We start from the raw sequence: 72,089 nt of genomic DNA, 5'->3' as shown, positions 1-72,089 counted from the left end.
GGAAGGAGAAGAAGGGTCTGTCTTTTGTCTATGCAACATCCAGGCAGGCTGGGGACAGGCAGAGCATCTTGCCCTCTTGCCAAAAACCTCAGCCGAAATAGAGCCAACATATCTTTAATGGTGGCACTGCAGAGGGGGGCGTGGAACGTTTTTGGGTGTCTTCAGGAGCTGTTGTCTTTGGCCATGTTGTCCTGTCTCTAGACACTTCCTGTCTTTCCGAGGTTTTGTTAGTTTATAGAGTATCTGTGTCGGACTTGAGGTTCATCTGGGAAATTTGTTCTTGCCATAGTCAGCAAAAATGAAGAGAACTGAGAAAAAGACAGTCTCAGGCTCCCTGCCCAGCAACCCACCTCCTTGTGAAGCCTCCAGAGCACTATTTCCCCAGAGCAGTTTCTGGAACAGAAGTGCTCTTGTGGATTACAGGCAAGTTATTTCTACAGTTTCGTTTTAAAGTTTTCTAACCCTAAATGTGCAGACATCCCTGAGACCCAGCTCTCCTCTTTCCACTGCAAACCTCCTCTTTGGCAGGAGGGAGGCCTGAAATTTCATTTTTATACTGGAGACAGCATTTCATCCTTCACTATAGCTCAGCCAGTGCAGTGATCTGGGGGCTGAAGCACCTCTCCTATGAAGACAGGCTGAGAGAGTTGGGGCTGTTCAGCCTGGAGAAGAGAAGGCTCCAGGGTGACCTTCCAGCACCTTCCAGTACCTGAAGGGGCTACAGGAAAGCTGGAGAGGGGCTTTGGACAAGGGTGTGTAGTGACAGGACAAGGGGCAATGGCTTTGAACTGAAAGAGGGGAGATTTAGAGTAGAGATAAGGAAGAAATTCTTCCCTCTGAGGGTGGTGAGGCACTGGCACAGGGTGCCCAGAGAAGCTGTGGCTGCCCCATCCCTGGCAGTGTTCAAGGCCAGGTTGGATGGGGCTTTGAGCAACCTGGTGTAGTGGAAGGTGTCCCTGGCCATGGCAGGGGGGTTGGAACCCGATGCTCTTGAAGGTCTCTTCCAACCCAAACCATTCTGTGACTCTATGATTCTATGACCAGACTAAGTGTGAAATAGAAAAGGAGGTCTTTGTTAAGCACTGTGGCTGGATTGAATGCTCCTTATAACCTCATCTGCCACACTGTGTTTCAGACATTATGGATGGGAACCAGACACAGGCCCACTTTGACAGAAATACTTGCAAAATTGGTTGCAAAGCCATATGTAGTCATATACATGCAAGCATGTAACTCAGCTAAATACAAGAGGTGAGAGTACTGGTCTCCATAATAGATGCTTCTGCATAATGTCATTATCAATAAATCATTATATATCATTAAATCATAATATATCATTATCAGTAAATGCAGCCAGCTTGCAAAGTCCTCAATAAATTACTGTGGGAAAGGTCTGCCATGGAGTGACAGGTACCCGATACACTTTCCCCTTTCCCACAGAGGGACAGCAGCAATGTCATCTCCATTTCCTTGTGATGCTATTCCTGGGAGCAAAAAATCCTCTGATTTTGTTTCCCTTCCTTCTCCTGCACCTTTTCCCAGCAGGACTCTTGAGCAGGAGCCGCTCGTTAGATCTCTGATGTGATCTTAGTCAAAGCTACTCTATACAAAACCACACGACTCAAATTATTCTGGTGTGCTGCCATAAATTGTGGCTGTATTTCCATCCTGAGAGATCTTTATTTAGCTTTCTAGATGGTTTCTGTATTTTAAGCTCTGTCTGGGAGCAGCATGAAATTGCCAGCACAGCCTAGGGCACACGCTTTGCCACCCACAAATCCGTATGCCATGAACTAAGCCTAACCTTGAAACTTCTTAAAACAGTCTTTTTGACTTCTGCTAGAAATATAAACCAGTCCCCTGTGGCACATATTTTCAGTCATCTTCTGGGGTTTTACATTTCAAATCTTTGCTTTTACAGCAAACCGGGCATTGGAGCAGAATTTGGCATCTTGATGTTATTTCTCCATTATTTATTAATGTTTATCTGATTTTATTTTTTGCAGTGCCTGTGTATATAAAACCAGGGTCTGGACAGTAGTCAGTATTTCTGAAGTGCTTACCCTGGCTCTGAAACAGACTCCAGCTTTGATCTTGGAGAGAATCACTTTAATCCATCACTCCTGTTCTAAGTAGCAGCAATGGGAAGTTGGCTCCAAGGTGTATGTGCCAGTGCCCTCTAACAGATGCTCCTAGGCTCCTGATCCCATTTATCATAAGCACTATAGCGTTAGTTAGGGACAAAGAGTTTCTTTTAACAAAAACAGTCCATTTCTTCAGGATGAGGAGAACTTCAACGCGGTCTCAGGTGCCCTATGACTCCCTGAACAGCCACAGAGTCCGTCTAAATTCTGCAGCTGTGAGGTCAATTATCCTCCTCCCAGAAAAAGTCCTCTCAGTTGATGGAACAGGGCCAGGCTATGAGCTCATCACACGGGTGTCACACTAGCATCAGCATTTATTAATTCTTGTCCTACCTGATATTACCTGCAATCTTCTGCTCTACCTGTGCACTCACTGCCACCTTCTTCATCGACACTGCTGTGAACAAAGTCCTGCTATTTGCATTTGTAAAGGGAGCTAAAGGCATCTAGATGTGATGCCAGATGCATCATCCCCTCTATGCACATGGCCAAATACCTTGTTATTTCCTAAATTCACTAGCTTCACACTTCATCTAGATTCCGTTCACGTCTGAAGCGCTACAGCTCTCGGTTAGAGCAGGTTCAGAGCAGGGGAGCTTTGATCAGGCAGCTTCACCGCTGTGCACACACTGTACCAATAAAAAATAAACTGTCTTGTCTGTGTGACTGTCCTCACAGCTTCTGCTGGCAGAGCTGAACCAGACAACACTCACATTTTCATGCTACTGAAAAACTTATATAGAATCATAGAATCATGGAATGGTTTGGGCTGGAAGGGACTTTACAGATCATCTAGTTCCAACCCCCATACCATGGACAAAAACACCTTCCACTACACCAGGTTGCTCAAAGCCTCATCCAACCTGGCCTTGAACACTGCCAGGGATGGGGCAGCCACAGCTTCTCTGGGCAACCTGTGCCAGTGCCTCACCACCCTCAGAGGGAAGAATTTCTTCCTCAGATCCCATCGAAATCTCCCCTCTTCCAGTTCAAAGCCATTGCCCCGTGTCCTGTCACTACACGTCCTTGTCCAAAGCCCCTCTCCAGCTTTCCTGTAGCCCCTTTAGGCACTGGGAGGTGCTGGAAGGTCTCCCTGGAGCCTTCTCTTCTCCAGGCTGAACAGCCCCAACTCTCCCAGCCTGTCTCCAGAGCAGAGGTGCTCCAGCCCTCCTGTCATCTCCGTGGCCTCCTCTGGACCCACTCCAACAGCTCCATGTCCTTCTGATGTTGGGGACCCCAGAGCTGAAGGCAGCACTGCAGGGGGGTCTCCCGAGAGCAGAGCAGAGGGGCAGAATCCCCTCCCTCGCCCTGCTGCCCACGCTGCTCTGGATGCAGCCCAGGACACGGTTGGCTTTCTGGGCTGCCAGCGCACGGTGCTGGCTCATGTTGAGCTTCTCATCAACCAGCACCCTCAAAGTCCTTCTCCTCAGGGCTGCTCTCCATCCATTCTCCGCCCAGCCTGTACTTGTGCTTGGGATTGCCCCGACCCACGTGCAGGACCTTGCACTTGGCCTTGTTGAACTCCATGAGGTTCACCCAGACAATATATAAAGGGAGAAACAAGTGTAAACACAGTTCACTGCATCAGCTTCTGGTTTGAATCAGTTCCCCTTAGCCTGGTGGTGACGCTCATTCTGGAGAGTAACATTCTCCATTCTATCACCTGCAGCAAGCATGGAAACTGATCCCACCGCTGTCTGCAGGGTGTTCAGAAACAACAGGCTCTGATCCCTAAGGGACAGCATCCCGTAGGGAATGATGAACCTTCACTTCATCAGGTGATGAAGTGCTCGCCCAGCCGACGTGCCCACACTTCCCTGCTGAGTGGGACGTGGCAACGTGAGTCAGCTGGAATGTGAATGCAGGAGAGGTGCAAAGAAAAGTGTCAGAAATAAAAACTCCAGCTTAGGGGGGTGTTGATGACTTATCCCAGACTAAAATCCATCCCCTTTCTCCAAAAGAGAAATGTGAAATTACTCTGCCATTTTTCATTTACAATTTGACCCCAGAAAGTCACGGAAATTTGGGCTTTACTTTGAAGAATTTTCCTCTGTCATTTTTCATCCAGTTCCTGAACACTATAATGTTGCTTAATATTTTTTTTTTTTTGGTCAGTTGCTCACTTTTCTGTTTGATGGTATCATGAATCACTAGGCAAACATCGTAAATATGAATTTTTATGAAAACAGTGGTTTTGAAAGAAACTAGACTGTAAATGGCACAGAGAAGCAATTGTCTTCTCGTTGTTTTGGTCTAGCACCAAGCACAGCATGGTCCCAGCCAGCGGCTGTAATCTTTGGCAAGAACAATGATTATTAGGGAATTTTAAATTAATAGTAATTAATGATCAGTAGTAGTTACTAGTAGTGTCTCTGTTCATTCTGGGCTTTGCTCGTCATGCGTGTGATTCTGGAATGTATTAATCATAGAATCATAGAATCATAGAATGGTTAGGGCTGGAAGGGACCTTCAAAGGTCATCTAGTCCAACCCCCCTGCAAGGAACAGGGATATCTCCAACTAGATCACGTTGCTCAGGGCCTCAGTCCAACCGGGCCTTGAACGTCTCCAGGGATGGAGCATCCACCACCTCTCTGGGCAACCTGTTCCAGTGTTCTACAACTCTCATGGTAAAAAATTTTTTCCTAATATCCAACCTGAATCTACCTCCCTCTAGTTTAAAACCATTACCCCTTGTCCTATCACAACAGGCCCTCCTGAACAGCCTCTCCCCATCTTTCTTGTAGGCCCCCTTGAGGTACTGGAAGACCGCTATAAGGTCACCCCAGGAGCCTCCTCTTCTCCAGGCTGAACAGCCCCAACTCTTTCAGCCTGTCCTCATAGGAAAGGATGCTCCAGCCCTCTTATCATCTTCGTGGCCCTCCTCTGGACCCTCTCCAACTGGTCCATGTCCTTCTTATGTTGGGGGCTCCAGAACTGGACGCAGTACTCCAGGTGAGGTCTCACGAGGGCAGAGTATATTTTGCATTTTTTAGCTCCCTCGCACATGCATGCATCAGCCTTCTCTCTCCACTTTCTTTTTTTCCAAATCTATGAGACTCCTTTCGGACAGTAAAAGAGAGTCCCTCCTGGGGGAATTTCACATTGCTGAACTTGAGAAAAGAAATTAACCTTCTAAGAGGACTCGACGTAGGCAGAGATCTCCACAGTCCACTGACATGGTGTTTTTACCACCTCATGTCCTTCCACTCCAATCTGCTGCCTTTGGTGTCTGTGTCAGGGTGTGTGTCCCAAATGACGCAACCTGAAGGAAATTTTGGGAACCTCCATTGTTCAGCACTACGATGGCTTCAGTAAGACAGGGACTTGCAGACATGTTTGCCTGCAGATGATCAGATGGTTCATTAATATGGTGTTATCACTACGGACACTTCAGAAATACCCACAGGCAATGAGTAGAATTCAATCCCATTGGGTTGTCCCAAGGCTACTCAGTTTATCCCAAGACCCACTTTTATGCAAAGAATTACATCTCTATTGTAAAATTTGCCTCTTAAAATTAGGGACGTGTGTAATCCCTACAAGGTTGAGTCTCCACTCTGCAGCAAACATCTCACCAGACCTGACCCGACCTCACCATATTGAACAAGCATGTACTCTATCTACAAGGGCAAAAAATCAGCAGAACATCTCAGAAACCTCCAGGAGGTTTGCTTCTTGGCTTCTTGTGTTGGGGTTTTTTGTTTGTTTGTTTGTTTTTTCCTTTTTTTTTTTTTTTTTTGGTGACAATATAGATGTCATGTATCTGAGACCTTGGAGAGATCTTCATAAAATTTACTCAAGATCTGGATCTGAGCGGAAATTTGCTTTGGATTGCTCTGCTAGGAAGACATTAAGTTAGCTGTACAAACCAAACCTGCATTTTGGCTTCTAAATATAGTTACTTGGAAGTCCTCTCTCTCAGTCCATTTCCACTCATCACAGTGTTGGATAAACGCAAGTCAGAGTGGACAATGATCCCAAGCAGCTCCAGATATGAACCAAAGCTTGAGGCGTTCATTTCAGCAAAGAAACAATGTTCTGGGCAAGAACAAAGCAAAACAAAACCAAATTGGTGTGCACATACCATGTTTTCAAGGACTCACCCTTTCAGATTGAGGTAGCCAGAGCGAAAACCTGATCAAACATGGACATCTAGAGAAGAATTGAAAAGATAACTAGATTGTTTTCTGCAATAAATACTTCAGAAATATTTCAAGAAATATTTGATTCTCAAAGCTAGGCTTTGCATGGACTTACTCTGTGACTGTTTATGGTTTCTTGAAACATCCTGGCACATTCCAAAGATCTTTTTTTTTTCCCATTATTTACCAACTCTCAGCGTTTACTAATGGCAGTGGAGAAGTGTTAGTCACGGGTTCAGCACTTTCTGGAAGGTTTTTTTCTGCAGTTCCATTGACTGGGATAAAGGATGGTTTTTTCCTTCTTTTTTTAAAGGATTTTTTGGTGGATAATATGGTAAAATACAGACAGTCTGTAAGGAGTAAGAAATCATAGAATCAGCGTAGATTGCATTGGAAGGGACATTTAAAGGCCATCTAGTCCAAACTCCTTGACATAAGCAGGGACATCTTTAGCTAGATCAGGCTGCTCAGAGCCCCATCCAACCTGACTTTGAATGTTTCCAGGGATGAGGCACCTACCACCTCCCTGGGCAACCTGTTCCATGACTAAGCATCATCAGACAACGAGCTCATCAAAACTAAAATGGTCAGCAGAAGCATCAGTCTCCAAGCTTTCAGGTTGCTCAGCTCAGCTGAGATTAAACTCTCTTTTGTACCACAGCTGTGATTTTTCACAGTCTAGAGAGAGCAGGGATGGTTTGAAGATATATCTGCCTAGATCAGGACAGGAATTCCTAAGGCTGTTTTTTTTTCCTTTACTCAGAAAAGCACTGCATGACAGACTGGTGTCCTTTTCTTCTGGCCCTAAAGCATATCTTTTCACTTTTTCTGCTATGGGAATCTTTTTTGCTCCTGCCTGGTGCCCCAGTGACGTCTGATCTGTCACCATTAAGACAGAATTTGGTCCATTCTGTGGATAAATGCATCCTCATGCAGCTAGAAGGTTTGAAATATAGGATAAACGTCAAGAGATATGTCACATAAACAAAAAGTGACTTCTGGAAAGGCAGTTGCCAAAGGATTTTCAAGTAGCGTGTCTGTTTTTAAGCATCTGTGGAGGTAAGTGTGTCTATGAGTGCACCTAGAAGGGGGTCATGAACTTACCTGGAGAGATTTTCATCCAGATCAACCCTGAGTGTGTGACTGTGATGCTCCCACTCTATCTGGTGTGCATGACACAGAGTGTGTGCTGAATTTCTACTCTTAATATCTGCTTTGCAGAAGCTACAGAATGATTCTACTGATACTTTATTTCTGGCAAGCCAGCATGAAGTTAGAGTGGTAGACAGAGGTGATGCCCCATAAGTCTACCAAAACCAAGCGAAGTTCTTCAGAAGTTTTGAGCTAGTTTGAAGACACACACCGAGTTTAAACTGGAGAAGTACTTTGTGTTGCATGACCATGGGACTTGGGGTTGTTTTGGTGTTGTTTTTCGTTTTTGGTTTGTTTTTTTTTTTAAAACTGTTCCTAGTCCCCCAAAAGCCTAGTATCATCAAACTAGAAACTTCTTTCCAGCAATGTCAAACCACATCTTGAGAGATTCTCTGTGAGTTTGTGTTATCTATGTGTGCACTGACTCTTATGCACCCGTGGATTCAACAGAAGCACAGCTTCAAACACTGGTGCTGTCCCAAATGACACACAGTTGCTTCAATTCACTGTAGGGCTACCTACACACCTACATGCTTTTCTTTCTTCATTTCTCCTGTCTTTTGTCTTTGTCGTGCACCATAACTCTCCCATGACACTTTTATTGCAGGAAAGTGAAGGAATTCACGGAACAGCTAGTTCAGAAACACAGGCACTTTGGGATTTGTAAATGAAAACATTCATTTTGCTGTTCTGCTGGGCTTCTGACATATTTCAACAACTTCCCCAGCTACATGGGAGAGGAAGGATAGATGGACACGGGCTACATAAGAAACTTCAGAGAATTCAAAGAATTTCTTTGTTAAATAAAACTGGGAAAGAATAACTATTCTGAGTCACGAGGCGTTGGGTGAATTCACAGCTCACGTTGTCTACATTGTGCAGTGTGGTTACATCTCTGTATTTAAGATGGGCATTATATAATCAGATGTTAATTCTACCAGTAAACATGAATTCTCAGATCTTTTCACATCATTACTCCTCCAAAAGCACTGCTGCTACAATCAAAGAAACCTGTTTTACCTGGGGGGGGACTTTATCTTGGTGGGACAAGGAGTGGATGAAGAAGCATGCAGACAAGGTTTATGAAGCAACAACCTCTGTCTATGAGCAAACTGGTCAAGTTTATGAGTTGAATAGGACGAATCTCATCCATAAAAACTCAAAACAGGACTTTTGTACAGGAAGATACGTCCATTTCTGAGCGAAATGGGGCAATAGCCCAGAGCATTACAAATGACAAGACACACCACTGTTGTGGCCACCAAATTGAGTTCAAAAAGCCTCTTCCTGAAGTGGTTGTTTAGAGTCATTTTATACTCAGTGGAGGGAAAAACAGTATTTCTAGGAGCCAATTATCTCATCATAAGAGCAAAAGCTATGAAAAAATCATACGGATCAGTCAAGAAAAAATAATTCTGAAACTAGTTCTGGGAAAAACTGTAGATTAGCTGGGGAATGGAATTATAGAGGAAATTCATGCTTAAAATCAAGTGTAATTTTGACAACAGGTTTGACTGAAAAAAAAATAATTCTGTTTATAGAGGAAAATGTTGAAAATGTAAAAATGTTTAATTTCAAAATGATGCAGATGGTTGCATTTTGATTTTTCACTCCAAACCAGTAATTAATTAGCTGAGGTTAAAAAATAGCTTTTAGAGTGATGAATAAGTAAAAAAAAAAAAAAAAAGAGCTGAAACATTTATTTTTAAATTAAATTATTTTTAAGTAAATTATTTTTAATTGACATCCTAGATTAAATTATTGATATATTTATTTGTTTATTTGCTTGTGGACATCACCGAAAAAAAAATTTGCAGTATTCATTTTCATTTTGGATCAAAAAAAAATCCACACTTCACCCCCTGCTCTAATCCAGGCTCGGGTGGGTTTAAGGAGAAGGTAACGAAATGCCAGCCAATACCCTTGCTCCATCTGAAACCCCTTCTGCACGGCTGGGTGTCGCAAGGCGAGTTACTGCTGGAACGTACCGTGTAATTCTGGCAAGAAGTCAACAGACTCCAACTCCTCAACTATCCAAAGCGTGGTGCTAAGAAATCAGCGGAGCAGGCAGCAGCCCAGACAGCCAGTCCATTAGCAGCTTAACCACAGCAGATGTAGTCACCAACAAAACTCCCTCCAGAGTCTCCCAAAAAGCCAGATGCTCCTGCTATAAAAAGACCTTCTAGAAACTTGGCGTGACTCCTGCCCACATTTTTTTTTTTTTTAAAGAAACCTCCTCCAGATAGGAGGTTATATTTTTATAATTTGGGGTTAGGGGTAAGGGAAAGGAGGGGGGGAAGGAAAGGGGGAGATGTTGCATATTTGTTCAGGTTTACTTGTGAGTACAAGAAAGCTGGAGAGGGGCTTTTTTGCAATGATAGGACAAGTGACAATGGTTTTAAACTGAAAGAGGGGAGATTTTGATTAGATCTGAGGAAGAAATTCTTCCCTCTGAGGGTGGTGAGGCACTGGCATAGGTTGCCCAGAGAAGCTGTGGCTGCCCCATCCCTGGAAGTGTTCAAGGTCAGGTTGGATGGGGCTTTGGGCAACCTGGTGTAGTGGAGGGTGTCACTGCCCATGGCAGGGGGGCTGGAACTGGATGATCTTTAAGGTTCCTTTCAACCCAAACCATTCTGTCATTCTATGAATCTTTTGCTCATGACAACAAAATTCAGCAATAGCATGTCCTGAGACACGGAAGGCAATAGGCACAGCTCCAGCCTTCTCCCACACAAGGCTTTGCTTATGCACCTTGGACTGACCTGGGGATCCTTCCTCAAAGAGCCCTGCCAATGGACTTGGGGTGAAACGCCAGCTGTTATTTTGTTCTGTTCTGCTTCACTGGACCACTGGTGAGCCCACCTTGCCCCACGTGCTGCACTTTGGCAGTCCTCTTGACTTGCACTCTTGGCTGGTGCACATCAACCCAGGTGGTTGTGCTTGACCTGTTGGTTTTTGCCTCTCATGCTGCTCCATCAAAGGACTTCTTTCTCACCTGTAGCACTACCAGCCCTTCAAGTTTTCCTGAAATAGCTGTGAGCCTCATCTAAGTTTCAGCTTATATGTAATCGTCATTATACATGGAGACACCAAGTCTACAGATATCTGCACTTGGATGGGTGAATGCCACCCATATGTCCACCTGAAAGGCTCACCTGCATCAGTGGATGAGAACAGATGTCGTTTGGGGAACGGATGGTGAAATATTCTGCAAGATTTAGGTACAGTAACTCAAGACAACCCTTTACCAGGAGTCTGAGTAGCAGCAGAGTGGTGGCTTTGTGTTCAGCAGTTGAGGAAGAAAACAGCTGATGGCCATCTGGAGTGATCAAGATTTCTCCTCCATCTAATCTGCACCTGATGTGGTAACTAAATCTCCCTGAAAATAAGTTAGAACAAATAACCATACTTTGATTTTGATGGAAATTTTGACAAGTCTGGCCCTAGACTAAGCCATGTAAGACTCTGTGTGTGATGCCAACAGCCCAATTTAGAGATGAGTTTTGGCAACAGAACGAGGAGGAGGTAGTCAGATGGCACCTGCTAGCAGTGTTTCTGCACTGAGCCCTCATGATGCTCCTCAGCTGTACGAGTCTTAGGGCTCAAGGAGTCTTTAAACTAGAGATACCCTTGCAAGAGTATCACAGGAGACGTTCCCAAGTCATTCATTGCACCAGCAGGAAAGAGAGAAAGAACTACATTGTCCAACTACCATGCACCTCTGATTCAGAACAATATTAGGCCATCATTAGGGTCTAAATACATATTTACAAGGTGGTGAAGGCAAGATGCCTATGAAATGGTGTTTGCTCTAAGACAAACTAGGCCCTAGGAAACCACAGGAGTCAATGCTGAGAATGGAAGTTGATGCCCAGAAAAGGAGCCCTGAGGAGGAGAGGGACCGCTGGTGGTGACTATCTCTAGTGTCCATCTCTGGCACGCTAGAGCAGACCTAATTGCTAATCTCATGGCCTTATCAACGGCCTGTTCAACGCATGGCGCTATTCAGGACTGATGCTTCAGAGGTGGCTTCTTCAAAACCAGTGACTCATAGAACCATAGAATCACAGAATGGTTTGGGTTGGAAGGAACCTCAAAGATCATCCAGTTCCAACCCACTGCCATGGTGACAATTTTTTTTGCCACTTACTTGCACCTTTGTGCACAGTTGACCCAGGCTGGATAGGAGACATTCCTGTCATTATTAGCATCTTTCTCCTCCTCCCTCTGCACCAGCTTTTTAAATTTCCTTTAGCATTTTATAGTTATTGCCATCAGCTCCATCCTGCCTTTAGCTCTCCAACCGCTGGGTTTCGATTACGGCCATGCAGTGGTACATTTTGTTCCTGCTCGTATGTTCACGTAATCTGATAGCTCGTGTTCTCTCATCCGTAGCAGATCTTCTCTGTAGGGACAACCTATTCAGTCATTGCTATGCAGTTTGTATCCTGGTATGACAATGTTCTGCTGATCATCTTCCCTCCACTAAGTTTCCAAGTTCTCTGTTTTAACAACACCTCTTGCTTAAATGGAACATCACATATTTAAATTTTTTGGTATTTCCTAACAAACTGTACTAGCCCCTAGCTTCTCCTTTTTCCACCCCCCGAAGGACATAGCTTTTTTTTTTTTTTTACTTTTTAAATTATTATTCCCCAGAAAACGAGCTAACTTAATCTGTGTGTTTTTTCACGCTTCTCAACTTTCCTTTGCCTTTACCGAGGTTTTTCCCAACAACATTAATTTCCCATTTTCCCTCACCCTCACACAGACACAGAAACAATGATGAAACCAGGTGCCAAAGAATCCCATGTTTTACTGCGAAAAGCTACAGAACCAAGATAAGTATAGTAGAATAACTTCCAGTTTGCATTGGGAAAAACATTTTACTTGTTCCATAGGTCAGACTGTTGGAATGGGAAGTGATCCTCGTGGAGAAGAGATGCATTTTAGCAAACATGGTGTACAACTCTGTTTTGCTTTGGTGTGGGTTTTTTTTTTTTCTTTTATAGTGGCGTCTTTCAAAGCTGAGAAACATGTGAACAAGGTTGGGTTTATTGCTGATTGCTGGGCATTCTACTTCCACTATTTTTCTCTAAAGTTTAAGAGTAAGCTTTGCATACATGAGATTTATACAGTTCGTTCAAATTCTTTTCTCCTTACTCTCTTACAGCTATTTTTTCACTAATGCAGTAAAGACAAAGAGAAAGGTCCAGTTGTTTTGGAAGGAAGAGGGGAGGGAAGGATATGGCTAAATGACAAATACATTTTTTTTATTTATTTAGTCATGAAAAAAATTACTCCCCTTTTCTCCCCTCTCCCTTAACAATTTTGTATTGCTGTTTATACTTTGTATCAAAAAAAACCCCCAAAAATGACAATGCCCAGGTATTCATAGTTCAGATTCCAATTTCTTCGGTTTCCTGAGTGTATTGAATCTCCACAGAGGCCACCCTCTTCCCATGAAGAAACAAGAGAAAACAAAGAAAAAACATTTATCCAAACAACTTTAGGGACAGCACATTTTGTAGCTCTGTAATGGGAATCTGGGCTGCAAAATGAGAAGACATTCCATTACATCAAGATCCAAGGCCAGCATCTGCGGTTCTCGGCGCCTATCTTGTCCTAAAAATAAAGTTATTTTTAAGCATTAGAGGAAGAAGGAATAAACAAACACCACCACCAGGAATCAGCCTCAGTCATCCTCGTGCATCCGTACTCAGCTTATTGGCAGCAAGGCCTGCAGCTGAGTGTCTCCACACGATGAAGGTGCCAACTGACATCAGAGAGCTATTGTACAACGTGACAAAATATCCCTAGCCGGTCCCAGCCCCGCAAGCTTACACTTGATTTGTAAATGGTGGACAAAATTTGGGAAGCAGTGATATGGAGAGGCAATAAAGCTATGTCAGACATGAAGCCAGGGTAAAGATTTAGCTTTCCAGAAAAACAGTCCAGTTCCTCCAGACAGATTCTCCTACTGCAGTTATCCCTCTGTTATCAGTCTCCCATATCAAGATTTGAGCACAGGGATTTCTCTTAGCTAACATGTTAGAAAGAATTTCTTCTCTGAAAGGGTTGTCAGCCACTGGAATAGGCTGCCCAGGGAGGTGGTTGAGTCCCCATCCCTGGATGTGTTTAAGAATAGGGTGGATGGTCTACTTAGGGATATGGTTTAATGGGGATTAGGGATGGTTGGACTGGATGATCTCTAAGGTCTTTTCCAACCTAGAAATCTATGAAATCTATGAAATCTAGATTGCAGGCAAGATTCAGTTCCTGAACTGCAAGCATCTGATGCAATTTGAGAGCCTCAAGGCATTCAAATACGCATAGCAAATATGGCATAGGGTTTGTGGCAGATTTGTCCTTCCCAGTGTTGGTAGCGGGACCCACTGCATCTATGTCCCTTCTTCACATGAGGTGAATCACTCTGCATGTTCCATATAACTGGACCTCCTTTAGGTCTGGAAACAGAAATACCCTGCTTTCATGTAGTCACCTACTTGTAGGCATTTTAATCTGATGGCAGCCAAGGAAGACTATGTCAGCTGGAGAAATACTGATGGCTTGAACTTGTGTGATGAACTTGACATGAGTTCAAGCCACAGGGCTCAATTCATGCCCCCACACCTCAGCACCTAGAGCCACTTGAGATGTCCTAGAGTATCCTGCCTGGCTGCCAGAAGGTGCAAGTCTGCCATGGACTCTGCAGCCCATCTGTGAGGCCATGGATATCTGAGACACCTAGAACATGTCAAACAACACCAAAAACATACACGTGGGACACTAAATAGAGCGTCTGTGTACACACTATGGACAGACCCTCCAGCTGTTCTGCTCTACTACTTGAGGTTATATGTTTGAAGTTAAATACAGCATTTTTATAAAACGAGATCTATGTTAGAGAAATAGGTATCTGAACAATTCAGACAACATCCAGCTTGCTCCCAAAGACATTCCTTCCCAGTATTTTGGGCTGTTTGATCAGCTCCCATGAATGGATATGCACCCAAGAGATAAGGTTGACTCTGCTCATCACACATGAGAATTGTGTGCATTGCCTTCACAGGGGGTCCATGTAGTCCACTGCATGAATCCCACAGCCCTGCTCCACACCACAGTGGTCATTGTCTTCTGCTGCCCATGTCTTTCCTACTGAATAGTGTAAGGAATAGATATGTAGCCAATCTGGCAGTGTTTTTCACAGCAATGTCTACCGTGAAGGAAAAATAGTTGGCCATAATCCTACAGAGCACTTGACCTGAAGGGGCAGAAAAAAAATGGTGGAAGAGTCACTAATTGAAGATGTAATTGATTACTCTGTGTTATAAATAGTACGTAGCACCTGGGGACAAGCCAGTAGAGAGGCTGTCAAGAAAAGTCAATACAGAGTAGTTACAACGACTATGCTCAGAAAATAAACAGAGGGAAAGGGAAAGAAGGGAAAGGGATAGGGAAAGGGAAAGGGAAAGGAAAAGGGAAAGGGAAAAGGAAAGGGAAAGGGAAAAGGAAAAGGAAAAGGAAAAGGAAAAGGAAAAGGAAAAGGAAAAGGAAAAGGAAAAGGAAAAGGAAAAGGAAAAGGAAAAGGAAAAGGAAAAGGAAAAGGAAAAGGAAAAGGAAAGGGAAAGGGAAAGGGAAAGGGAAAGGGAAAGGGAAAGGGAAAGACACAGTTCAGTTCTTATGCTGGGATACAGCTGTAGCTTTCCTCCAGCATATAGGAACGGCCAAGAAACATGAGCCACTACTTTATTTTTGGACTCAGATCCAGATTCCCACTGAGTTCAAATCCAGTGTTTTGGGATTTGTTTATTATATTCTCTATGGCACAGTGCCATCACCCTTTCAAGGGTAAAGACTGCATTTGTTTTTCCCCAAATATGCCAACAGCAACACAGCAGGGAGTGGAAGATGCCACCCTTGAATGATGCCCATCCTGGCCCATTGGCAAATCAGTGGCACATTGGTTCTCTGTGAGTCAGGAGCTCTCAGCTCCCTTTCCAAACCCATCATAAGCAAAAACACTCTTGCTGGCCCCTACGCTGCAGCTCCCAGCTCTGTGCCAGCTTTACCATTCCTCACTTGTCTTCTTTGGTGGCTGACGTTGCTTTGAGTGACTAGAAAGACTTTTGGCATCTGAATGGGAATTTCTCATGGCAATGGGTGTAAGATGGGATTAAGCATTGAAAACAACTCTAAACAACAAGTAAGGATCACACTAGCTGTGGGATAACCCACTATGGCTGTGGGTCTGTCCAGATCATTGAAATCGAGAACTGGGAGCCAGTTGTGGAAAACTGAGTGCATGTTCAGGAAAGATAAATGCCTTGAAGAAAAAAAAAACCTGGACCATAACAAAAAAAAAAGGTTATCTTTTTTTAGCCAGCTTGCATTTTGTTCAATGACATCTTGGAACAAAAGTCTCAAAGACCTACGTGTGACTCCCACTTAATTGTCTCCCAGGGATGCCAGTGAATATAATCAAAAGTCACCACACAGCACACAGGTCTCAGGGGTCTGGGATAATGTCAGCTCCAAAAGAAAAACAAAGCCAGGCCTGCTCAGGACAGAGTAGAAAAAAGGAACACAAAGCAGCAGAAAAAATATCCAAACAAACAAAACCCAAAGCAACCAGAGCAAATGAGAAGGATGCCACTGCTTTTCCCAGTCTATCAGATACTTTGCAGAATAGATGGAGTTGGTGAACTCTCGGTCAGCCCTTCCCCAAGATCTGAACAGAGACAAATGATGGTGAAAGCTAGTAGAAAAAACTGGGCACCTTTTACAGGAATACCAAAATAAATGATGACCAGGAAATACTGGAAATAAGGTTCGGCTCATTTGCAATGGCGAGACAGAGATACCCTTAATGGTACTGTGGTTTGGAGAACGCTGCTGAATAAAGCCATAAGATGTGCTGGACAAAGCTCATGTCTTTTCCTGGAAAATCAACCCATTTGCTAGCAGATGTTGGGAGCCAGATTTATGGAGGGCAAATAATTATCCTCCAAGTGTAGGTTCAAAGACACAGACGGACATTATGCTTTCTTATCTACTTTTCCTTGTATTTTTTGAGCTGGTCAGCTCAATTCTATCTCCTTGTCTTTTTAGGAGAAGTCCAAGAGCAGGGACTTTTAAGTGAACATGAAAAATATGCATCTTTTGAAGTTTCCAGTCAATTACAGAGGAACGAGCACTTGTTCTTAGGAAATCAAATAATTTTAGGATATGTTATGTTGGACTTCTAAAATAAAGTGTCCAGATTTACCAGACAACTGCAGAAAGGTCACTGATTTTCTGTGCACTCGATAGGACAAAGATAACATTTTACTCATTCTTATCCTACTTCCTTGTAAAGCACACTGGAGATGTTTACTCTCCGTGTTTAGTCCCTTACATATTCTTCAAACCTATCTCAGATGTCAAAACCAAAATAACAGGATATGCAAGGAGGACAGAAGAGACTCACCTGGCGTTCAGTTCGCCATGATATGTTTCACAAAAGCTAGAAGCAAGAGGAAGAGAAGGGTCACTTATCAATTTCCTTTCATTGAGCTCAGTAACATCCTGGGTATCTCAGCTTGATTGTTGTATAAATTAACTTTTCTTGCTCCCTCTGATGCAGTGAAGACCACACCACTTTGTAAATGAGATTCCAGATACCAGGTGCTAAATATTTTGTAAGTTCTTAAGATGATATAGGTAGTGTAGTGTAGCCACCAGTCCAGGCAGCCAGTGGAAATGAACACACACATCAGTTAAGCCATGGCTTGCTTACACCCTTACCCCTGGCTACCATATGGAACTGTCTTTCCAAAGTATTCAGCCAAAATAAATAATACTCAGTCACCAGTTAACCTTAAAAAGGTATCAGCTGTGTACAAAAGTGTGTGTGTTCATGATCCCTACTACAATATCGTGGTTTTATTGAACAGCCTGAAGCATGTAGACTTGCAAAATGCAGGAGAGAACCATGGTCCACTTACTCATGACCAAATCCTTTTGTTCTGGCTTCCTACAAGAGCAATGAAATAAAATGGAAGGTCTTTGGAAAGTCTTGTAGGATTCTTAAGACATCAAAGAGGATGTTAAGGTTAACATTTTTTGCTGAGGTTTTGAAAGAAAACTTGGTGATTTTCTCTAAAGGTCTCAAAAGGGATGTGTGTCTCTTTTTGAGAGGCCAAGGAACTGTGGGAGCAGGTAGAAAAAACAATGCAAGCATTTTTTCAAAAAAGGCAAACAAAATAAGAATATACAGCCCGACCCCTGAAAGGGCCACAGCTATTCAGCTATGGAAAATACAGGTAAACTTCAACAGATAGGGGATATCAGGTGAATCACAGAATCAGAATTTGTTTAAAATTTGAAAAAGTAAACATCCTGATCTTTAGGAGTCAGATCTTCCACAGGTTTGAAATTTCTCAGGTAATTGCAACAAAACCTTCAAGCACACAACCACTGCTCAGACCTGAGTGGTCATACCTACCTTCATAGTTGATACAGCCATTGGCATCTTCCTGACCAGCCATCAGCTTATCAACTTCCTCTTCAGTCAACCTCTCACCTGGGTGGAAATCAAAATGTCTGTTTAGTACCCGAACACTTTTTTTAAGAATTTACAAAGCGCAGTTTGAAGAATTCAAGAATAAAAAAAGCGAGTGAGAGACAAGAGGGGGAGATTTTCTCTTCAGTTTAATTTGTGGTGCTGACTGCTAGGAAAGCTGTTTTTGAACTTGCAAACAGAGAAAATTTGATCTGAAAACCAGAAAGACAGAATAAATATGGAAACCCACATGATATTATGTTCACACACTCATTCTTCTAAGTATAGCCTTTCTCCAAGCACCAAATCTTGAAGGCTTTAGTCACTTTTTAACGAAGTCCTCACTAAGTAAACTCTTAGTAGAGTCACCATCTAGTTTGTCTCTGAGCATGAGACTCAAGAATATTTCAAGATCAAACTTAGGATCTCTGATTTGGATCAATGATCCATCCATTTAATTTATCTAAATACTAGGTGCGTATTCACTTATAGGGCGTCATTCTGGTTAAGCAGAGACCAACCCAATCCATCTCCTCATTCTGATATTAGATATCCATTTTAGGATGAGATCAAATGAGTTCCAGAAATGCAAGGGAGAAATTTGAGAGGGATTTCATAGAATCATAGAATCATTTAGGTTGGAGAAGACCTTGAAGATCATCAAGTCCAACCTCAAACCTAACATTGCCAAGTCCACCACTAAACCATGTCCCTAAGTGCCACATCTACACTTCAAGGATGGTGACTCAACCACTGCTCTGGGCAGCCTGTTCCAATGCTTGACAACCCTTCTGGGGAAGACATTCTTCCTAATATCCAATCTAAACCTCCCCTGTTGCAACTTGAGGCCATTTCCCCTTGTCCTTCTGCTTGTTACTTGGTAAAAGGGACAGATCTCCACCTCACTACAACCTCCTTTCAGGCAGTTGTAGAGAGCGAGAAGGTCTCCCCTCAGCCTCCTTTTCTCCAGGCTGAACAACCCCAGTTCCCCCAGCCGCTCCTCATAAGACTTGTGCTCCAGACCCTTCACCAGCTTCGTTGCCCTTCTTTGGACACTCTTCAGCACTTTGCTACCTCTTGTGGTGAAGGGCCCAAAGCTGAACACAGTATTCGAGGTGCAGCCTCACCAGTGCCCTGTACAGGGGGATGATCCCTGCCCTAGTCCTGCTGGTCACATTACTTCTGATACAAGCCAGGAAGCTATTTGCCTTCTTGGCCTCCTGAAATTATAGAAAATAAAATAAAATAAAATAAAATGCATTGGGTGTGCCCTGCTACTCATGTTGTCCCACCTTTCCTTCACTGAGTTCAGATACAGAGGAACAAGTCCTCAGCTGACATGATCCATGATTTCTTTCTTTTCTTATTCCCTGTGTCGTTAATAGAGATCAATGTGTTGTGGAATTAAAACCCTTGAGCATAAAAGGTTTGGCTTTTTGAATAGATATCCCAGGTCAAAACCCGTTATTGAAATCCTTTGGTCTAAATAAAATCTCTTTTATAAAGTTTCATTCTTTCTTAAAACAGTGGGCAAACACTAGTAGAAAAGATTGATCTTGAGAAATGTTTACTAGATTCAGGTGACAACATGTCAGTGCCTTCTAATCCAAACTGGAAACCTGTCATTAAGTTACAGTCAAATTTTCTGTCCTGCATTTATTCTGTTGTCAACACTTTCTGTGAAAAACTGAGCTTCTGAAGTCAAGATTTGAGAAGACGGAGAAATATTGGTCCCTCCTTTAAAAACAGGAGCTTTCCATTTCAGAGACGTTTCTGTTAAACAAATGACTGATAAAAAAGTGGTTCATCTTAAAATTTTTCTCGAAGGTGCAGAAAAATGGAGACAAATATTGAAGGAATAGATGGAGTTTCCAATGCTTAGATAATTTTATGGTGATAGAAATATTTATTGGAGAAATAAAACACTAGAACAAGGAAGGGAGGAAGGAAGAAGGAAAGACAAATATTTGAGCTGTAGGTCAGTAATTTTTAGCTTCATTATTAAAGAAATTTTTTTTGTCTTTATAACTGAGGACAATGTGATGGCTGAAGTCTTGTCCAGTCATTAGATATAAGAAAGAAATTTTTCACTCTGAGAGTGGTGAGGCAGTGGAACAGGTTGCCCAGAGAAGTTGTGGATCCCCCATCCCTGGCAGTGTTCCAGGCCAGGTTGGATGGGGCTTTGGGCAACCTGGTGTAGTGGAGGGTGTCCCTGCCCATGGCAGGGGGGTTGGAACTAGATGATCTTTAAGGTCCTTTCCAATCCAAACCATTCCATGATTCTATGATTTTCTCCATAAAGGTTACCCATAATGATACAAACTGTATGGGAAAGACCTCAGTGATGAAACTGCAAGAAGAAAGGTTCACCTTACCCAGTGTAGCCAAAACGTGGCGGAGTTCAGCCCCCATCACCGTTCCATTTCCCTCCTTGTCGAACACGCGCAGACCCTCCACGAAGTCCTCGTAGGTGCCTGTGTCTTTTGTCTTGGCAATATGCTGGAGCATGGGCAGGAAAGTCTCAAAGTCAATCATCTTGGAGTTCATTTCTACAAAGACACAGATGGAAATCAAAGTTTTGGTGGATTTGGGGACAGCTGAGAACTATGGAGTATCCACCATAGGTTGGTGATGAGGGTAGAAGAACTGTGACAATAAATACCAGCTAAAAGAGAGAGAAGAGAACAGAAATATCATAAGTACAGATGGAAGAATGGATAGTCAGAGTGGGAAAGAAGTCTGGCAAAGAGAGAAATACGAGTTTTTTAGTAGATAGATACATAGATAATCTCCTAGCATGTGACATACACAAACATCAAGGCAAAAACCCCCACTGTTAGACCCCCAAGACTGTTTCATTCAACCTAAATTATGAAAATAAACAGAAGACAGTAAGAGAAGCTCATTCCCAGTATGAAATCAGCTTTACTTGCAGCTGTTTAACTCAGAGGTGTTTAAAACCATACTGGGAGAAGAGCTTCAGAGCGAATAGGCAAGACCAGGTCTGTGTATGTTCTTTTCCTGATTCTTTGCCTTTCAAGAGCATTGAGGGCATTTTGTTCCCATATAACTCCTTGTCCTACCTGCCACTGTGTCCTTGCCATATCCTGACATATCACAGTTGTGGAATGAATGCCTAATTGCCAGTTCCACGTCGGTGGAAGGAAAGGACAGAGAAGGAATCTAGAAAATGCCTGAATGTAGATGTGGTCTGAGAGAGATTTCCTTTGTTGTGAAGACATATCCAGTGTATGGTGAAAGTTGAAGGGACATATTCATAGAATCATAGAATCATAGAATGGTTAGGGCTGGAAGGGACCTTCAAAGGCCATCTAGTCCAACCCCCCTGCAAGGAACAGGGATATCTCCAACTAGATCAGGTTGCTCAGGGCCTCAACCAACCTGGCCTTGAACGTCTCCAGGGATGGAGCATCCACCACCTCTCTGGGCAACCTGTTCCAGTGTTCTACAACTCTCATGGTAAAAAATTTTTTCCTAATATCCAATCTGAATCTACCTCCCTCTATTTCAAAACCATTACCCCTTGTCCTATCACAACAGGCCCTCCTGAGCAGCCTCTCCCCATCTTTCTTGTAGGCCCCCTTGAGGTACTGGAAGACCGCTATAAGGTCACTACTATATTACTACATTACTATATTACTACAGATCTTCTAACACATCCTTCTGTAGAACAAGCTGTGTCCTCATACTCGGTCTATCCCTCTGTTTCTTTGGATGCCTTCAAAAAGTCTGCGTTTTCAGGGAACACATGTGAATGCCTGTCATCAAGGCAGCTTCAAAAGGCAAAAACTTGTCGTTGTAAAACGCATTGACGCACAGGGTCATTAAATGAATTCATTCTCCTAAATTTGAGACATTTATATTGACTGCAAGATCACTTTCTTCCTACTAATTTACTTTTCTGCCAGTGATTTGCAGAGACTGTTCCGTATCCTTTATTATCTCACAACTAATCTTTCCATCAGAAAGTGGAAAGCTCTTTTGCTTCACGAATAATTCTTGCAGTGATCTTTTTCAAAACAAACACAGAGAAGGACACCAACCTTCTGGTTTGGGTCTGCCAAGCACTTTCATGACCTCAGCCTGGGTTGGATTCTGCCCCAAAGCTCTCAGGACATCTCCGCATTGTGCGTATGTGATTTTCATCTCAGATTTAGGAGTCCGGTCAAAGAGTGAGAACGCTTCCTTAAATTCTGGAAGACAAAAAGATAAAAAGAAATGCATGCCATACTCCCTCGAATAAAGTCAAAGCAAGTCTAGACCTTCCTCCTAACTAACTCTGCCCGACCCTTTTATTTTGCAGTTTGGGAACAAGGTTGATGAGCTTTATTTTTGCTGTTATCTGCAATGTTTGTGTTCTTCCTCCCCTGCATTTTCCAGTTCAGTCAGGGAATGGAACCAGAGAGGTCAAATGCTCTTTGCATGGTATTTCCGTCTCAGTTAACTTTGGGAAGTGCAGAAAACCTTATAGAAATGGTTGACCTTGAGAGCTTTCCAGCCCATCAGGAGCCTTCAGGATGGCATAGAATTCAAGAGCAGTTCTGCTCATTAGCTAAATGGAGATTATATTCAGCATCCTACACTTAGAGAGCACTGACATGGCCCACGGAGAAAAAGGAGCACCTCTGTTAGCAGGTAACAAGATATGCCATGACAACCTACTAAAATAATCACACAACGAGCAGCCTGTTGGTGGAGGAGGGTGAAGGTATATAGAAAACCTTATAATTAATGAATTGTTTTATTTAACAGTGTCAAGGAGCCGTCCTAGAAGAACCCTCTGATTTTTCTTTATTCTAGCACCCAGTCCAATCGCACCTGGAGAAGTCAGGTTTGCTATGCCATCAGCTGCAGATGCCAGGCCAGATCTCACGTGTGGAGATGCAGTCCTTCCCTCCAGTGGTTTCACATCTGCCTGCTCTCCCCTATGTGCCCATATAGAGCTCTTCCCCTTGCAAGACAGCCAGACCCCCCAGACCCCCTCCACTACCTCCTTGTGAACATGTCCTCATGTCTTCTCTTTACTTCTGGCCGAAGAGGGAGTCCCTTACCACCGCGAGCAGCAATGTCTTGACAAGAGTATTCCCATGGGAGAGGGTCCCTGTTCTACCACTAATTAATGGGGTCAGTGCAGGATCCCAGGGCAGACATCCCCAGGAACTAGTTACTCAGGTTTGCCTCTCCTCACCGGAGCTGCAGACACATTGCAGAGACAGAGGAGCATCTCAGGGCACAAGCGACAGTCACAGGCATCCAATCATTATTACCCAGCTGGACTGAGTTGTAGATAATGAACTAATTAACTCAAGGTACCTATCCTGCCTACAAGAGGCAGGCCATTTCCTCCTGGCTGTTGAAGATGCAACAGCATCCTTGGTGCTGCAGCCCAGGCTGGTGAGCAACAACAGACTGTTATCCTCTACTGACCACACTGTGCAGTGCACTATGAGTGATCACAAATACCCCTTTGGTTTCAAAGCTGTGAATCCCCCTTGTCCTGCTGTTCATCTTCTGGATAAGTTTCCCTCCCACCCTCCAACCACAGTAAGGCTCTTTTTTTTCCCTAGATCCTGACTCATTCAACTGTTCAGCCATGCACTCTGCATGCCAGATTTTCTCTGTCTTTCCCTTCTCAGTTCCTTCTCCTCCTCATTATTCCCCCTCCCTCTTTTTTCTTTCTTCTCCTTTGCTGATCTCCCTCTCTCCTTCCTTCTTCCAGTATTGCTGGCTTCGCTTCTCCTCCTTTCTCCCTCCCTTTTCATTTTTATCATTCCTGTAATATCTTACTCATTTCCTTCCTCATCTAACACTTTCAAACACTGATGCATTTTCTCATTTTAGAGTAATTAATGCTCCCTTTGTTTTCTTCATTGCATTCTCCTCTTTGCCCTCTCTTTTCTTTCTCTCCCTCCCTCTCTCTCCTGGATCTTTTCCTCCTGTCACCAGCTGGAGCCCAGGTCCCATTGGCAGCCCTCACTCCAGCAGAGGGCAATAGCGGATTTTCATGGACTCTACAGACAGTGGAAGGGGGCCAGAGCCCCATTCCCAGCTCTGTCCTTTTCGTGGAGGTCTCAGCAGCTGAGGTGGATAAGAAACACATCTCCCTCCCTGAGCTACTCATCCACCTGCTGCTTACCTGCTCCCTGAGACCAATTGCCCGAGCACCCTTCTCACCACCTCCTAAAGAATCACAGTCCATCAGAGTTACTGACAGCTCACATTTCACTCTTTTTGTTTTCCTTTTTTTAAAATTTAAAATCAGATGTGACCGCCTCTCATCAGAGCATTGGCCTGTGGGTTTGGAAACCCCATTTTGTCAATATACAGAAGCAGCATATTTTAATTTTTTTTTCATTTGCATTTGCATTTGCTGGCTTAATGCATTTTTCCATCAAAGCAATGAAACCAGCATGGCTATGGTCTCCTTTGTCCCCTCCTAGCCATTAAGCCACTGGCAGGAGCAGTGTATATTTTCATGTCCCTAATTGCTACCTATCTTCTCATCTTGAATAGCTCATATTCTTCTCTTTGCAGCAATTTGGTGGGCTGAAGAGGGCAGAAATCCAGTTTCATAAATACAAATTGCCACAACCAATGAATTTCACTCCTGATTGAGGCAGGAGAACATACAAAGACGGGTGTGTTACACATGGCTTCACCCACAGATGGTTCTTCTCCTTCTGAGACTAACATTTTGGGGACTAACATAACACTGAATCCTTGCAGGGAGGTAAGTCTGGCACAGCAAAGTCTTTTCCTTAGCAAGAGGGTTCAGAGTATCCTAGAAGATAGGGCTGGAAAAGCCCTTGAGATGTTGCATTGTCTGTTTCTCCTCCATCACCTCAACTCAGAATCAGCTGCCAGAAAACCAGCAGTAGACTGGCAGACAATACTATCTAACACATAGGATGGACTTCCTATTGGTTTAGTTTCAGCTGACAAATGGAAAAGCATCTAGTCTCACTGAGACACCTAGGTCCTCATCTGATCCAGAGAGAGAGAGAGAAAGAGGTGATCGTTACACATTAGAGGTCTATTTTTAAAAAAATACATATAGAGGTATGAAAACTGACCATGACCTCCTGATGACTTCCTGAAAGAGGAAATTTGACTAAATTAACAGTGCAACACGGAGCTGAAAACGAAATCAGAAGAAAGAAAGGGAGAGCTGGAATTGTTGGAAGCTTGAGAGAGTGAGGAGAGAATGAGACGTAGAGCTCCTGTGAGTCCCAACTCTCAAGTCATGCCAAAAGCCAGTATAACAGCTACAAATCATGGCAAGTGGTGCTTGCTTTCTAAACTGTGCTTTTAACACAAAATGAAGCAGTCCCAAGCACGGGAATACTGATTGCCCACTTTCTTAAACTGGTAGCACACTTCTTGGCAGAGTTTTGCCATGTGCCAACTAGCACAGAGGCAATCCAGGGACAAGTGTGGACGATGCTATAGATGCAATTCTACATCTGAAACGTATAAGCTCTACCTGGGAGTAAAAATCTATCTAGCAACTATCAATCCGTCTGCCTACTCAGCTGTGAATCTAAGAACCTTCTAAAGGTCAGGAAAAAAAAATCAGAAGAGGCCAGAAGGAAAGGAATTGAGCTGACTGATGAGTCCCCAGGTGATGTTCAAGCCATCAGGCTCTCATTCCAGCAACTCATGGCAGAACCTATGAACCAACTGTGGGATTAACTTGGAGTGGATTTGATGTTTCTCCCCAGTGCCCCCACACAGTATAACTGTTACGCTGCTGTAGCTGATGTGGAGGTCTCATAGCCTGTCTCACACAGATTATGTTCTCTGCTTCCTGCCCCACGGTTTTTCCTTTGATATTTCAAGGACATTGTAGTTTATGAGTTCTGGATTCCCAGCTTTTCTCTGTGTATGCAGTGAGTACAGCTAGACCAGAAGGCAGCAGCTGTAAGAAGAAAAGAAAGAAGATTCAACTTTCTGTTTCTCGAGCTGACCTACATCTGCTCTAGACCTGTTACCTTCCATGGCAGCCCTGAGATGGCTCCAAATTTGCCACTTCGTAGCCGTTCCAGCAAGATGATGGCCAGACAAGCATCCTGTTTTTTTCTGAATAGGTCTTTTCTCATTTACTGGTACAGTCTCTAGAACTAGTTTTCCTCAGAGAGAGAGAAAACAAGGCACAGAACCGATGGGTTCTACCCAATTCACAACATTAACTGATGAGAGATTCAGATGTTGTGTGCTGCTGGAAGAGTTCAAAGGTTTGTGGCTCTGAACTGTGCCTTTCCTGTGGTTCTCCCAGGACTTTGAAACTGGAAAAGGAGCAAGTTCCCAGAAATTAACAGTTGCCTCCAATCATGAGTTACTTTTGACCTGTTGTTAGAAAATAGAAACTAAAGCCATTAAGGGGGGGGCTTGAAAATTCCAAGGTAATGTTGGAAGTTTGTGGCAAAGCCTCAGTCTCTAAGATATTATGGCATTTAATTCCAGTTTTAAAAATCCATCTTTCTATATCTCTCCTCTCTGAATCAGCCTGACTGGATAGCCTGTAATTTATATATATATTTTTTTTCATCTATTCTAATTAACCCACTTTCTGATACCATCTTTCAGAGGTTCTACCAAGTTCTGCCAAGTGTTTAAAGACCAAAGCAAAATTCTGCCAGATGTTTGACTCTATCTATCAATTATCCCTTTAAGTAAAAAGCGGGCTGATAGTTGGGGAAAAAGGGGACAGCTGCAGTGGTAGCATTCCCAGGACTTCATGCATGAGGTTTCAGTATCAGTTTCTTGGGCTGGGACGAGGGGTTCCGAAACTAATGCTGATGTTTTGCTTTGAAAGAAAAAAAACCTGCCATTGCTGTCATTATTTGCTGGTTTCTGGAGAGCACATTGAATTCTGATTGAACACAGGAAAACGTTCTCAAAAGCAGAGTGGTGAGATTTTTCTCTTGAAAGGATTGATATTTTGTTAGTGGGTTTTCTTAAAGTAAGAGTATATATTTGGACTGAGGTTTTGGTAGTGTGTGGTTTCTGGTTTTTTCTTTTTTTGGTTTTGCCTCATTGGCAGAGAAGATGATGTCTCCTTTAATGAAATAACTACCTAATCTGCATAGTGCATGACTTTCTCCCTTTTCTTTTGACCAACTCAACAGAGGATTTGGAGGAGGGACAGAGCAGGAGCAAAGCCATGAATTAAAGCATGGGAGTCAACTCTCTTCTCAAGGGAGCTCCAATATCACACCCATGTCCATCCCAGAACTTGCCAGCACCTCTCAGTGACATCTTCCTCACCTTCTATTTGATCAGGAGTGAATTCAACCTGAAAGAGACACAGAATAAAAGCCAGATTAAAACAGAAAACTGAAACAAATAAGAAGAGCACTGGGTTAATCTCTGTGTTATAGTTCCAGGTGGTTGTGAGGTCCATGAAAAATACTGACTCATAAATCCAAGAAAATAATTTTCTAGAGCTGGCAGATTCTTCGTCTTTCTTCCTCCACCTTCCCTATTCAACAGCCCCACCTTTAGGACCTCTGTCCCTACCATAAAGCTGCAGATTGCCTTTGTCTATTCTTCTTCTGCCTCTGTGTTCCTACTGTAGTCTCTTTCCCCTATCCCAAGCAATTTCCCACTGCTGATGTCCTCTCCAGAGATGATTATGATGGTAGATCCCAGGCTACTTCCCTGAAAGGGTTTTATCTGTTAACAGATGGGGATCTACTATCCATATTCTTTTCCATCAGAAGAACTAGGGGGTATCAAGCGAAGATGGCATGAATCAGGCTCAAAAGGTGAAGGAAGTGGTTCTCAGCTCTTACAGCTGAATTGTGGAAAGCTGGTCATGGAATACTGTGGATGTTCACAGTTACATGTGTGTAAAGGGTCACAGGACCACTTCCTGGAAAATAAATCCATTTCTGTGCATTACCAAATGTGCAGAGATACTTATTTTAGGATCTCTGCTTGATGTTTAGGATCTCTGCTGGATGTTTAGGAATGTTTCAGGGGAGTTCTTCTGTGTTCTTGTACCTTTTCCTAAAGCATCTTCTAATAACCACTGCTGGACTATATTGGACAACTCGCTGGACCTTCTCTGACTGCCATCTATCTCTTGTTGTCTCATCACTTTGTTTTTCCTCCTGTTTCCTACAGTTGTCCTGCTCCCTGTTTTTACTGCCCTCTTGCAGCTCTGGACTTTAAAAACGCTCCAAGATGCCAACAGGCTGCTGCTGAGCTCGAATGCAAAAGATGGAAACAACATCAGAACATGAGGTCTAAGCTTCTGAATGAACAGGCACAGGTCAGCGATGTAAATCTGCAACAGAATTTACACCTGGCTCTCAGGGAAAACCAACAGGGTGGGTGTCTCTATGGATGGGGACACTCCTGCAGAAAAAACTGACAGATTACCCTTATAGTGGATATGTAAATAAAGAGAAACAATATTTTAATATGCATAAAAATGCAAATGCACACATGCAATTCACATATGTGACCATTCCCCCCCACTGCAACATATGTACAACTCCACACATTTTCGGTTAGATTTTCCTTATGAAGCTGACCACCTCTTCTTGCTCAGTATCATATTTTGTTCCTTGGTAGCACAGAAGCCAAGTGGAACAAATGTGTAGTGAGAACCTCAAATGCAAACTCCCTGTTTCCTTGTTTCAACATGAAATGAAACATGACACATCCCTTCACCATCTACTTGGGATTTTCATAATGTTAAAGGGTGGAGCTGTTGTAACTCCCCAGTCCTCCAGCCAGGACGGCTGAGACATGGCAGAGCATGACACCACCGATCTCCTTATTCCACCCTGGGCTCAGCGGACAGCTGCCAGATGCTTTTCTGTCTCCAGATCCCCTGAGCATCACAAGGAACTCTAGCATTCATAGAACACAATGAAGGTCTACAAGGCAGATATAGACAGTCCAAAACTCGTATTTCCCACCAGTGACCTGCCAATCTCTCCTTACCATAGTGTTTCTGAGCATCTTCTGGCTTAGGAGATGGAAAAACCAGAAAACCTCTGGTGGACTTGAAAGGTAGGTCTCAACACTAATCCTGCAATTGTTGAAAATCAGGCCACTATTTTTGTGTCTACCCAGTGCAATCCTTATCTGAACTAGCACATTCCGGGGATTACCACTTTGTTTCCAATTCTCGGTCATGATTTACCTTGAATGAACTCCAATTAAATAAATTTGACTTGGTTTAGGACTATACTTGAAGAGAAGAAGAGCTATGCTCTCCTTTTCACTGAGTGGATTACTCAGTTCTACAACGGCGATAAAAAGTGTGCGGCCAACTAGCACAGATGTAGATGTCCTTTTCTGATGAGTCCCACCCAGAAGCATGAGCTAGCCCGTTGGCAGACTTCAGACCAGGAGAAACTGCACCAGAGTGAAAAAGGATGACAGCAAATTCCCATGACTGGATCAAAGGGAAGGTCTGAGCTGAAGGGCGAATGTGCCTCACCTCTAATCACGGCCCCTATAAAAACACCACCCAGAGCTGGAGGACCATGTGTGACAGCTGGCAAGACAGTGGCAGACCATTTGACCAGACCTACCACCCAGTCCTCTCAGGAAAGCTGCAGTGACGTGTGGGTTGTGGCTCCTGCTATTTTCTCCCCTCTCAGCACATACCACCATGGAGTTGTAGGGAAAGGTGAGTCGTCATTTACCCCAGCCACAAGGTATCATTGAAGATGGATGGAATGAATTTTGGGCTATATTTAGGTTGAAGATGGCTGGGGGTTTGTTTTCCCTTCCGTCTCCTTCAGAAGAGCGTGGAGCACTGTTCCAAAGTGCTCCAAAACCAAAGCTATCTCCATATAGCGAGAGCAACGGTGGAGCTGTCCGGGAGGACAGCGGGGGAACTGCCCCAAAGTGGAGAAAGAGGGGAAAGAACCCTTCAAAATTAATAGCTGCTTCAGCTCTAGAGGACAGGCTGCAAAAATGGGGTCAGGCTAAGGCAAAAAGTGGGCAAATGAATCCCAACGCATCGCTACCACCGACAGTGACCCATACCCATGCTCTGAGGCAGCTCTGCTTCTGCTGCTCTACTGCAACGAGCATCCAAGGGAGTGAAGGTCCCCAGTGGTGTCTGGGATGCTCAGGCCCACTTACATGGCTGCACACCAGCATCACCCCACACTTCCCTGAGCTCAGTCAGCAGAGTAGTCCTCATCACCCAAAGCTGGAAGCTGCAACACCTACTCACAGGCTTAATATGATTTTCCCAGATATGGCTTTACATTCTCCAGCTCCTTGGAAGTAGACTAGTGTGATTTTCCTTGGAGCTTTGTTTGTTTGTTTTAAATATACTGGCTCTTCAGAAGAATTGAGTTTCCCCTGGTATTTTATTGGCAACTGAGGTTTTGAAGCAAGGACATTCCAACGAGTGCCAAGCACCCACAGCACCAAGGCTCACAGTAGCAGTATTGGGTACAAATCCATAGGAGAGACAGAGCTGCTGACTGCTGATCTCTTTCCACTTGTCTCCTGCCCTGATGTATGGACTGTGCTGCACATTCTTGTCTCTTCTGTGAGACAGCAGAAGTCTCAATCAAATCTTTTCTATCACAAATGGGGGAGCATTATGCCATTTTTCCTGCTGTTTTAGCAATTTTGGCTTCAGGAGATCATCACCTGATCACTGGTGGCATCAGCTGTAGTCCAAATACTGCTGTCCTCTTTTCTTAAACAGTGGCATTAAGGTGGTTTTGTCCCAGAGACACCAGGAGGGATGCACACACCCCTTGGCACCATGAACATCATTCACAGCTTTATATCTCAGGGAATATTTTTATAAACCCACAGTATCTCAATCGAGCATGTAACTCTGTGCATGGTAAGTCTGACGTAACTAAGTCTGAAATAAGTCCTATTAAATAAAACTGTTGCTCATCAGCAGTCGAAAGATTATCTGGGGGGAAACATTTAGACAATGCAAGCAAGGAGACCCTCCAGAAAAGAAACATTCTTGTTTCACAATATTTTGAGGAATCCTAGTGCAAACAGCAAGGTTTTCACTTAGCCATGGCAGGGTTAGTTTTGGAGAAGGAGAAGGGTTAGGTTTTTTTATTGTGCTTTTGGGAGACTGATTTAGGAAGCAGAAATGCAGCAGATGGCAAGAGGCCGAGAAGGCCATCAAGATCAGAATCATTGTGTTGAGGTTATATTTATATTTCACGAGCATGTGGGTTTTTTCCACTAGGACCTTTTTAAATTTATTAATACAGAGAGGGCTGGAGCACCTTTCCTATGAGGACAGGCTGAAAGAGTTGGGGCTGTTCAGCCTGGAGAAGAGGAGGCTCCGGGGTGACCTTATAGCGGTCTTCCAGTACCTCAAGGGGGCCTACAGGAAAGATGGGGAGAGGCTGTTCAGGAGGGCCAGTTATGATAGGACAAGGGGTAATGGTTTTAAAATAGAGGGAGGTAGATTCAGGTTGGATATTAGGAAAAAATTTTTTACCATGAGAGTTGTAGAACACTGGAACAGGTTGCCCAGAGAGGTGGTGGATGCTCCATCCCTGGAGACGTTCAAGGCCAGGTTGGACAAGGCCCTGAGCAACCTGATCTAGTTGGAGATATCCCTGTTCCTTGCAGGGGGGTTGGACTAGATGACCTTTGAAGGTCCCTTCCAGCCCTAACCATTCTATGATTCTATGATTCTATGATCCCCTCTCCCATCACCTTCTGTGCAGAGCAGTTATGATGTACATAAACTCCTGCACTGCCCATGGTTGAACCTTGACACGTGGTCAAGTCTCATGCAGCTCCATCCCTTACTGTTGTTTGAAAGTCACTCCTGATCTCTCTTCTCCTCTGCCTTCTGAAATTCTCTTGGCACGCCTACATTTAGCTCCCAGGGTTGCCCTAAGGACTTTCCTCATTATTTCTACTCGGTTCATGGTCTGATGGAAAGGAAGGCACAGTACAACACACAGACACTTGACTAGTATGTGAGCTTTGACACATGACACTACGGTCTTGACACATGACACTACAAGATGCTCCACCTGGTTTTCATAGGGAACAGCTAAAATATAATGAACGTTTTGCAGAATGGAAACCCAATCACAAAACTCTACTAATACTCTGTGTTTTCAGTTGATGTTTCCAGAAGAAAAATGATTTCAAGTTGGACTGAAATGACAAGTCATTTTGGAGTGGCAGAAAGCATATTGTTTGGGAGCCAAATAGAGAACCGAATTGCTGACCTTTTACAATATCTAACTATCCTGGTAATGAAAGTTCAGTTAAAATAGAAATCAACAATTATTTTCAGCTAAATTGGCAAAGCCTTTCATTAAAAAGATATGTATTCCAATATCAGAAAAATGAGGCAAAGTCTTCGCAGAGGTCATGCAGAGGATCCTGCTACATAAGGAAATACAGAGACCTTTTTCTACAGCCTGCACTCTTTTCCACAAGAAGATGGTCACTTTGAATCTTTCTTTCATCTGCATTTCCTGAGAGCTGAAAAGTTACAGCAGTATATCACCTACTATAACTTCAGCAGACTTTATGGCTTCCAGGTCCCTACTTTATTTTGGAATAAGCCTGGATGAAGTCTGTCATGTTGTGGCTGTTGATTCAACTGGTCCCTCAAGAAGTGGATGCAAAAGCCTTATGTGAAGGATGGTGTCTGGTTTGGGGTTAGGAAGCACTGGTTTGGGTCTCAGAGTCGCTTCATAGGATGTTCCCAGGTGGAGACAGGGCTGGAGAAGTAGGTGCACTGCACTGAAGGTGACGGGGGGGGGGGGGGGGATGAAGGACTGTGGAGAGATTGAGAAAAGGATTTTGGGAACCCATGAGGTTCCTACCCCAAGGAAAGAAACACAACACAATCCTGAACTTCAATACCTCACACTAAATCTTTCCATCCATGCTATTGTGCTCCGAACCCTCACTGAGTGAGGAACCACAGCCTGTTAAGTCTGCAAGGCACGGGTTGAGCCTTGCACTTTGTAGGAAGATGGTCCAAGCACGTGGCCGCTCCAAGCAGCCTCACCTGTGGCGATGATGCTCTTCATCCTCAGCCTGAGCCAGAGTGCTGGGTGGCCATCTCCTGGCAGGATTTCACACGCCTTTGCTTCTTGCTTTCCTTTAAACACCTTCTGGGGTTGAAGGAGCAGTGCACTTTTCAATCACGGCGCTTTTCCAGCACTGGTAGTAGCCTATAAATTGGTAGCTCCCTTTCTTGGATAGCAAAAACGTTGCCACAACTTTCTGGAGCGCAAGGGGAAATTCCAGAGCCTCGACAGGAGAATGACACAGTCATTTTGGAGAACTGAGATGGCTTCCGGCAACGGCCAGCACCAGAAATATAAAACACTTTGTAGACTGACTGCTCTCGCTGTAGCAACATGGTTTTGGATTCTTCAGCCATTTATTGATGGCTGGCTTCCCACCTTCTCTGCAACTGCCCCCTTCACCAGCCTCACCAGCAGATGTTTGTTCAGATGTTCGCAACCACGGAAGAAATTATAAAACCTTAAAAATACCCTCTGTTAAATCCTGGAGGGGAGCCTGGGGTGTAGGAGAGGTCAGACATTGCCTGTGCTGTCTGCTTGGAGCAGACAATAGCTCATGGGTTGGGTCTCTGATGGAGAAGGGAAGAATCCCAAGGATACAGCTTGTGGACCACATTGCAACACTTGGTGGGGGCTTCAGGATCTCAAAACTCCTGGTAAGTGGGCGCTAAGAAGCCAAAAAGCCCATCTCTGAATCCACATGCATGGGGACAGCTGGATTCCATCATTCCACACATAGATATGGGACAGCATTGAACTTGTGCCCCTTGCAACAAGATCATCTTTAGATGGAAGGTCTAAAACAGGACAGGGAAAATTAGTCACCAGATAATAGATTTGGTGGATGTGACATGTTGGAAAGTGCCCAGGAGGAGTGAAACACTTCTGTATTTAATTTGGTAAACAGCTCAAAGTAAGAAAAAAAAAAAGAGGCATCATTATTACTACAGTTATTATTTTGACATATAAGCCTTTCCCTTTGTCATTCACTTCCAAAATCAAATGTTTTGTCTTGTAAATACTGGCAGCTTTTCCTTTTTTTTTTTTTTTTTTTTTTTTATTTTAAATTCAAATATTTTTCTATTGAAATGGCATATTTCATGCAAAATTGACTTAAAGAATCCCACTCCCTCTCATTAAATCACTCCAAACTCGACCAAAACAATTCTTTTTGGGCTGAACAAATCCACTTCCAGTTGCCAAAAAAGAATTTTTGTGGCTTTTTTGTGTGTTGCTGAACCCTCCTCCTGAAAATTAAAGCTGGTTTCTTCTAATATTTTAATTCCCCCACCAAGCCTAAAAACAATCACCCTTTGCTGAACTAATTTCGCTCTCAGATGACACAGTTGTGTAACTCCTCTAGGTTTCTGATGGACTTATCAGTCATGCCAGTAGTGAATGAGACCACGTGAGGCATTTAGTTGGCCTAAATGAAATGAGTTTGATGGGTCTCGGGCAAGACGTAGCAGAAAGGTGTTTGTAAAGCAAAAATCTGGAAGCAAAGGATGTCATTTTTGGATGAGCTCTTGCTCATCTACAGCAAGGTCCCCTGAGGAAGAAAATACCTTGGCAAAGTACCTTCTTCACCAGCAGCATCAGCCACCACAACTATCTACCACGTTTTTCTTCCTCCAAGGTCTAGTCTGACAGCCTTTGGCAGCCCAGAAATACACGTAGAAGAGCTTCAGTGTCATAGAATCACAGAATCATAGAATGGTTTGAGTTGGAAGGGTCCTCAAAGATCATCTAATTCCAAGCCCCCTGCTATGGGCAGGGAAATCCTCCACTACACCAGGTTGCCCAAAGCCTCAGTGTCCTTGGTAAAAAATATTAAGGTTTTCCCAGAGATACCTTAGAATCATAGAATGATAGAATGGTTTGGGTTGGAAGGGACCTTAAAGATCATCTAGTTCCAACCCCCCTGCCATGGGCAGGGACACCCTCCACCTTGACACAGCTCTGCACCGTTCAACGTGATGCAGACATCACTCTCTCCCAACTGTGTCCCAAAGGTGTCGTTTTTCTCCATCACGAGCACTGCAGCCATCACCACTCCAAGCCCTGCCAGGGATGGGATGACGCCAACCACCAGTCCCCAGCAAATCCAGTCCAAAACTGTGCAGCACTCGCAGCTCCTGCAAAATCAAACAGTAGCTGGACCCCTTTGAAACGTCACACCCCTCGCCCTGCAACTGTCTTGAAAAAAAAAAAAAACACCCAAAACAGGATTAAGCTGCCAAATTGTCACCGTGATAGCACGCTGGCAACGGGGCAGCTCTGCTTTTGTTCCACGAAGCTGGCAGGCGTAAGCGCACATGCCGCTCCCAAAATAACCACGCTGTAACCCAGCCCCAGTTTCAAATGGGCCAAAACTTCCCCGTAGAAAATCCACCAGCACAAAATAATATCTGCCATGCTTCATGCTCCAGGGGTTGTTTTTGGTTGTTTTTTTTTTTTTAAAATTATTTTCCGAAGCAGGACGTTATTCACTGTGAGCTGAAAAACAGCGTGCTCTGTTCCCACCACGTAACCGCAGCCGTACTGGATGTTCCTGCCCGTCCCCAGCATCACCAGGGAGCTGAAGTCTGAAAAGTTAAGCCCCGTTCGGGATGTTGGTCAAGAAGATGGAAAGTTTCAATCACGCCCTTTTATCAAAATTTCAAATTCCAATGGAAAAAAAGAAAGAAGGAGAAACCCTTTCCCTCTCTCTGCCACCACCACAAGTTCTTCCTTTCGGTTCAGCCTGCTGGAGTCCTTCGCTTGTGTCAGAGATTTATTTATTTATGTAGAAAGAAGCCAAATCTGAAGTTTCCTACAACTACACTTGGAGCTTTTTTAGAGTTTTGGTTGGGGCTTTTTTCGAGCCGCTTACAACGGTGTCACCATCCAAAACTTGATCACATGAACAAGCCCTCTGCCCCGTGACGCTTTTCTCCAGCCTTTTGCAGCGGAGCCTGCACGGTGACGCTGAAAAACGAGTTTGTCCCAGAACCAGAACACAGTTTATAAAGTGTTGTCACCAAGCAGCGTGGCATCACCAAGCAGCGTGGCATCACCAAGCAGCTGGCATCACCAAGCAGCGTGGCATCACCAGGCAGCGTGGCATCACCAGGCAGCGTGGCATCACCAAGCAGCTGGCATCACCAAGCAGTGTGGCATCACCAAGCAGCGTGGCATCACCAAGCAGCTGGCATCACCAAGAAGCGTGGCATCACCAGGCAGCTGGCATCACCAAGCAGCTGGCATCACCAAGCAGCGTGGCATCACCAAGCAGCTGGCATCACCAGGCAGCGTGGCATCACCAAGCAGCTGGCATCACCAAGCAGCGTGGCATCACCAAGCAGCTGGCATCACCAAGCAGCTGGCATCACCAAGCAGCGTGGCATCACCAGGCAGCTGGCATCACCAAGCAGCTGGCATCACCAAGCAGCGTGGCATCACCAAGCAGCTGGCATCACCAGGCAGCGTGGCATCACCAAGCAGCTGGCATCACCAAGCCGCTGGCATCACCAAGCAGCATGGCATCACCAAGCCGCTGGCATCACCAGGCAGCTGGCATCACCAAGCAGCGTGGCATCACCAAGCAGCGTGGCATCACCAAGCAGCATGGCATCACCAAGCCGCTGGCATCACCAGGCAGCTGGCATCACCAAGCAGCGTGGCATCACCAAGCAGCTGGCATCACCAAGCAGCTGGCATTTGATGGTGTTTCATTTCTGGACGGAGGGGAGTGCATTTTGGGGGGAAGATGTCTTTTTGCAACCAAAGAGGGAGAACGTTTTTACCCCCTGCCAGGCTGTGACTGTTACCTACTAGTCAGCTCTAACCACAAACACTGAAAACTTTGAGCTATTTTCCTCACCAACATTTTCTCTTTTTTTTTCTTTTTTCCTCCTCCCCCCCCTTCTTTTTTTTTTTTTTTTTTTTTCTCTTCTTTTTTTTTTTTCCCCAGCCACATCCTCAGCAGTTATTGTCAGGCTGCTCTAAACCACAGCTGGGGTCTCAACGATGCCTTTTTTCATTTCCTAACTCCCTGTTGCTTTTTTTTTTTTTAAGGCTGGATGTGTTATAAACTGGTTTGCGTTCCTAAGATCGTTCACAGGAGCAGACTTCTCGCAGGAGATTTTTCAACCGCGTCTGCCCGGTGGCTGCGATGTTCTGCTGCTTCCCAGAAAACACAACTGATGGCTTGTCACTGTTTCTATTCTGGGCTCTGGATGTGTAAGTTTGCTGGAATAGAGCAGCTTTTGCAGGCTGGAGGCTGGGTTGGCTCCGGATGGGTCGTGGGCTGAGCGCCACCTTCCCTCCCGGAGCGATCCTGGTGGGATGGGCTGTGGGTTTCAGCTCTCCTGCACCTGTTGCAGGTCTGGGAGAGAGGCACTGGTCCCCGAGTTGGCCATCCAGGCACCTTGCGTGGGTACAGCACGTGTTTACACCTGCTCTAGGCATATGGGTAAAGACAAACGTCATAGGGGTGTGCATGATGCTTCCTTATCTACGTATACGTCTGTACATACGTGTGTATTGATTCACATGTACATATGAATATAAATAAATGCACACTCAAATATATTTTCTAATTGCAGAATGGATTGGGTTTGAAGGAACTTTCAAGATCCTCTAGTTCCAGCCCCCCTGCCATGACCCCCTGCCACCTTCCACTACACCAGGTTGCCCAAAGCCTCATCCAACCTGGCCTGGAACACTGCCAGGGATGGGGCAGCCACAACTTCTCTGGGCAACCTGTGCCAGTGCCTCACCACCCTCAGAATCAAGAATTTCTTCCTAATACACGTTGTATGCACAACTCACATTCACAATTCACACGCACGTTAACCGCCAAGCCAGCCAGAGACAGCCAGAAGGGAGAGATGATGGTTTATAAAGGACCACTATAAATCTGTACAGATCCTTTTATACCTAGAGGATGTGATCTTTTGGATCCAGAGCACAGATCTTTGGAAAAGTAGGATGCAGGTATTCAACTGGGATAAATCCACATGGGTGCATGCGTGACTGGAGGGGGCTATGCTGACTGACCTGCTGCTGGGAATCCATCCATGACGTGAACAGCATTGACGAGCAAAAGTCTCCAAAGCTCTCCTGATCCCTGTTATTAGTGGCAGTAACACCCAGTTCCCTGGCTATGGTTGGGATTCTGGGAAGCAGCTATCTCATCAGGGCGAGCTGGGCCGCATACCCTGAGCATAGCACAATGATTTCAGTTTAAATTTAGTCGAGTCTCTCTTCTGCCTGGCTGCTTTTTTAGGAGTCAGGTTGCAGACAGGACAGGGGAATGAACAATGCCATGCAAGATGCATGCATATAATGAAACATGAAATTAAACTCAAGAAGGAAATTTGCTTAGAAGGAAAAAAGAATTCTGGAGATTATATTGGCATTGCCCCTCTAGTAATATTACATCCATTTCCTTTCCCATATTTCTTTCCACTTCTTTACCCTGGCCAGCATATGATCATTTTATACGTATATATATGAAATAGCGTTAGGAAATATGCTTTGACATTGCTTTGTTGTTGCTGTTTTTAATAATACCTGGGCTTTAACCAATCTTTTTGCTGCTTGGAAACCTTACAACAAAGTCCAAGCTACAGATCAGTCCCTGGACTGGGGGGAAGAAAGAAGATGGAGGTGGAGGAGCTCACTACTTGTCTAACATCAGAAAGTCTCATAGTTTGAGACCATTCAGAGCCATTATAGCTTTGGGAAGAGCTGGGATGCTTTGGCACCCAAAATCCCAGAACCTCTGCAACAAGCAGGACAGGTCTTTTCAGCTGGAGCCATGTGCGTGGAGAAGCAGCAAGAGCTCCTGGTCTTGGTGCAGACCTAACTAGTTACCCTGCTTTTGTCAGGTACACACCGCACATCGTTGCCTGAAAATCAGTGTAGATGCACTTTGACTTTTTCTGCTGCCAAGGGGAACTTCTCTGTAGTAGCTTTTAGGTATTTATATCAATCCTACTCTTCCAACACATCAAAACCTTTCATGAAAGCCCGTCTCAGAGCTCTAAATATTGCTGTCCCCATTTTGCTGCTATGGTATGGAGGTGCAGAGACAGGCTTTTACCTAAGATGACTGCTCCCAAGGTTACCTTTGGGGCTGGAACAGTGAAGCTGAAGGGCTCTTTCACTTGGGAATGCTTTTCAAATGGAGATGCATTGCCCTGGGCCAGCACGGCAAGGACTTGGTGACAGCTTGGTAAGGAACCTGCCCCTGAGAAGGGGTGGGTGCAGGACCAGGAGGGAAGGCAGCACATCATCATCTGGCTCCGTCTGGTGTCTCCATCCAGCATGACCTGTGTGGTTCTGCTTCACGTAGGGAACACCCACTAATGCCTTTTTCCATCCTGCCAGCACAGGCACGGGGGAAAAGTGCACCCAGGCACCTCTGCCCAAACACTGAGGTCTCTGCAAAAGTGAAAGGAAACCCAAAGTTTCTGTTTCTATTCAGAGCCACTGTTCCTCTCTGCCCCCACCCCTCCTATAGTTACTCTCAACAATTTTTCCCCTTCTCCAAGTTAAGATTTAACCGATTTACGAGAGGAATAAATACTCTGTCTCTACAGTCCGGCTTTCCAGCAACTTGGGAAAAGTTAGCACTTTGGCCAGGGCCTTCTGCATGCGCTGAGCTGTGCATTTAAATTTAAATTTAATAGTTATTGCACGTTACATAAATGGTGATTAAAACCATATTGATTGAGGTTTAGCAGCTATGTGAGAAATGCAGATCTTATTACAGAGCTGCTCCGTATCCAGAGTGTGCTTTTAATAACTCCCTGCTTATCAAGGGGCGGATTGGAGAGAGGAAAAAGAGAAGGCAAGGCTGGGAGGCTGGAGGGACCATGGTAAGACTGAGGGTTGGGCAGCTCTTGCTCGCTTCCAACCTCGGATATACACACCCTTAGCAGATCTCCACACCTCTAAGTTGCTTACTGCCCCATCTAGAAACCAAAGACAACCTACACTACACACAGCTATAGACATGCAAACAAGCCTACAGAGGCCACATCCACACCACGTGCTGGAGAAGCAGACAAACATGTTGGCTGAGATCTCAGAAGATAAATTGCCAGGGCAGGATGTATTGCCTTCAGGGCTTTTTAGGTCAGGACCTGATGCAGAGCCACTTGAAAACCCCAGAAACTGTCAAAACAGGGCTTATTTGTTATTCTCTCATCCTCCTCCCTCTCCCTTTTTGAAAAGCTGCAAAGTTCATTCAGTGGCAAAGCAGAAATAAACAACCTCTTGTGTCCTAGTTTGCCTGAGATAACGACTGAAAAGAGAAAATGAACCAAAAAAAATAACAACTGCGTTGAAACCGTCCTGCTGAGAGCAGCACAAACCAGCTCTTTGCTTTCGCACAATTCTTTGCCCAACTTGCACAATTCCCATGCTTCCCACAGAAATGAAAAGCAGGCTGGGAAGTACTGCAGAGATAAGGGGTGTATAAATATCAGGGGAGACAGATAAAGACGTGAAACGTGCAGGGGGAAATGCAGAAGATTAAAAAATTCTAGATAGATTTGCAGAAAATTTTACTTTTTATGATTTCAAATGTCTTGGTCAAGCTGGGCTACCCTTGGGCAGGGTTTACCCACTGCCACAGCCCTTTTTTTCTGTATTAGGGAAATAAAGTTGATGGTATTTAAGACAGAAATAATCTTCTTTCCATGAGAGACTAAGAAAAGTCACGTTCCGAAAACCCCGCTGCGCTCCTGCCTCTCAGCAATCCAGATACAGACCCAGAAAGCTGCATATTTCCCTTTAAATATTCCAGGGCCTGAGGATTCAGTAATTCTGCAACTTTGAGTTATTTGAAATTAAAAAGAGCGCATGAAACTTGACAGTTTTCATCTCTACATCCCTCAGACCAAGCCGAGCTCTTTACAGCTTTGGTTTTGTACATCCCTGTGCCACAGACATCAGACATTGCAGAAAAGTGATTTTTTGGCAGCTGCGTAACAAAGACTTGGAGGGGTAAACTGCCCAGAAAAATTATTTAAAAAAAAAAAAAAAAAATCACTCTACTATGTATTTTACAGTGCCACTGAGCAATTTCCAAATTTTCGGGGGAAAAGTCATTTCGATTAAGAATGAAAACAGGTTTGGGTTTTGTGTTTTACTGGATGACAGTTTTAATTGGAAATGAGGGAGAAAGATTGTTCCAGATCTGTCAAAATGTTCTCTTTTACCCAAATTGAAGCAATTTCAATCATTAAAAATTTCTGGGTATTTTTTATATATGAAGGAAAAAACCTTCCAAAATTAATAGCTGCTTCAGATTAAAAAAAAAAATCTAAACAGAAAATTAATTTTTAAAAGATGAAACAGGTAATTTTCTTTATCCTTTTCTGATTTTTTTTTTTGAAAACTCTTTGCAAAATCTGTCTGTATTTGCAAAACATTCCGGTACCACCAAACTGCACTTTTCAAGTCTTCCCCAGAAATATTTTTACGAGAAACATCACCCAGCTCTGCGAACAAGAGAGATACACAAAGATAGCCAGACTTTCGTTGGCCCAGAAAATTTATTTGGAAAGCTCCTTCGATTTCCAGTGCTATTCAGTTTTGGCCCTAAGAATAAGTGGAATATGCCACAAAAAAAAAACCCTTTTGCTGTGTTTTAATGCACACTCACTCAACGCCTTCCTATTCCTTCACCGTTCTGCATCCTGGCCTGCATCTCTTGAGGATCATAGAATCATAGAATGGTTAGGGCTGGAAGGGACCTTCAAAGGTCATCTAGTCCAACCCCCCTGCAAGGCACAGGGATATCTCCAACTAGATCAGGTTGCTCAGGGCCAAGAGATGATCCATCAGGATCATCTCTTTGGGGATGCTCCCAGCCTTGGGGACTTGAGTCATCCTGCATCCCCTTTTCCGATGAAACATTTCACTGGGTCAAGGCTATAAGTTGTTTCCTAACAATGAAATACCCTTTACAGTTTCAGGCACTGATTCATTTCGGTCAAGCAAGCTGCCAAATTTATGTCAACCTGGAGCCAGCTGCTCTGAAGGAAAGGGTAGGTGGGAGAAAGGTGTTTTCTCCACCATTAAAAGCTGCTCTGCAATGGCCAGCCTGGCTGGGAACGTCCTGTGCTTCCAGGATGACATGGAGAGGGATAAATAAAAGAGAATAAAAGAGCAGAGCTGCCTTTAGAAGCATGTTAGGGCAGCATGGCATTTTAATCATGCTTCTCTCTGGGGTCCATCCAGAAGCACTGAAGAAAATTGCTGATGGGGCTTTATAATCTTGACCATCATCCGATTTTTATGTCCAAGGGAGCGCGTCTCAGCCACCAACTCCTGAGAAATACCTATGGTAGATGCATACAACAGCCTCTCACTCGTGCTGACAGCCCTGGCAGCATCCTCCAGCCGAGCTTCCCCTCCCCGTGCCCACACACGTGTGTGCGGTGTGGGTAACGTCAGACCTCTGCACCTCCTGCTGCACCGAGGGCATGAGGTAGGGTAGGAAAAGGCACCATTTATGGAGGAAAAAATGCCATACCTCGGACTTCAGCTGTCCTGAATTGCGAGGGGGATCCCTCCAGGAGGATGATCCTCTTCCAGTTCCCACCCAGAGCAATTGCTGCCCACTATTACTTGAGATCCTCAGGTCAGGTTTCTCCTAGGAAGGACCACAGGCTACTGCAGTTGGGTTTCCCCCAGCTTTGAGGGGGTGATGGATAGGGAGGATGAGGGATTTTCTTTCGGACATGGTAGAGATTGCTCAGGTTCAGGATCCTGCAGAGCTATTCTCCTCCATGGTCAGCCTAGAGCCAGGAGTTTGGAGTAGGTCCATCGTTTCTCTTAGAGCACGGTGTCAGGCAGAACAGCTAATATTCAGCAGCTAATGCCTATACTGTGGAAAAAATCCCCAAACTGGTAGAAATCCAAACCAGAGGAGCTATACAGTGTCATACAAACCAGTTAGTTCTACTGGCTTACATCCAGGCACTGTCCAGGTCTGGCAATGCTCTACCGGTGACCACCAACTATTTGCAGTTCTCATTAGCTGGGACATGAAAAAGAGCTGCCAGGGCTCTTCACTGCATCCACATCATGGCTCAGGTGTCCCTACACTTCAGTGAGTCCTCTTCTCTACCACCACCTCATTCAGTCTCCCCTAGATGATGATCTTTGGGTGAAATGAATGAACTTCTGAAGTGCCTGTTTCTCTTTAGCAACTGTAATGGGAGCCTGAAGAGACTAGATCAGCCTTGAATATCTAACTTGTAGACACCTGAAATACAGCAGGTGATTCCAACTTTTTTTCCTTGTTTTCTTTCTTTTTTTTCTTTCTTCTTTTCTCATCAGGCCCAAAATGCTTTTCCTTAACCAAAATCTTTGGGCTCAGTAGAGCTCATCAGCATCAAAATCTGCACATAACATGTCAGATTAGGTGATTAAAGAGCCTTAAGCTCCATAAAACAAGTACTCACCACACTCAGTGATGAGAAATGCTAATGGATTATGCAGGAGCCTTTGGCCTTCTTCACTCATCCTTGTATTTCTGGTGTATTTCTGGTGCAGGCAGAGCAGGGCAGAGGACTCTGGTCATCCTGGTTATTCTAATTGAATGGTATTTCTCCTATTTTGAGGCTTTGGGCAACCTGGTGTAGTGGAGGGTGTCCCTGCCCATGGCAGGGGGGTTGGAACTACATGATCTTTAAGGTCCCTTCCAACCCTAACCATTCTATGCTTCTATGCTTCTATGATTCTATGACTCTATTTTATTCTTTTCTGCTTCTTTTCCTGTGCCCATCCCAAGGGAATCGGGGCACTTTGGTTCATTAGCTTTCTAGTGCAAAAGGGCAGTGGGTCACGTGTCAATTAGTCATGGAAACTTTTTAATGATGCAATCCAAACCTCCAGTGACCCTTTGCACTTATCTGGATTGTCTATTAAGACCTTATACTTGAGATGATGGTAACTTGAACTTGTGCAGCCAAATGTTTCAGGGATGAGCTCCTATTTCTTCCCTACAACCAGCTGAGATAATCTTCTCATCTAAGCTAAAGGTCCAGGTTCCTGCCCTAGAAGCCAGGCTGGATTTTCTCCACTTTCATCCACTCCACATCTTCCTCTGGAGTTACAGGAGTTTGTATCATTATTCTGCTGAAAAGGAAGTTGTCTCGATGCATCTGAAGATATTTTGCCAGATGAATGCAATTTTTGAGCACATACCTAAGAGGCATTTCTCGCTCACTAAATTACAAACAAATCACAATAAGCTTGCAAAAGTTTACAAAAGTTCTCACACCTTGCCAGAGCACTGGTCCATAGCAAGAATGATGAATCAGAGGCAAATCCCATGAAATGCAAAAGGAAAAATTTCCTACTGACTCCCATGAGCTTCCAATGGGGTCTCTTGTTTTGCTAAACTTTTAGTCATTTTTGCCTGGGGCCTCCTCAAGACTCATGACTCAGATTTCTCTGGGCTTGAAAGGCTCAGGAGGAAACCAGTGAGAGAGAACGAGGCCCAGCATGGGCTCGGTTTAATCTGGCAGGTGCCTGCCCACTTCAGAAACCTTCAAATATGTGAGCACAAGAGGGAAATTGCTCTCTAAAACTATTCCTGCTGAGATTCACTGTAGGCCAATAATAATAATGGTGATGACAATGGGAATGTGTAGCACCTGGAAGGAATGAAACCAAGGGGAAAAGAGTTTGGAGAAAGAAAGATGAGAAGGTGTTGAGAGGTTGAACACATATGGTGGCCACTTTCAGCTGTCTTGATGCCTGATCTTGGAGGCTCAGGCATACACATGTAAAGAGTTCCCATGTCATTCTCAAGGAAGACTTGGCCAAACTCTCAATGAGGTCAAACATCTTGAAATGTTTCAAAATGGTCAAAGACCTTCATTCTCTCCACATCTTATTAAAACATAACATGATTTCTTCTGCAAAGCTGGATATGATATGTGTGCACTGCATGGGATATCAAGACAGGCTTTCTTCTGAATCAGAGGAGCCCTTGGTACTTTGGATGCCTTCAGTATGTCTGAAGTCATTATCTACTCAGAGGCTGAAAGAAATGCCCATGCTGCCCTGTGTGGGTGGCTCAGGGATGGCTCCGTACTACCTTCTAGCTGATGCACTCTTGACATAGCTGTGCTTTCCTGATGTAAAGTAGGAGTGAAACAGATTGGTGTCGCAATAGATTGCCTCGAAGAAACCTGCTCCTGTTGTCTCCGCACCAGGAGGGTTATTCAACATGCTGAGAGTCAAATCATGCCCGAATTGGGATGTCCTAACTTTGCCCAGCAAATGGCAAGAAAAGCCTCCCTCTTTCCTACACAATCCCTGTTGTGTCATGCATTCCACAGGTCCATGTTGTAAAGAACCTTACAGTGCTGCCACCAGCCAGCTAGAAGTTTACCTCACATACCAGAAGAGATGTGAGCCCATGAGCTCATGCCCTGTTTCCCTCACACATAGAATCACAGAATGGTTTGAGTCGGAAAGAACCTTAAAAGATCATCTAGTTCCAACCCCCCCTCCCATCGGCAAAGACACATTCCACTAGACCAGGCTGCTCAAAGCCTCATCCAACCTGGCCTTGAACACTTCCAAGGATGGGGCAGCCTCAATTTCTCTGGGAAACCTCTTCCAGTGCCTCACCACTCTCAGAGTTGAGAATTTCTTCCTTGGATCTAATCTAATTCTGACCCCTTTTAGTTTAAAGCCATTGTTCCTTGTCTTATACCATCAGGCCCTACTAAAAAGTCTGTCCCCATCTTTCTTGTAGCCCCTTTAGGCACTGGAGGCTGCCAGAAGGTCTTCCCAGAGCCTTCCATTCTCCACGCTGAACAGCCCCAACTGTCTCAGCCTGTCTCCATGACAGAGGTGCTCCAGCCCTCAGATCATCTTCATGGCCTCCTCTGGACCTGTTCTAACAGCTCCTTATCCTTCTTTTCTTGGGGACCCCAGAGCTGAAGGCAGCACTGCAGGGGGGTCTCACAGGAGCAGAGCAGAGGGGCAGAATCCCCTCCCTTGCCCTGCTGGCCGATGCTGGCCACATCTGCATAGAATACTTCTTTTGCACACTCAAAATCTCTCTCAAGTGGGCCAACACATCAATTTCTTATTCACAAAAAAATGAGAAAAAGGGTTTGTAGGTTTTTGTAGGCGAAAATCTTCACCCCTCCACACATCCCTCCACACTCTCTCCCCTCTCTTCTTGCAGAAGTCAGGGTTGTGGCTACATTCCTCTCTCTGAGCAAGGGGCACATTGAAAACCCCTCACGCAGCTACAAAACTTCAAGAAATCAGGGCACATACCCCACGGCTGCTGATTGCACATACAAACTCCTCCAAAACCTTCATCTCACACACGTGCCTCTTCAGACACAAAGGCACAAAGGTGTCACATGCTGCTTCGCCCTCTCTTGTACACACATCCCTCACTCCCATAAACTGAATTTCTTTAATAGAGCCACATATTTAACAGAGCCACTGTTATAAATATCATAGAATCATAGAATCATAGAATGGTTAGGGCTGGAAGGGACCTTCAAAGGTCATCTAGTCCAACCCCCCTGCAAGGAACAGGGATATCTCCAACTAGATCAGGTTGCTCAGGGCCTCGTCCAACCTGGCCTTGAACGTCTCCAGGGATGGAGCATCCACCACCTCTCTGGGCAACCTGTTCCAGAGTTCTACCACTCTCATGGTAAAAAATTTTTTCCTAATATCCAACCTGAATCTACCTCCCTCTATTTCAAAACCATTACCCCTTGTCCTATCACAACTGGCCCTCCTGAACAGCCTCTCCCCATCTTTCTTGTAGGCCCCCTTGAGGTACTGGAAGACCACTATAAGGTCAAATATATATATATTTATATATATTTATATTTATAAAATATATATATTTTTTAACAGCAGTTTTTCCCTCATGCACTCTAACTCAACATTTACCTAACAAATAACATCCTTTTTATCCACAAAGTTATTCCTGCTTTTTCATTCCCCCATTCAAGCCCTTCTGACTGTTATGTCCACTATTAACTCATATACATTTCTCCCACGTCCACGCTCACTCTGAAATAATCATTTCAGCCACTTCAACCTAGAAAAAATTCTTCAACAAGGCACCAAAAACTGCTCTGACAAGCTCACCTAGCAGGCTATTTCTTGTTGAAATGGGATTTTTCCCCATGAAAATCAATCCATCTTTCCCAAGAGATATTTACTTGCCTTCTCCAAACTTCAGCCACCTTCTGCTCAGCCCTGCTTCACCAACTCTTCATCATGATGAAGATGTTCACCCCTTCAATCCCTCCACCATCGACGCTTCGCGCTTCGGCGGAGGCTCATCACGCACCCCTACACGTCTGCGTGGCTCCAGCCCTGCCATCACATGCTTGCTCGGTGCTTTGGAGCTGAACAGACAAGTCTGGCAGCATCTCACCCTTACTGGTGGTGCATGATGCCCCCGTATTTCCCTCGTGGCTGCTCCTATCCCAGATGCTCTTACATCTTTTCTTGCAGAAAAAAGGAAGAAGCTTTTATTTATTTTTTTTTTTTTTTTTAGCATCCCTGCAGATGTTCAGAAGCCTGCTGGGCTTTTTAAGGAGAACAGGTTTCACAGGGCTTCAAGATCACAGTACTCCACAAAAATAAACGATGACTGCTTCTTCCCCAGGCACCTGTATTACTGCATGCTGCTACAATAAGCATATCAAATGGTGACAAAGGAAAACGTGGATATTAAGGATAACTCTATATGGTAAGCCGTGTCCCTTCCAGGTCCTCACATACACCAGCTGTCTCTGCGTGGCCTTTTTGCACCCAGGCCTCACTGGGCTTTGAGCACGCGTCATCTCAGCTAACTTTAGCTGAAGTGTTGGCACCCAAATACCTGTCTCATCTCCTTCTGTCAACAGCATCTCCCAAGGGTGATGTAGTCTATCCCAATATAGGTGTTTAGCACTACTGCAAAGGGTAAACGTCTAGAGAGTTTCTCTCTGCTCATTATAGATGATCTGTTTAAGATCAATGATCAGCTTTCCAACAGTTAAAGCTAAATGAGCCAGTCCTGCTTTCTATATCCATAAAAACAAAAGATGAATCCTGCTTTGCATCAGCCTTACTATTTTTCAGGAGAGCAGAATACATTTCTGGTAAAATGTGCCCCCCTACTAAAAGACAGCATTCAGGTGGAAACAAATTAGATATATGGGAAAGAATTTTCTTGCTACAAAATCCCTTCAGGACAAGCTGGTCCCCAAAGTAAAGAGGTTCAGGGGCCATTCTAGAGAAACACTTCCCTAAAAAAAGACTTCCTCGTGGGCTCAGCCAAGCTCTTACAAAAAAGTAAAGAAACAAAAAAAACCCAAAATATTTTCTCTATGAATTGCAAATCACACCCAATCTACTCTGAAAGTTTCTAAGTATTGGATCAAATCCTATAGGAATATATATGTGAGTAATTTTAAGACTTTAGAATAACTGCATTTACTTAAGGGGATGTATCTCATATTTAGGCTACTGACATCCCAATACAGACCCAATACAGATTGAGACCATGAAGCAGCAAGAGAAAGACAACTGGAAAACCTAACGATGCTGGAGTGAAAGATCAGGCTATCAGACCATTATCATGAGAGCAGAGAATAACAGTAAAGAACAATGAAACAACGAGTACTTTTCCCTTCCACACAAATATTTTAGTTTTGAGAATCTTTAGTGTCTAAAAAAACCAAAGATTAAAAATTCCAAATACAAAATTGTGTAATAAGGTCTGAGAATAAATGTTGACAATTTGAGGCATTTCCATCAATGCATTTTGATCATTTTTAACATTTTGTTTCAATATAAGTTTGTTTTCCTTGCCTTTCTTTAACTATAGATTATCTTCTGCACGAAAACAAGAACCAGTTTCATCCTGGAATGCAGAAATGAGATGTTTGGAGAATTTCAAAACTCATTAAAGCTTTTTTTTCAAATGTTGTACAATGATCTGGGGAGGTATTCTGATCTACACCAGATGGTCTGAGCTCCACCAGAGTTAGGTTTATGGAACAGGAAGCCGTATATTTGCCAGACTCAGCCCTTTGTGGACAAATAGCTTCAATTTTGACAAAAGTATTTTTGATGAAAAACATTTCATTGAAAAATTTCCAGGAAAACTTCTCTAGAGAATATCATCCCCCTTTGGTATGAGTGTTTGAAAAAAAAAAACAACCCAGACCCAAACCATGCATCTACCAGTGCTTTCTTTAGTCCAATTCTGTACATAGTAGATAATGGAATGGTCTCTGCAAAAATGAAGAGATGTTATTGCAGGAGTACTGGATTTACTTATTTTTTTAGTTGGCACTTTAAAAAAACATGATAAGAATCCATAATTGCAAATTGCACTGGAGCGAAAACGAAGAATTTTCATGAATAATTCTGCAGAGTGAGTAAGTTTAAGAAAAATGTAGAAATGAATCGCTTTCAAATCATATTTGGATGGAAACATATTTGATGATTTTGAAATAGTGGTGACTGCAGAGATGCATGACTGTTTTCTGAGCGGTACCAGTTTGAGGCTTGTTTTTTTGTAATTTTTTTTTAGTTACAACTCAACTCTCTACTGGACTTAGCTGCCCTTCATACCACAATGTCATTGTATCTGGCTGAATAATGTCATGATGTCATGGTATCCCTGCTGAAGGTATCTGTGCCCTCTCAGAAGAGTTATTACAATTGTCTCCTCCTCCTTTTACAATGCAGGAATGTCAAGTACAGAGGCATTAGCAGAGAGATGGATCCTACCACGTACCAGTTGCCCAAGGTCATGGTAGAAGTCCTGCTCAGAGCACGGCACTATGGTGTCACTACTCTAAAAACTAGCCCAAAACTGAATTCCTTGTAATCCAACTTTTTCTTGATATGTGAAATGGTTACTTTGATTTTCACTGAAAGGATTAAATATTATTACAAATGGACACTTTTTTTTTTTTTTTTAAATCAGTATTTAAACTGAAAGATTTGCAAAGTCTTCATGATTCCAAGCAGGACAAACCCACTTTCAGTGGTTCCTTCGTTAGAAATCCCCCACTGCAGGAATCAGTCTCCTGTTGAAGAAACAAAGGGTTTCAGCAGCCTGGGATTTATAAGCCACTGGTGGGACCTGCTACAGTGTGCTCACCAGACATGCTGAAGAGGCAGAGTAACATATTCCCTTTTTCATGTAGTTTCTTAGTTTCTGAGGGGGGAACTTGACTTTTGAGCTAAACTCCTCATGTCAGCTCCGAGAAGCTGGTCCCATGGATGGCAGCTGAGCTGTCTCTTTTCCTCCTTGGCTTTATCTAGTCTCATCTCATGTCCCCTGGCCCACCAGAAACACAGGGGACCACTAGGACTCCCTGTTGGTTGCTCAATTTCTTGTAACAAACAGGAAAAAATCTGGCTGCCAAGCTAATCAACAAAATAATGTTGATTTACACCCAATCATTGCCTGGCCCAAAGCCTCGGCAGAAAGAAATCTGTGAGATGCTGCAAAGCTCCTCTTCTTTTCCCCAAGGGCAATGCCTTTTCCCAAAGGACAATTCTCAAAAAAATTGCAAAAAAATCCTGCTATATCTTGCAGTGTCTGTCTGTCATGGGGTGTCTACTGTGCAAACAATATAGGAAAGCTGTTCCTAAAGATGCATGCAGGGGGTCTCTGATGTTGCCTGCAAATGTGTGTGGTGCAGAAGGAGCAAAAGGCAACTATTTTTAGATCTTTGTTTGCTTACTGCATTTTTATAAGTCAAGAAGTCACACTTTGATAATCTATTCCGTGGTCATTTCCATAGGAATATATGATTTCTGCCTCATCATTCTCTGAGACAAACCTTTTTTGAAATAAAGGAGTTGCTCTCATATATCTGAAAATACATATATATATTTAAGGGTCAATTCCCATGGAAAAAAAAGAGTATGAAAGGGAAACAGACCTTCAGCATCATTTCACTGGAATTAACTACTTCACAGCTTTAAAATCTTCAGTGTTTCCTAAATATTGGCAGTGCCCAGTCAATGGAGTGGTTCACTGAAAGGGCAAGGTGATGCCAGTTAGGCAGCTCAGGATTAGAGTAGCAAACCCAAATTCTCTCAAAAGCTACTTCTGAAATAGCCATGGAAACACAATCTTGTTGTTCCATGTTTGAGCAAAGCCTGCTGAGATCACCAGCGACTCTTTCCAGCAGAGACTTCTCTAAAGGAGAAGGAGGAGGAGAAGGCTCTTGCTCTTTGGAGGAATCCTTGGGGCAGCACCTGAAACCAGCAGGTCATTCAGGAAATCTGGATTTTTGCTCAAGTTTCTCTCTACCTTCCAAAACACACACACAAGCACACAGTTCCTGTGCCATTCAGTTGGACTTTTCCGAAAAACTACAGGAGGTGTCACTGGCTCACTTTAAGGAAGTCCCAGGCTGGTCACGTCTACCAAGTGATGCATTCCAGACTGAGAGAAATTAGTTCAATCCATGCTGCAAGCCCACTCCAAGCCTACAAGCGAGCCTTGGCCATCGGTTGGTCAGTGGTCAGCCCTGAGTACAGTCAAGCCTTCCTGACATCTACCTGCAATATTGCCTGCAGAGGCACAATAAGTTTCCCACTGAGGTCAGTGATGTTTGCATGCAATAAAACTTACTACTTTGGGGATAAGAAGGGCCAAACAGGTCTGGACAACCTCAGATAAAATAAGATTCAGCTTTTAGCATCTCTTTTTAGCAGAGCACCCAGTGACTTTGCTCCCAGGCTTACTCTATCTGTGGCAATTGCCTTTGCTGCTCACCTTCTGCACAAAACAAAGAGCTACTTCTGGAGAACGTCATCTCGCAGCATTGAACACACCATCACTAGAACCACCACCAACCCAAGCACCACCAGCCTGCTTCCTCCCACGCCAGGTCGAAAGATACGTACTTTGATAGAAGCTGGGTTAAATTCAACTTCTTTTTTGGGTTCTGGTTCTGCTGGTTTAGGTGCTGCTGGTTTGGGTTCTTCCTTCTTAGGTTCAGCCTTCTTAGGTTCGGGCTTCTTTGGAGGCATGTTGGTTTGCTGGTGGGCTGCTTTAGGAAGAGAGAGAAGGAGAGAGACAGACAAATGGGAAAGAGGTGGCTGCTGCAGGATAAATCAGCAGCTCACACAGGTCTTTATCCCTGTCCAGTCTCTTGAAGTCACACATTGTGTCACCCCCAGACCTGTCACATGCCAGAGCTTACAATAGGGCCACTGCTATAAAAGGACAAGACATCTACCCGGCTATTTTAAAGCCATGGGATAGGGCATTGTTACGAATTAGCACTTAAATGGAAAGAGAGTTTGGGGATTTTAGGGCTGAGGCTGGCACTGGGTCAAACATTTTTGGTGTCCACGCATGTACGTGTGCAAGGGAGAGGTCGGGTTACAACCCAGGTCCCATTGTTGAGTTTTATCCTCCCCAGGGCTGTGCTGACACTTACCTCCCCAGCTCACTTGCTGTAGAACATCTCTCTTTCAGGCTGGATGACACCCCTGGCCTTCGTGGTGCCACGGTTCATTAAAAGACAAAAAGACAAGCACAGATTTATATTTAGACGTGAGGATGCGGCTATATGGGAATTTTAACATCAACACATCAACTGGTGCAAGGGAGAATTCATGTCCCGGATCACACGTTGGTCTTCTCCTGGGAAGGTGCAAAGAACCAGTATTGCTTATAGTAGAAGGTATCTAACTAGCTGGGAAACACCACCCCCCCCCCAATCCCCCCCCCATCTGGGATAGCACTGAGTGTCTGTAAGTACATCCTCATCGCTGAGATTTTCCAGACCATTTAGGGACTTGAATGCCAAGTTCCTATTAAAATAACTAAGATAAGGGTATCCATTTGAAGCTAGAAAAGCTTCAAATCTAATCTCAGCCTTACTTTGATTTAAACAACCCCCCTGCAAAGCAAAATGAGGTTAACAATTTTCAGATTTGCGTTTGCTTATGTCGTTTTTCTAAATCAGGAGTTCACTCTCTCAGATGCGGTTGCTTCCACATTACCTAGATTTTTTTTTTTTTTTTAAAAAAAACATCATTCCTTGTAACAAGACAGCCACCCACCAAATCACAGTTTATTTGAAAAGGAGATCTATGCTGGCATTTCAAACAAATACCAGTTGAATTATAGATCTCTTTGTTTTACTTACAATGTCAGCCTGATAACCAACCATTCAAATTCCTTTGGGACCCACTTTTCCCGACACCACTGTCAGCTTGACTTCCCAGTGCCTGCCTCTCTGTACTCCTCAGCTCCCTGGTTGGCTTTGCTGGGAGAGTGCTTGTGCTTTATCCTGCTCCCAAATCGCAGCACATCCCATCTCCAGGTCTGAGGCAGTGCCACAGCAGTAGCAATAAATGCATCACTGCAACAGCGTGATTACTGCAGTAATGGTAATTTGTGCTCTTGGGATAACGGGAAGCAGAATTCATTCCTCTAATCAAAGAGGATACTTCAGGAACATTGTCTATAGCAGGAGCCATGAGCTGCTCCTGACCAAGCTGGCAAGGCATTCTCATGTCTTGGTGTTTCAGGAACAGCCTGGAGAATTGCATATTTACCTGCAGCCTGTCACCTTCCAGGAAAGAGGAGGCTGAGGGGAGACCTGATTACAGCCTACAAATACTTGAGAAAAGATGGTGGGGAGGTAGGGGAAGGGCTCTTTACGTTAGTGTTGGGTGATAGAACAAGAGGAAATGGGTATAAGCTTAGTCAGGGGAGATTCAGGTTGGATGTTGGGAAGTATTTCTTCTCTGAAAGGGTTGTCAGCCACTGGAATAGGCTGCCCAGGGAGGTGGTTGAGTCCCCATCCCTGGATGTGTTTAAGAATAGGGTGGATGAGCTACTTAGGGATATGGTTTAATGGGGATTAGGGATGGTTGGACTCGATGATCTCTAAGGTCTTTTCCAACCTAGAAATCTATGAATGAATCTATGAATGAATGAAACTCGATTCTGGTCCCCTCCACAGAGCTGGTAGTAGACAAGGGATGTGTCTCCATAAGGAATGGTGCAAAGATCTGTCTGGTCGCTCTGGCCAGACCAGACTCCAGCCCAATTCACCACAGCCATGGATCCACTCTGATGGAGCCCATCAGTTCCACATTTGCACATTCACCTGGAGAAGAAGCTTCTGGCACCAACTTCTCAACATATTGATCTACTCATTACAATCAGTGCACCCAGGGGAGCAGTTCCCTAAGGTAGAAACCTACATTTAGTCCTTGGTTTATAGGGTGGAATTCATTTCCATTGGAGATGCAACAGAGATGCACCAGATGAGCCCACATGGTCATCAGCTGCTGTTGCAGAAGAGTCTCAGTCTCCCATAGGGTCTGTGCCATAACTGCTCACCTACCAACCCCATACACCTCTCAGAATACCAGAAATGGCTCTAGAAACTCTAACATAGGCAAATGGATCCCATCCCCTCATTAAACTACAGGACATCCACATAGTTCTGGAGAGGCTGTTGCAGGCAGAGACATCTCAAAAGACACCAGATATTTGCATTCAAGCAACGGAGTGAAGCCATAGATATGAACAGTGAAAAGAGATGCATCACCCTCACTGAATATATGGACTAGATCTCTGTTGACTGGGATGGGAGCTACACAGTTCACATATTTACATTGTAGACACCTAAATTCAGTGAGGTGAACCCTACCTGGGCTGAGTTCCATCTTTTGAGTTTTCCTTTATGTTACAAAGTCCCAGAGTAGAGGTTTTTCTACTTCTCATTTGCCCATTTTCTGTCCAGGGCAAACAAGAATTAAGTGTGGAAAGTATCTGATGTACCCTGCTGATGAGAATAAGCAATCTCTGCAAACCTTGCAACCTGTAGATATTTCTGCAAAGAAATAACTGAAATCATGCATTGTTTTCATGCCCTGCAAAAAGTTTTTCTACGTTGATTTTTGCATCGAAATGAGTCATGGCTGGAGAATTGTAAAAGCTTCCTGCTGACCTGAAGAAATGCCAGGGAGCAATTTCATCACGTTCCCCCACTGCAGACTTCTCTATTGACACTGCAGGAGCCAGCACAGACCCAGGAAATTCCAGGTTCTGCTAATTGAAAGCAGAAGAACTGCAGTGAAAATTAGTGTGCGCTCTGAGAGCACCCGTAACCACAAGGACAGCATCTGAGCAGGCACCAGCCTAAGCACATGAATGTGTTTTACACAACATTTGAAAAAGCCACCAGATCTTATTCCTGAACTGAAAACAGCACTGGAAAATATCAGGCAATTAAGATGCCAGCAGCAGCTCAACAGCACCTTGGGATCTTGTCACCTCCACCTCTACGAGATAAGAAGAGACCATAATAACTAGTAGAGTCATATTTCACTTTTTCTTCTGAATTCCACAAATCAGCCATGGTTGTGGGGTTTGTTGGTGAGGGTTTTTCTTCCCCTCTCTTCACATGCTCTCTAATAAAAAGATATTAGAGAAACAACAGCACAGATGACCCAGAAAGGTGGCTGAGAGCTCACGCCAGTCTGATTCTCAGCCAAAATTCAGCAGTCATACTGTCTGTACACAAAGATTGTCATGATATGGGTTTTTTTTATATATTCATGATAAGGAATGTTCACAGAAAAGATCATAGAATCATAGAATGGTTAGGGCTGGAAGGGACCTTCAAAGGTCATCTAGTCCAACCCCCCTGCAAGGAACAGGGATATCTCCAACTAGATCAGGTTGCTCAGGGCCTCATCCAACCTGGCCTTGAACGTCTCCAGGGATGGAGCATCCACCACCTCTCTGGGCAACCTGTTCCAGTGTTCTACAACTCTCATGGTAAAAAATTTTTTCCTAATATCCAATCTGAATCTACCTCCCTCTATTTTAAAACCATTACCCCTTGTCCTATCACAACAGGCCCTCCTGAACAGCCTCTCCCCATCTTTCCTGTAGGCCCCCTTGAGGTACTGGAAGACTGCTATAAGGTCATCCCGGAGCCTCCTCTTCTCCAGGCTGAACAGCCCCAACTCTTTCAGCCTGTCCTCCTAGGAAAGGTGCTCCAGCCCTCTTATCATCTTCGTGGCCCTCCTCTGGACCCTCTCCAACTGGTCCATGTCCTTCTTATGTTGGGGCATAAGAAGATCTTTTGTGGTTCTGTCAAAATCAAAATAGTTGCAGCATCCTGACACTTTTTGTAAGTTGTCAGTTCTGCTTCGACACGAGGCTTCTGGAAACGCCAAAAAATCCCAGTGAGATGCTTTGGGTTTTCATTCAGTCTCCTAGTTGCCTGTTGCTCTCCTAGACCCATGGCACGTTCCCTCCTGACTTCTGTTCAGTTTGTTTGTGTAGACCTGCCAAAACTCAAAATACCGTAACAAATTGGCCCTTTTAGGTGATTCTTCACTTTGGTTTTTTGTCACAACGTAGTGTAGATGACAGGCAACTGCCCTATGTATGGGATTACTGTATATACATATGCTTATTTTTATTTAAATATACAATGTCAAGGCAAAACAGGGAGGCACGTTATGAGTTTTAAGTACCTGCAGGGCTGGCTAACCACTGCTGGGTGGATGTCTTGGATCAGTTCCACGGATTAAAGATACTCCAATGCCCTGTAAATCCTTCTGCAAACAGCCAAATCAATGCAGCTAATCTTGCCCTAAATCCCCCATTCATCTCTTCCATGAGGATCCCTAGAGTCCCAGCAGCTGCAAAAAAAAAACCCTGACCAAAAATCCTTCTTCCTATTAATAGGTTTTGAAGGGCGGGGAGGTGGGGGACGAGACAGGGGGAGTGCTCTTCAATGTTTCAGTCATGCTCACAACAGATGTTAGCTGCAGATCTGAGTGCCAAAAAAGCTGTTCCAGAGTCACCCTAGAGTCCTACATGAGAGGCTGGGCTAGCTGTGAATTTTCAAAAATTCTCTTGACCATCAGGGTATGATAAGTTTCTCCTGAGACAAGGACCGGGACAATCTTCAAAGAGAATAGAGATCATCAAGACATTTCCCATGGAAAAAAAATGAAGAACCAGAAAAACAGAATATAAATGTAAACAAAATATTCTGGCCAACACCTGAATTGTTCAAATCTAGGAGTACTGCCACAGTGCCTTTTGATTCTCTGCTCCTTGATAAGTCTGTCTGTCTGGTTTTACTGGAATCACAGAACAGCTGAGGTTGGAAGGGACCTCAAAAGATCATTTGATCCAACTTTTCATACAAAAGGGAGCCTAGATGAGATTATCTGGCAGTCTTACTCCATTTACTGCAATTTACCACACTGCCCCTCAGACCAAGTAGAAGAGATTTTATAGAGAATGTGAATCACCTCATTCTGAGGAAAGTTAACAATTTTCATGAAATAATGTTGTGGGATATTTGAATTGAACTATTTGAGGCCAAAATAGATCAGTTTTCAGACAGTTGACTTCTCAACAGAATAACATCCTCCCCCCAAGTAAGGGTTTGATTTTTTTTCTGTTAAAAATAAAAATAAAATTAATCTTTGAGTTAAACTTCTATTCTCTCTTCAGAAAGAACCATTGATGGAAACTCTCCAGACATCTTTAAATGAGAGGTTGAGAGCACGTCAAAGATGTTCTCTCTCCAACCAAAAGTAGTTGTGCAACTTTTCCCAATAAGGAATGCTGTCCTTAGAGTTGTAAGATGGCCACAGCTTGAGTGTCTTCCCCAGAGAACAGAGAAAAAGTGTTTTTAGAAGATTTGCAACCAGAAGATGATTCATTTTTTTTACTTCTTCAGTCCCCAGCACGGCAGATGTATTGTCAGCTGTTGGACGAAGCAAGCTCCAAACCACATCTGCTCATATGCTACTCAACTTCAGTACTTTAATATAACCATGTTATAAAAAGAAAAGTCAGATATTTTCAAACAGCAATTAGTTAATGAAAAAAAAGGTTAATGAAAAAAAAAGTTAATGAAAAAAAAAAACAAAAGAAGATAAAAAAGAAAAAAAAAAAAAGAAAACCAGAGAGAGAACTTCCAAGAAATCTCCATTTCACTCCTATTTTTTGTCAGCTATAGAGCTTGTCAGTTTTTCCATCCATGCCTTAACATCTGAGTGGTTAAAACAAGACAAAAAGATACTGGAAGGAAGAACAGAAGGGGTTGTATCCATATGGAGAAAGAGGGATACGGTGGGCTGACTGAGAGGGTGTTTATCTGATGGGAAGTTGCTGTGAGCAAAAGTGGAGGAGGACAGAAATAAAGGTAAAAATAAGAATTTTCACTGAGATTACCATTGCTGCTCCCAATTTCCGTAGGGTCAATTGTCCAACCAATTTACCACTGCTCCCTATAGGAACATCAGCTGGAAAGAAGAGCAAATGCCTGCCTTTGGACCAACTCTTCAGCTGCTATAAATCAGTGAGTTCCACTAACTTCAATGGAACTATCCTGATTTATACCAGCTGTGGATACGGACCAGAATAGTAGATTGTCTGGCAGGAACCATCATTTACTTTCTGACTATTGGGATCAGGACAACACATGTTTGCTGCTCACTGGGCTGGGGCAGGAGACAGGAAAAAAAGAAAAGGAAAAAAAAAAAAAAAGGTGAATTTATATAGAAAATGTAACACTGAAAATATCAAGCAGCAGAGTAACACTGGTGACACCAGACTTGGTGGAAATGTGCTCTTGCTACATGTGGGATTTAGCAGAAAATTAGTGTCTAATGGATCCTGAGACTATTCAGGTACCACAGGACGAGGAACAGAAGTGAAATGTTTTGTGCATTACAACTTTAGCAAACTTTTAAAGTCCTGCTGCACAGCCAGTAAAAGTCACAAAATTCAACAGGATCCTTCAGTTGGTCGTTGAAAAGAAAAAGTGTTAGATGTCAGTTAAAAGGACTAATTCTGTGGACTTCATGATAGCCTGTTTCCAAGTACAAACTTCTATTTTCTTCAGAAAATTGTCTAGTTCCAATTAGAAACATTAGGGGACAGTGATGTCATTTAACTTCAGCATCGAGGAAATAACTAGCTTTTAGACGAGCTAACAGCTATGCCTTTTCTTTGTCAAAACGAAGAAACGCTCCCAGATGGTGATTCTCAAACACGTAGGATGAATATCCTTCCAGACTTTTCTTTCACTATATGCATTGGCAAAGCAAGTCCCAGCCGTTCACACTGGAGGCTTAACTTTCAGATGCTTCAAGTAAGGAAATTCCACATTTCCATGCTTGGACAGCCCATTTCATCCCCACCAGGATATTTCAATTTTCTTTTCAGGAAAGGAATACAATACAGCATTCCTTTATTTCCAAAAGGAGTATACCTATCCCCAGCCTCCATCCATCACAGGTTTTTATGCCTTTGTCTCTGGGACTCAACAGAGTCTGAAAACTCTTCTCCTTTGCATGCTTGTGGTCTACAAGCCAGTCAACTCACCATCTTCCCAGGGACAAAGTAAAATGATCAGCCTCAGCGACTGGCAGGTTGACAAGAAGTTACTACCCTGACATTAGTTACTTATCAGGCAAGTAAATACTTCTTTTCAGCGTGACCTTGCAGATCCTAGAGCAAATGCCAAAGGCAAAAGTGGTAGATCCAAGTAATTTATCCAAAAGTCCTCACTACCATCACCATTTCAGAATAGCCTTGTGTTTTCAACTTCAAAATCATAGAATGGTTAGAATCATAGAATGGTTAGGGCTGGAAGGGACCTTCAAAGGTCATCTAGTCCAACCCCCCTGCAAGGAACAGGGACATCTCCAACTAGATCAGGTTGCTCAGGGCCTCCTCTCTGCACAGTCACATGCAAGCAAATCTGTAGCACGAATTCTTACCACTTAAACTAAAAAGAAGTTTCACACATCAGAGGGGAATGGGGTAAATATTTTGGGAAGCATCTTCACCCAGACCCATCATCAAATAATGATTTTTTTGTCCCCAAGTAGATGAATCACAGTGGCAGGTCACATGTCCTAGAGCAAAGTTTGATCTGAAGTCCTCCAGAAACTGATGTTTTCCGCTCAGAGTCCGAGTCTTTCCAGACTCTGAGCACTGGTCACTGTTAATTATCTCATGCAATTAAGACTCTTACTTTCAACCTCAACAAAAAAAACCCTCCAACTAGTCAGAGCCTACAATTGACTCTTTCCTTGTTTGAAGAAAGACATTAGGAGTTTGCTCCAACACTGGATCTACAAGTGACCCTTCTCTCCTTCCTCCCTCCCCCTAAATACACATATTCTTTTGTATTATCATCCATTCAGGTTTCCTTTTAGGAACTAACAGAAAGACTTCAATGGAAAAAGGGCAGTTTATCACATCCTTGTGGAAATCTATCTTGCTTGCTTTTCAAAGGCATCTATAACGCTCCACTAACCAGACAAGAAGCCTGGAAGACTAGCCAGGATGGCTAATTATATGAAATGAGCTCCAGCCAAATAAAACTATTTTAAGCTCTGAAGTTGCAATATTGCAACTTCAGGGTTAACAACGGTCCTAGACTGAGTCTGAGACTCCCACTTTTCTGTTCTGGTGTTCTCGGAGTGATGTGCAAGAGGAACTCATTAATTTTCCAGGGAGCTGTCTCATTACCAAATTCCAAACCCAGAGTCCATCAGGGCAAGTTCCCAGGACACACACAACTATAGCATTAAGCACAGCTTTGGGAAGCTCAGAGCTTATGTTATCTCCTGATGTGATGGGAGATGAAGGCAGAAATCCCACATCACAAGAAAGAGCCACTAACAATGCAGACCTCTGTTGGAACTTTCTGTTTAACAACAAAAATAGATACCCGGTTTATCTCATTTCTCCTTCTTGTAGGCCAAATCCTATTTGGAGATGAGCACTAACAACTTCAAATGAACCATAAAGACTCATGATCTGGCCCTGCTACTCATTTCTCTATTCCTTTTTTATCACCAGAGATATTTACAATTCTGGGCCATAAACATAAAGGCAACTTTTGCCACGATGATCAAAGTAATTTGCACCTTGCTGTCATTTATCATTATCATTTGAGTCACAGGACTATCTTGAGGTCCCAGCAGAAACCACAACTCCAGCTTGCTAATTACAAACGTAGAGAAAAAAAAAAAATCATTAAAAAAAACCCATGTAAAGTATAGAAATAAAAATTTAGAATATACATACAAGTGACAGGAGGAGAAAAATGGAGTGGGAGTGTTATCCTATCTTTTTTTTTTTTTTTTGTAGATGATTTGAAAAAAGTCAAACAGAGAGTCTATGACAGAATTAGGAAATAGATACATTTCTCATGGTATTTCCACACTGTACTATACATCCTGGGATCTGAACACAATTCCTGCAGAAGGCACACGGTGTATGTGATGGGAACAAACTTATGAAACCTTACACAGCAATGTTTTCACAATAAATAATTTACTTGGTGTTGATTTTAATTTTTTTTTAATAAGTAGAGGGGATATCAAAAGGGAACACGGAGTCTTTTCTTGTGATGTCACAGGTGTAACATTAATGCCACTTCCCAAAATACTCATTTTAATTTTTCATGCAGTAAAATTCTTGACCTGGTTGTGAAACTCAACCTCCCCTGTGAAGGCTGGTAACCCAATCTGAATCAACAGCTTGGGAACAATAGTCACACAGGGTCGGCTGGCAGAGGAACGCCAGGAATGTCCTAGGCTGAAGGACTCAAGGGCTAGTTCTGCTCTGCACTCTTGAAACCCTGGGGATCCTCCACCAGTCACCACTTGGCTGAAGACACCACGGAGGTGTGGAAATAGAGCTGAGCTCCGGCGGCCAAGTTAGCATTCAAGTATGTGCAAAGCATGTGGAGATCCAGATCTGCCCATGGATCTCAGTTCATGATATCCAGACACAATTCAGCCCGCAAACAGGGAACATGATCCCGTGCTAATCCCCCAGCATTCATACCCAGGACTTGCCCTAGGGTGTATTTCTAGTTACATTTCTCACTCTGCCTTAGTTATCATCTTATCCTTTTATTTCTTACTTCTTTGTTGATCAGCTGGAATATTTTTGAAGGAGCTTGTGATCTTTTTTAAAAAAGGTGTCCACCAAACACCCGTTTTTTGTCTTGACATCTAATTGAACTTTCATTTTTCTTCAAAAACTACCCTTTACCCCTCTTATGCTGTACTCTTCCCTCTCCTTCCCCTAGCTTTTTAGTTGTGCCAAGAGAGATTTCCCACATACAGACTCAAGAAGCTGGAATAAGATTTGGACAAATATCTAATGACTAAAAAACTGCATGAGCTCTACGATCGGTCAGCTGACCCACTGCTAACATTCACTGAATCTCATTTGAGACAAGAGAGCCACAGATTTTGGGACCTGGAAAGCTGTTTTGTCATGAGTCAGTCATCTAATAATTATTTTTCACTGGGGAGACCAGTACATAGCATGGTACCTTGGACTGGTTTTTTCCTTCGACATCGTACTCTACCGATCACAGAGAAGGGCTAATGATGGATACCCTTCTGCACGGAGGATACATCTACAAGACCCTCTTCCCCTTTCACTATAATCCTCATATGCTTGTCCAGGTGGGAAAGAGGACTGATGTTCTGGTCTTACGTTTTCTTACTCCTTCAGCTTTCTGTTTAAAGAGATGCCAAGGGTGTCCGTTCCTTATAGGATTGCATTCTTTGTGCAGGATACATTAAGAAGCCAAACTCTCCCAGTAAGACACAGCCTACTCCATGTGTACCTAGAGGACACATCTCAAAATTAAAAGAAGCAAGCTCACTCCCACAGGGAACATCCCAGATCTCTGTAGCAAACATATTCTATGGATATAAATAAATAAAAATGAATAAAATAGAATCATAGAATCATAGAATCATAGAATGGTTAGGGCTGGAAGGGACCTTCAAAGGTCATCTAGTCCAACCCCCCTGCAACAAACAGGGATATCTCCAACTAGATCAGGTTGCTCAGGGCCTCGTCCAACCTGGCCTTGAACGTCTCCAGGGATGGAGCATCCACCACCTCTCTGGGCAACCTGTTCCAGTGTTCTACAACTCTCATGGTAAAAAATTTTTTCCTAATATCCAACCTGAATCTACCTCCCTCTATTTTAAAACCATTACCCCTTGTCCTATCACAACAGGCCCTCCTGAACAGCCTCTGCCCATCTTTCTTGTAGGCCCCCTTGAGGTACTGGAAGACCGCTATAAGGTCACCCCAGAGCCTCCTCTTCTCCAGGCTGAACAGCCCCAACTCTTTCAGCCTGTCCTCATAGGAAAGGTGCTCCAGCCCTCTTATCATCTTCGTGGCCCTCCTCTGGACCCTCTCCAACTGGTCCATGTCCTTCTTATGTTGGGGGCTCCAGAACTGGACGCAATACTCCAAGTGAGGTCTCACGAGGGCAGAGTAGAGGGGAAGAATCACCTCCCTCGACCTGCTGGCCACGCTCCTCTTGATGCAGCCCAGGACGCGGTTGGCCCTCTGGGCCGCAAGAGCACATTGCCGGCTCATATTGAGCTTCTCGTCCACCAGTACTCCCAAGTCCTTCTCCTCAGGGCTGCTCTCGATCCATTCTCCGCCCAGTCTGTATTTGTGCCTGGGATTGCCACGACCCAGATGGTCCTGCCCATTTTCAGTTACGAGAGTTTTTTCCAGAGATGATACTGTACAGAAGACTAAAATATATTTTGAGGTAAGGACATGGAAAACATGACATTGAACCTGCACTCCACCAAGTGTCCTCTATGCTGTGATACCCACAGGGGTTATCAGTCTACTAGAGAAGAAACTAATGAGCCATGTCCCATGAGTGTTGTCTGCAGGATATCCTGAACACAACACGGAGAAAGGGCAATCCCTTCTGCCCTCAAAACACCAATTTATTGCCAGTGCTTAGCACTTGACAGCAACTGAAGATGCACTGAGTATCCCTTTCAAGATCCTGAAGTGGTGCCTGAAAGCACATCAGAACTTAATGTACACTAGGACTCAGCTCACAAGCGGACCTTGGACTCCAGCTCATGGGATAAGAGACATGTGATCTCCAGTAGTCCAGGCCAGTCACATCTTGGTTTTACAGCACACCGCAAGGACGTAATAGAAGAGGACAATTCCTGGAAAGAATTACTTCAATTCATACTTGTTGACGTCAACAAACCAGAGATATGCTTGACCATTTTAAAGTATTTCCCAAAACCCAAAAGTGGTTCTGTAAGAATGTTTTGAGGTTCTGATATCAAAGTGTGTTTGCTTGCTGTCTGGCTTGTTACCCTGGTTCCTCTGGAGCAGAAATACATGTATATTTGTGTGCTTGCGTTGCCACGTGCACGCCTATGAATACGTGTATGTTACCGTGCAAATACAAAAACATATTGCAGGAAGTGAAAAATACGATGAATTTCAATCTGTCAAGGAAATTTTTGCCTTTATGAAGATGCACATATATGAACCTGAGTGCATCACACATATATAATCCTATTACGTGTGTAGTCAATATGATAGTATTAACAACATTGTCATTTAAAGAAAAATATTAAAATCTACCTGTTAATTTTGCTCTTGAATGACCAGAAGGTTTTATGACCATAGTTTCTGACAAGAGCACTGGGTAGACACAAGACTCCTGAAATTCCTGGCACAGAAGCATGGCAGAGGAAGGTCTACAGTTCTGGTAGGATAAAGAAGATCTGGGACTTGGTTAAGGGAGAATCAGAATAACGCAGAGAGATCTGTCTGTTCGTTGGGGTGATGGTGATAATTTTTCAGTGTTCAGCTTAGACCTGAGATGTTGCAGTTCCAGACTGTCAACCTCGCGGCAGATACTGGGCAGGGAAAGACCTACTTGGTGAACAAGTCTCAGTTCCACAGGCCTGAGTGAAAAGATGGATGCTGAACCAATCGATTCAGGTCTCCTCCAGTGTAAGTGCAGTCATGATAAATTGTTCAGTGCATCTTCCAAAAGATAGGCAGCTATGATTATTTTCTGGGATTCACCTAGACTAATGAAATGAATGCAGAGTACTACGTGGTAGCAGACACTGCTACATCCCATTTCCCATCCTCAGCTGGTAGAGGAAAAGAGAACCTGTAGGGAAAGAGAACCACCTGCAACTGCTTATGGACGTGAATTTTATGAACATTTTTCACAAAACATCAGTCTGCTGGGCATCTTTCCCTGTACACAGCCATTCAATGTAGGAAAACTACAGAAGAAGAGAGTTTCAAGAAGAATAAATGGGTCAGATGAAGAAGACCCACTAGGTGAGTTTCCAAGTCTTGCAGAGTTTGATTTTGTCCCATATGCGTCACGTTGAGTGACAGCTGCAGAGAGAACAGTCATATTCACAACAGCACTGCGCAATCTGAAACAAAGCAACATGTCAACCTTGCTTACATCTCGACTGCCAAGAGGGAAAGATTAAGTGCAATCTGATGACAGCATTGTTCTCCCCATTATCATAAAACATGGAGTCTACCAGATTTTCCCTTCTGGTTCATCTGCTGTGAAACGCATGGTTTCACAAAACATCAGATCCCTGGCCACCGCTCACAAGGTGTTAGATGAAGTGATGGGTGTTGCTCATATCCAGGGTAATAGGAGCCATATGACCATCTGACTTGTTACAACACAAGTTCAGAAGTTGATTTAAAGGGAGGGGGGAAAGGAAGGGGCTTCCAGTTGTGTAAATCTTTGTCTGATGAGTACTGGTTGGTAAGAGGTGAGCACCTACTCTTGTGAAGTTGAGATGGCCACGTGCTATGCAGCCCACCCATCTCACCCAATTGTCAACTCATCAAATCCTGTAGAGAGATAGACAGAGACACCAAAGTAGATCTGTTGTTTGTGGGGGAAGGGGAAGGTGGCTTCGCCCAGATGTTCCAAACAACACATATTCTGATAATACAAACTACGAGGACAGACCAAACGAACTGGGGTTGTTTGGGATAAAGAGGAATGAGATAAGGGAGAAGGGAAGAGGAGGCGAGAAATGGATAACCTTCAAGAACATCAAAAAATACTTCAGAGTGTACAAAACTACACTGTTCTCAATGCCTGTGATAATTAAGAGCTTGGACTGCAGGATGGTTAATCTTTCTGTTAAATGTTAGGAGGAACCCTGTGTTAGGATGAATGCTGTGTGCTGGAATCTGTCTTATGGAAAACCTTCGCCTGCTGGAAAGCTTTAAGGTGAATTTAAATAAACTGCTGTCAGAAGAGCATAGAGGTAATTGTTTCTGCCTTAGGACTGGATGGTCTTTCAGGGTTTGCCAGGATGTTGGGAATCCACTGGGAATCAGAACTAGTCCCACCCCCCTCGGTCACACAGGCATGACAATTAGCTGCTTTAACTTCCAGGTCACAACCCTACAACAAAAAAAGCTGACAGCTCTATTGCCTATGGCCAGTTCATTGGTATATCATGCCCTTCAGTTGGGTTTGCCATCTCCTTTTATCCAGCTCTTGTTCTCATTAGCTGATCAGCAACATGCTTGCTCCTGCTTGTTTAGAAATTCTTTCCCGCCGTATGGATTAACGGAAAGAAAAAAAAAAAAAAAGAAACATCAAAACCCAAATAAATATCACTAAATATAGTTAAGGCCAGCTGGTTTTAGTTAGAATTGTCTCAGGCAGCCATGCCAAAGCAATCTGAGCAGAGTCTCATGGCTGATCTGTTGATGGGCCAACATCTTCAGGGTTTTACTGTATCCCTCGCAGTGAAATCACGCCCCTGTGTAATACAATGATGGTGCATTCCAGACATATTTTCTGCTGAGAGGCAGTGTTTTGGATGCAGTGGGATCGATTGCTGTCATCTGATCCTAGAGCTCTGGTTTGTGTTGAAGGCATCAGGTTGAAAACCTAGACAGGCTTGGTAACCAAGGTGACCTCATGGGAAGGAGCCATTGCCATGGAGAGTCCCCAAAGTGTTGGTGAGGATTCTATGTGTGTGACTGAATCAATGTCAGGACGTGTCGTCAGGCTTTTCCATTTTTTGACTGCCCCAGCCATCGTGCAGACCACTGGACCCAGCGTGTCAGTGAATGGTACCAATTAAGCAGTCAGGTAGGCTGACAGCAGTCCAGGTTCCCCAGGAAGTTTTATACAGATGGGATCCAGCTCTTCTTGTTGAACAGTCTTCCTGACCACAGTAGCTATTAATTGCACAGGCTATAAGAACATGACAAGGCCCGTGAGCCAGACTCTGCTACCTGTAAGTCTTCTCTGTCCCAGCAGGGACAAAGAGAGGCAGATGATCTGGAGTACGTTTTTTTCAATTATCACTTGGAAAAGCAGAGAAGGAAGAAAAGGAGACCACATCATCACAGGGTCAGCCAGACAGATATTAGAGGCTTAGACTTTTGTTAGTGGGCCTAGGAATAATTCAGTCTCAGCTTCTTTCACCCACAAAGAAAGACAGAAGATGGGGAAATAGTCTGTGATATCCTCCACCGGACCATCATCTCAGAAAACTGTCTTAGAGTCAGCTCCATTCTGCCTCGAGACATGCATATTGTTTTTATCCATCCTTAAGATTTCTCCCAGCTCTAGTTTGGCGTGGTTTGACTGGTGGTTTTTCAGATGGGCCAGTCCAAGACCTGCTAAAGTCACAGGAGTTTTCTCTGTAAAGCCAAGCACAGAAAATGGATAGCTGTATATTGAGGTCACATAGCTCTGCCTTTCTGAAAGGCGTTTGAGATATCTCCATATTCAAAAGGCTGCAGTCTCATGTCAGATCACATTTCTTTCATGGTCCTTCCTATACGTGAACAATTGTCCATGCACACATCTCAGTTCTTTGCATCTCCTCACACAAATAGCCAGAGAATATTCACCACGAATAGAGAAAAAGAACACAGGATAGCCATCACGTCCTGAGGAAAGCCAGAGGTTCAGCTGTCAGTGAACAGAGGACCTCTTCCAGACCTAGTTCTTCCAGATAAAAATATTAGTTCATTCAGCTGTCTGTCTCTATTCACCAGCTTGAAGTTTGATATTCCTGCAGCCTGCTCGCGCACAGGACGATGACATTCATTATGTACTCCAGGCAAAGTCATTCAGATTGGCTGTTGAAGGCTTGGTTTTAGAATCATAGAATCATAGAATGGTTGGGTGGAAGGGACCTCAAGATCATCTCGTTCCAAGCCCCCTGCCATGGGCAGGGACAACCCTCCACTACACCAGGTTGCCCAAAGCCCCAACCAGCCTGGCCTTGAACACTTCCAGGATGGGGCAGCCACAACTTCTCTGGACAACTGTGCCAGTGCCTCACCACCAGTTTTATACGTAGCTGGTGTGGTTTCAGCCTCCCGACAATGTCTGGTCTTCCCTGTCCCCAGAAGAAACCTCAAGCCCTTGCAACCAGGAGAATTAGGGTAGGTATAAAACTCTTTAATCCACTTCAGCTCAAAGACAGGTCACCTTGTGATGAAAGGTAACACCCATATTAAGCTGCTTCAAAGCAAACTGTGAAGACAGTTAACCTCAAAGAAGGATCTGTAGGCAAAACAGCCGCAAAGGTGGAAGCAGGTAAAGAGGAAGAAATTTTTCAGTCTTCACAATGGATGGTCAAAGAGAGACGAATCAGTCTTGAGTCCTTCTGTCCTCTCTCCATGCTCCCACGGAAGGTCCTTCAGCACTGCCCAATTTGTCATAGGAATTATCCCCTTACACAGTTGTGAAAGTCACTTTCCTCCACTTTTGAGTACCATTTTGGCTCACGTGACATCAGGTAAAAGGCAGATGATTGCACGTAGCACGAACACAGAAGGCAAAGTGATCGTGTCTAATTAAAATGTGTTTATAAGGCCTCATCTTTCCCCAAAGAATGACAAATACAATTTATTCCGTTTAGGTTTATTTCAAGCAGTACTTCCTGAGAAGTGTTCTTCCAACAGGAAACCCTTTGTAGCATTACTTGATATATGAGAGAAAGCTGGATGGGACCTGTCAAATAGCAAAGCTACTAGAGTCCCCTTTTGCTCATTAGGCCTGATCCTAATCTTTATTTATAAATCTTCATCCTAACAAGGCTTCATTTGCCTTCCTGTGCCAAAAAAAAAGCAAATGTGGGATTAACAAAGTATTTGCAAAACTAACCCTTTCTCTGCAATTGCAGAGCGGGTCGAATCTCAGAAAATCATCACACTCCTTTCCCTCTGCCAAGGCAGCACTGAGTCTACCTGTCATTCCAGCAGGAATGTGTCTAAAATCTGCAGGGATGGGAAATTCTCTGTCTTTCCAAGTAATGCATAGATAGTTTCCTTCCCCGACCCATCACACAGATTTTGGTGATTTTTTCACTTGTTTGTTTGTTTTTTCTACAGATGCCTAAAACTGATTCATCCTTGTTGCGATTTTACCCTCTGACTGTTTAGCCTATCTGGGCCGGACCCTGAGACTTGAAAATAACTTTTTAGCCCTTTCTTCACTGTTATTTTTACACTGCAGATTCTCTTCATTTTTCTTGGAACTTCAACTACTTCAAGTTTATACAGCACCAAGACATATGAAGAATTGCTTCCATCGATGGAGTACTGTAAACACTATAAAAAATAGTAATATTTTTTTTCATCTACAGATTTGATTAGCACTAGTTTTGAAGTCGAAAGAAAATGCAAGTGAGGAAATTACTGTATTTGCATGTGGTCCAAGCTTTGCTATGTAAAGCAGAATACCAATGTGCCATGCTTGGCATTTGGATAAATAAATTGATGAGGTCTGTCGCAGGTAACTCATTACGCTGAGATAATCAGATCATTTATAATTGTTTAATCTGATGTCAGAATCACACCTATTAATTTCCTAGTAAATGTCTCCAAAACAGAACGAGAAAGAAGCAAAGTAAAGTGAAAGGAACCAACATGGTGTTCCTCTCTGCTTCCTCCTGCTGCTCTGCCCCACGCCGTGCAAATCTCAGTTGCGTGTGGAATCTTCATTTTCCAAATGCAGTGGTAACAGGAAAATTCTTCTGGTGCATATGAGCAGAGTCAGAAATAGATATCTGCCATGTAGCCAGAGAGGCAAACTTTGCCCATCAGTTTATGCACACGTTTCATAAACAAAAAGGAAGTCTATGTTAGGGTGCTGGGGGAGACGCTATAAAGTTTTTATTACAACTTGTTTTTGTAAGTCTTGTCTAGCAAATCCATGTGGTTTCCCTCAAATTTTCAGTAATAAACATTTAACAGCATGTTCCACCATCCCACTTATATAGGAGATTTTGTTGTGTGAGTGAAAGAAATTGCTCAGAAGGAACAAGGGTTGCTGTGTTGCAGTGTGACAACTACGTACTGCGGAGAGCCTGAGAGTCTCAGGTTTGTTGCTTCTGTGAGATGACCTGTGGATGTGGCATCTTTGTCCTGAGACCAGGAGAGATCCTGGGTTTTTATATCAAGCAAGAGGTAGTTCTGATCCAAAAATGTCAGATGGTCAAACCAAATCTTGAAAGAAGCAGGAAGACCTTTCAGAGGTCATCACTGTCTCCTGTAGGACCTACACAATCAAACTTCACCTTACTATTCAACCCTGATTACCACCCCATGGAATACTGTTTCCTCTACTGTGTACCCACTCTTGCTCCAAGAGGTAAAGAAGACATCATAGATGAATCTGATGTCGTGGAAACCATGTTATGTCAACATGGCAAAACCTTTCCTGCCTACCATGATGGGAGCTGCGTGGAAAATGGTGAACTGAAGCAGTGGACTGGACAGTTCAAAGAACAAAGGAGGCCTTCTGTATGTCCCTGGTGGAGAGACTCAAAGAGCATCACACGGGACTGTTGCACTGCACATGAGGACCAAATTATCAGTCAAAGGCAGACCACGTGTAGTCTAGAAAACACAATCTGTTCTTTCTATGAGAAAAATAAGCGTGAAACAGGCTGGTTGTATCTGAAACAAGGACATGAAAAGTGAGATTCACAGCAATTATGGAGTAGGAATTCGTCTCACCTATCATTGCTTGCGTATCTCAGATGTCTGGGAAAGAAACAGAAGAGCAATAGAAACTTTCAGGTCAAAATGCACTTGGTCTGTAGAAGAGTCAGAAGTTAGGAGATGTGCCGTTCTCTGAAAAATATGCAGGAGAGAAATCGTAAATTTACAGGTACAGCATTTCTGGTCTATAGAAGAGACAAACTTAAATGTGAGATGTATTGCTCTCTAAAAACACCCTTTTCCTCTACAATGACTGGAGGGAGCTGTAAGTGACTAAATCCAGAGTAGACGTCTGCATTGCAGTTGTCTAATGCGAGGTAAGAACCTGATTCTTCATGAATTTCAACAAGGCCAAGTGCAAGGTCCTGCACATGGGTCGGGGCAATCCCAAAAATAAGTACAGGCTGGGCAGAGAATGGATGGAGAGCAGCCCTGAGGAGAAGCACTTGGGAGTGTTGGTGGATGAGAAGCTCAACACAAGCCAACACCGTGCGCTGGCAGCCCAGAAAGCCAACCGTGTCCTGGGCTGCAACCAGAGCAGCGTGGGCAGCAGGGTGAGGGAGGGGATTCTGCCCCTCTGCTCTCCTGAGAACCCCCTGCAGTGCAGCATTCAGCTCTGGGGTCCCCAACAGCAGAAGGACATGGAGCTGCTGGAGCGGGGCCAGAGGAGGCCACGGAGATGATGGGAGGGCTGGAGCACCTCTGCTCTGGAGACAGGCTGGGAGAGTTGGGGCTGTTCAGCCTGGAGAAGAGAAGGCTCTGGGGAGATCTTCCAGCACCTTCCAGTGCCTAAAGGGGCTACAGGAAAGCTGGAGAGGGGCTTTGGACAAGGGTGTGTAGTGACAGGACACGGGGCAATGGATTTAAACTGAAAGAGGGGAGATTTCGATGGGATCTGAGGAAGAAATTCTTCCCTCTGAGGGTGGTGAGGCACTGGCACAGGTTGCCCAGAGAAGCTGTGGCTGCCCCATCCCTGGAAGTGTTCAAGACCAGGTTGGATGAGGCTTTGGGTAACCTGGTGTAGTGGAGGGTGTCCCTGTCCAGGGGGCTTGGACTAGATGATCTTTGAGGTCCCTTCCAACCCAAACCATTCTATGATTCTGTGATTCACGTCCAGTAACAACTGATCCAGGCTCGCTCTCTAGCCATGAAAACATACCAGTACTTCCGGAGA

The 72,089-nt window shown here is 43.9% G+C and overlaps 1 protein-coding gene across 1 annotated transcript; it reads right to left on the bottom strand.

The window, feature by feature from the left end:
• Positions 1 to 16,916: 16,916 nt before the first annotated feature.
• Positions 16,917 to 52,080, bottom strand: MYL3 (myosin light chain 3). Its single transcript, XM_086614378.1, has 6 exons — positions 51,955 to 52,080; positions 27,272 to 27,299; positions 22,048 to 22,197; positions 20,359 to 20,532; positions 17,927 to 18,004; positions 16,917 to 16,945 (listed from the first exon to the last, which is right to left on the bottom strand). Exons 1-6 carry the CDS (start codon positions 52,078 to 52,080, stop codon positions 16,917 to 16,919), a joined length of 585 nt encoding a protein of 194 aa, XP_086470504.1.
• Positions 52,081 to 72,089: the final 20,009 nt, after the last annotated feature.

Source organism: Tauraco erythrolophus, chromosome 7 (assembly GCF_009769465.1).
Source record: "Tauraco erythrolophus isolate bTauEry1 chromosome 7, bTauEry1.pri, whole genome shotgun sequence".
Taxonomy (NCBI): Eukaryota; Metazoa; Chordata; class Aves; order Musophagiformes; family Musophagidae; genus Tauraco; species Tauraco erythrolophus.
This window is presented reverse-complemented; position numbering and strand designations above follow the sequence as displayed.

What these genes read in the sequence shown, in the direction of transcription:
- MYL3 (XM_086614378.1), bottom strand. Translation starts at nt 52,080, where the DNA reads ATGCCTCCAAAGAAGCCCGAACCTAAGAAGGCTGAACCTAAGAAGGAA. An exon ending in CCACGTTTTGGCTACACTGG is followed by an intron (nt 18,005 to 20,358) that starts GTAAGGTGAACC and finishes ATTTCCACCCAG; the next exon opens with GTGAGAGGTTGACTGAAGAG. An exon ending in TGGCTGTATCAACTATGAAG is followed by an intron (nt 16,946 to 17,926) that starts GTAGGTATGACC and finishes TCTTGCTTCTAG; the next exon opens with CTTTTGTGAAACATATCATG.